Source organism: Oryza sativa, chromosome 8 (assembly GCF_034140825.1).
Source record: "Oryza sativa Japonica Group chromosome 8, ASM3414082v1".
Lineage (NCBI taxonomy): Eukaryota > Viridiplantae > Streptophyta > Magnoliopsida > Poales > Poaceae > Oryza > Oryza sativa.
In genome coordinates this window covers 6,364,276-6,436,364 of record NC_089042.1, presented here as the reverse complement: position 1 = coordinate 6,436,364, position 72,089 = coordinate 6,364,276, and the positions used below count along the sequence as shown (strand labels likewise).

General features: G+C 44.1%; 2 protein-coding genes, 1 long non-coding RNA gene, 1 other non-coding gene and 1 pseudogene across 6 annotated transcripts; 1 reads left to right on the top strand and 4 right to left on the bottom strand.

Annotated features, from left to right (window-relative positions):
- Window positions 1-23,576: 23,576 nt before the first annotated feature.
- On the bottom strand, window positions 23,577-26,728 carry LOC9269516 (uncharacterized). Its single transcript, XR_010734488.1, has 5 exons — window positions 26,598-26,728; window positions 26,263-26,511; window positions 26,073-26,172; window positions 24,638-24,703; window positions 23,577-23,849 (listed from the first exon to the last, which is right to left on the bottom strand). It is a non-coding gene; the product is annotated as an uncharacterized protein (transcript).
- A 14,699-nt stretch (window positions 26,729-41,427) lies between these two features.
- Window positions 41,428-43,873, bottom strand: LOC136351325 (uncharacterized). The gene is made up of 2 exons (XR_010734335.1): window positions 42,128-43,873; window positions 41,428-41,801 (listed from the first exon to the last, which is right to left on the bottom strand). It is a non-coding gene; the product is annotated as an uncharacterized lncRNA (long non-coding RNA).
- Window positions 43,874-45,421: 1,548 nt separating this feature from the next.
- On the bottom strand, window positions 45,422-51,142 carry LOC136351520 (zinc finger BED domain-containing protein RICESLEEPER 1-like; annotated as a pseudogene).
- Window positions 51,143-60,756: 9,614 nt separating this feature from the next.
- Window positions 60,757-65,974, bottom strand: LOC4344943 (uncharacterized). 3 transcript variants are annotated; one of them, XM_015795059.3, is made up of 5 exons: window positions 65,472-65,974; window positions 62,780-65,331; window positions 62,606-62,693; window positions 62,010-62,236; window positions 60,757-61,717 (listed from the first exon to the last, which is right to left on the bottom strand). In XM_015795059.3, the coding sequence occupies exon 2, from the start codon at window positions 65,329-65,331 to the stop codon at window positions 62,845-62,847; it is 2,487 nt and encodes an 828-aa protein (XP_015650545.1). In that variant the 5' UTR covers window positions 65,472-65,974; the 3' UTR covers window positions 60,757-61,717; window positions 62,010-62,236; window positions 62,606-62,693; window positions 62,780-62,844. The 3 variants fall into 3 exon arrangements, with proteins under 3 accessions (XP_015650545.1, XP_015650543.1, XP_015650544.1); XM_015795057.3 differs by lacking the exon at window positions 62,010-62,236; XM_015795058.3 differs by lacking the exon at window positions 62,010-62,236 and having other exon boundaries at window positions 60,757-61,623.
- A 3,538-nt stretch (window positions 65,975-69,512) lies between these two features.
- On the top strand, window positions 69,513-71,321 carry LOC4344941 (aspartic proteinase nepenthesin-1). Its single transcript, XM_015793885.3, has 2 exons — window positions 69,513-69,656; window positions 69,767-71,321. The coding sequence occupies exons 1-2, from the start codon at window positions 69,516-69,518 to the stop codon at window positions 71,114-71,116; spliced, it is 1,491 nt and encodes a 496-aa protein (XP_015649371.2). The 5' UTR covers window positions 69,513-69,515; the 3' UTR covers window positions 71,117-71,321.
- The last annotated feature ends 768 nt before the right edge of the window (window positions 71,322-72,089 follow it).

Below are 72,089 nucleotides of genomic sequence, written 5' to 3'. Positions count from 1 at the left end.
TTTTCTTTTCTTTTTTTTTCCTTCTCTTCTCTCCTCCCGGCTCCTTTCTTTCTTCCCTTCTCTTCCTCTATCCTCTTTCGGCTCCTTCTCCTCCTCTCTCTCGTCCTGCCTACCGCGACCGGCTGAGGAAAGGAAAAAGGCGGCGGCGGCATGGCTTACCGGCGGCAACGGCAATGGCGGCGGCGCACGGTGGCTGCGACGGCGGCGGCGCACGGCGACTGCGACGGCGGCGGGGAACGCGGCACGGCCAAGGCGCGGCGCGGCAGCTCTATGCGACGACGCGGCGGCGTGGAGGCGGCGTGGTGGGGTGGGTAGAGGAGAGGAGGTGAGGATGGAGGGAAAGAGTGGGAGTAGGGGGGGATTATATAAGGGAAGGGGAAAGAGATAATAGGGAAGAGGGAAGAGGGGCGGCGGCCTCATGGTGTCGGCGGGGTGGCAGGGCGCGGGACGCGAGGAGCGGCAGCGGCGACGCGACGGCCGAACGGCGACGGCGCGAGGCGATGGAACGGGCGGCGCGGCGCGGTAGCAGCGGCGGCACGGGGCTCGGGGAAGCAGCGCGGCACGGGGCGCGAGGCGGCGGGCTCGCGGCGCGAGGCGACGAGACGGCACGCAGCGCGGCAATGGCACGGCTCGAGGCGGCGATGGAACGCGCACGCGGCGACGGGATGGCGACGGCGACGGCGCGGCAAAGGTGGCGCGCGGCACGAGGCGGCGATGGGATGCACGCGCAGCGCGGGGCGGGACGCGACGGCGACGGCGCGGCCGCGGCGATGAGATGGCGATGGCGACGGTGGCGCGGCGGCAGGCGACGAGGGCGACGGCGCGCGGCGGCTAGCGACGATGGCGACGGTGCGCGGCGGCTCGGGGCGCGAGGCGGCAACGCGCGGTGACGGTGGCGACAGAGACAGGGGGAAAAAGGAGGAGCTGGGTTAGGGGACCCCGTCGAACACTTTAGGTGCAATGAACAGTGCCGTTTTCTAATTAACCCGATTTTAGTGTAATTTCCGTATAAATTTGATTCCACAATTCTTAATTTTGCATATATGCATTTTACTCAATATTTGTGTTATCTTAACTAATGAATTCACCCTAGATTAATATTACTCATATTTTATTTTTATGTAATTTATTTGAGTTTTAATTAGGGTTAATTCTTATTCCATCGTATTTAAATTTAATTGATCCAAATATGGTCGCGATAATATTTTATTTATTTCTATCCCACCTAATCTTTATTTTGTATTTATTTTACCAATTTGTTTTTAAGGTTTATTCCTAATTAACTATTCTTTACTCACGATTAATAATCTTCGATATCAAATTCAGATAAAATAGACGAATAAGATCGGCATGATGTAATTAGTTTAAAAAGTTTTTGAAAATCCGTATTTTTAGAGTTTTGATTTTGTCGGTCGAATTTTCAGGGTGTTACACTTTGTTTCCTAGAGGTGATCTTTGACCCATTCAAGGAGATGAATTGATTATCATGTTTGCCATGGTTAGAAAAATTAAAATTGCTCCTGTTAAATGTATGATTAGGCAATGGTTAGTGTCGCGACCGAGAAAATTGCATTTTCCCGAACGCTAGTGTATTAATCCCCGTCCCAGGAAAAGCCGGGGTACACCATACAAACATGATATAAAAGACACATCTGTATTATATCGATAATATTTACATTATTACAAAGGCACTTAAGGCCTGACAATCAAAAATAAACAGCAGCGGACTAGCGGGCCTACTGCTCCATCTTCACAGGCGCTCAACTGGGGTATAAGCCAGGACTCCACCTAAGACTTCTTCTCCAAAGCTTCTCTTACTGAAGAGGGGAAAGATTGAGCAAGAATGAGTACAACCACAGTACTCAGCAAGTCACACCGGCAGATGCATGATTAATGCAAGGGGGTACAAGGGGATAATAATAGGGGTTAAGTTTTGCAGTAAACAGCATTTAAAAGTCACTTAGTTGCCCAAAGCCATTTTATAAAGACGATCCTAGAGTTACACAGTGTTATTAATCAAGGCCGTGAACCCACACGAACCTGCCTTAACCCAAGGCCTACGATGATTCAGACCGAACTAGCAACCCGACCCTGGGTCCCAGCTCGTCCCAAGCCAACCCAGGCCAACCATTCCATATTTTAGTTGTTAAGCAAATTTTAGGAATTAAAACGCTAACTTGGGTACATTGCTCGGCTTGCCCATAACCGAGGGCGCGGCTATTCGAATAGATTATACTCTGATCAGAGGTGTACAACTTTACCCACAAGACACATCTTCCTCACGTGCAACCACGTGCCACATACCACCACGGTATACAGGCGGAAGACGTGACATAGTTTCCAACCCATCCTAGCCATAGAGAAGAGTACCGACCCAATCCCACCTACGGCCGGAACCTCCGGGACAGGCAGGCAGGACTGAGCCCCCAGCAGCAGGGCACCAACCCTGTACCATGACATCTCGACTACCGGGCCGCAGCTCGTGTAGCCTTCATTTGCCCTGGAGAATGTCCATCGACCCCCGACTTCATCCACCTCCAATCTTACTTTTGTTTATAACTTGACTGAGCCACAAACTAAGCCTTACCCACTAGACATGTGAAAGTACGGTAGTGCTTTGCAACAGAGGCCCGAAGACCGGTCCTTATATGGCCGAGGTGCTACTATCAAAACCATGCACCCTGAGCCCAGCCTAAAACCATTTTGGGGATTTTGAATAGAGGGGGCGGTGTGAATCCAATTCCACAATAAACCAACAATTCCAAAGTGTCCAAGTGATATGAGAATTCCCCAAGTCTAAAGTTATAAAACCACCTAATATTGTCTAATTAAACAGCGAAGCATCTACCTAAAATCATACTAGTGGTACCATGAGTAGAGTATCCACTAGTTGGGGTTTTGTTTAATCTAGGGTGGACAAGGTAATAATAACAATAACAACAATAATACGGTCATAACAAAGGTAAATAGGCATGGCTTAGTAAAACCGTGATAACGCGGGAATTTAAATAAAGCGATAATGCAATAATTTAAATCAAAATAATTTTATAAACTGGGATTCAATATGTTCAAGGATGATGTGACTTGCCTTGCTCACTTTCCCAAACGCCGGCTTCAACTTCCACGAAGAGCGGATCTTCCAAAGCTGCAGCGTCTACACGACCAACGGAAAAGAAAAGGCTTTTACGCTAATAAATTCCACATAACAGCAGAAACAAAGCACAAAAATGGGTTCTTGACTTCTTAAGGAAAAATTAGAGACTTGAACGGTCCAATTCCGAGTTCAAATGGCCAAGTTATGCCCATTTGAAGTTTATATGTTCTTTAAATGGATATTTGCGAATTTCTTCATTTAAATTTTAATTTAAAATCGAATTATTGCGTCAGCCGGGAGAGAGGGCGCGCGGACCGGGTCCACGGGAGTGGGACCCACGCGGCAGCCTCTCGGTCCACGGTGGACCGGGTGCACGCGGCTGGCGCCGTGGGTCCCACGCGTCAGCCGCACCCGCGGGCGCGGGCGGCTGACGGCCGGGCCCCACCTGGCAGCCGCGGGGCGCGCCCGAAGGCGGCCTCGCCGGCACGGCCGACGGGAGGCGGCGCGCCCGCGCCCCGATGGTCACCGCCGGCGACCACCGGCGCGGCGGAGCGGCGCCCGCGAGAGAGGAGAGAAGAGGGAAGCGAAGCGGCGGTCTTCGGCTCACCCCGGGTCGACGGCGGCGACGGAAACGGCGACCGAAGCGGAGGAAGGCGGCGGCGCGGTTCGGGTCGACGAGGACGGCGGTGCTCCGGCGGTCGGCGGGCGAAACGGAGGAGCGGACGAGGTCGACAGGACGCGGCGAAGCCAAAGGAGGTGACGCCGAGACGAGAGGAGGTCCGGGGCGACGACAGCGGCGAACCGGAGCTCGGCGGCGACGGCGGAGAGAGAGGACGACGGCGCGGGCTCGATTCCGAAGGGGAGAGTGAGCGGCGAGCGGCGGAAACGGAGGAGGGATGCACGGGGAACGATTAAATAGCGTCGGGAGGGCGAGAGAGCGGCCGGGCGAGGGGGAAACGGCCGCGAAAGGTGCGGCCGCCATTGATGCCGGCGAGGTTTAGGGGAAAGATTCCGAGCGAATCCGAGGGAGAGAGAGGGGGAAAAGTGGGGGAAAAGGGAGAGGGAATCACGGGGAATGATTCCCCCCACTTTATTGCGCGCGGGGACGGCGGGATGCGGCGGAATCCGCGGCGGCGGCGGCGCTAGGGCACGGGCGGGCGGCGGGAGCGGCGCGAGGATAGGGATGACAGGCGGGCCCCACCTGTCAGCGAGGGTGGCGGGCGGGCCCGCCCGTCAGCGGCGCGCGCGCGGGGAGAGGCCGAGTGGGCCGCGGGGAGAGGAGAGGGAGGGGGAGGGACATGGGCCGAGCCGGCCCAAGAGGGGAAGGGGGGAAAAAGAAGACTTTTTAGGATTTTTCTTTTTATAAAATCATTTTAACTTTGTTTATTTCTTAATAATTATTATTTGTGCTCTGAGAATTCCACTAAAATTTGAGGGCTCCTTTTAGACCAAGGAGAATTTAACAAAAAATCTCCGGGCCACATTTGAATTTTTCTTATACGTATTTTAGTGTTTGCCAATTTCTTTTCGAATTTTAATTAATTCTATTATTCCTTTTAGAAAATGATTTTTATTTCGGGATGAATTTATCAGGACGTGACAAATCCACCCCCCTTACAAGAATCTCGTCCCCGAGATTCGAGGAGGCTAGCATGAAGATAGGTTGGGCGGTCTTCTCTTCTTGTCTGACTTCTTCCGTCGCGTCTTCTATAACGAACTTGCCTAGCAAAACTTCTCCACTCTGGACTGCTTGGCTCGATCTCCTGTTGCGGATGGAATCTTCTCTTCTCCTGACTTGAACCAGGGTGCACCTTTTAGCTGACTCAGACTAGGTTGCGGTAGTTTAATGATGCTTCCGTTCCAGAACTTCTCATGATTCATATCTTCGGAGTCAACCTCATACAAGTTACCACTTCATCTCATGCGTCAACACTAGCTTGTCATTACTAGGATACCATGCTTGTCATCATGAGAATACCATGCTTGGCGTTTCCTTCCAGCTTACCACCATATGCTTTAGACTATGATATCCCGCTTACTAAGGATACCATGATTGACAACTTGCCATTAACTATCTCATATTAGCTTTCCTGGTCTCCGGTGCTAGGTACTTCTGCTATTCGATGCAAGGGTCAACCACTTTAACTATAAGTTATGCTTCCCAAGAGAACCAATTTATCCCCCTTGACATGCTTTGACGTCTTCCCGAATGACTTTGCTGCTGGACTTGTTATTGTCTGATCGTGATCCTGCCAAATCTGAAGCTTCGTTGTTAGAGGTGATTTTAATCTGACCTCTGTAGACTATCTTCGAACATATCACTTGGTTCATAACTGGGAATAGCTCCCACGAACAAGCAGCTCGGATTCACTTTCTTTACATTCAGTTTACTTCCCATTATTATCTTCAGGTTGTCCTCAGTTAGCATTCAACGTATTCCTTTACACCTTTAACCTTGATGTGTTCTTTCCCATTGGATCATCTCCCAAGACATGGCATTACCTGGTAACCGGTGCTTGCACTTTTCACTCCGTGTAGCATCTGATACTGAGTTGAAGATTTCACTCCTTGCCTTCATAGAAACACTTTTACCTAGGTCATCTTGCTTACTTAATGACAAGGTGACTGTTGCGGGGCAATTACTATCAGGGGTCTTCCTTGAGCGATGCAGAGCATGTTTCTGTTTATCAATCACCTTTCGGCCTACTTCTTTCATGCTGGAGAACATCTTTGCCAATCTCTTTTATCAATCATCTTTCGGCTTATCTCTAACAGGTGGTATTCTTTAATGTGGATTGCGGACGCTTCTGGGGACGATGAGGTCCTTTGGCTTGCTGCCTTTCAGTGAAACCTTGATGTGGTTCGTCAAAAGCTGCACTGACTACCTTCAGGGAAATACATTGCTTGCTATCTGTATCTATGCCACTAGGGTTTAATTGCCGATGATCATCTTTAGTGCTTCCTCGAGATGGGGAGAATCCAAATTGTTCTTCTGCCATATCACCTTTGACCCTTTTCTGATACCTGATAGACTAATTACCAACCATCGACTACTATGCTCTCAAATATTGATGTCTCCTGGGTCTTCTTAACTGTTTGCAGGTATATCCGAACTTATCAATGTAGAGGCATGGCGGGTACCCTTATGGGTTTCATCCAACAATCCTTATCTTGATCTGTAAAAGGCGTATCCAAACTCCTATCCCCAACTACTGTCTCATTGGCCTTTTAACCCAACACAGTTTAATTGATTTTCTTTTCCATCAACAGGTTGGTTATTAACTCGAGGTTAGAACATAGTTCCTCTGAAATGAGACCCTAGGTCTCCTTTGACAGTAAACAATTATACACATAATCCCATATCAGCATCTTCTGAAAGAGTCCTCATAGAACTTGTCTTTATTACACATTTCTCCCATATTACAAGAATACGAGGCACTGCCTTAAACAAAAAGGGAAGGTGCTTAACATCGGTACATTGTATCTTCAACATGAATCATCCATAAGCATAGCAAGCTCACTGTTTATAGACATGAATATATTTATGTATTACATGATTGCTGCAAACTTTCGATTACACAATGATAGGTAGCGAACTGAAAACCACAAATATGGCTGCTCATTTTGATTCTGGAGAGATATAGCTGGCATTGTTCTAGTGACTGCATCCTTGATTAGTTCTGTGATGATGTGATAGGACTGCATATTGCTATCATTCACAGGAGAAGCTTCCTTCTGATTGTGGGTTGAAGCGGATGACGGTCTTCTGCTTGGTATCGCCCTCCGGAGGTTGATTGCCCTTTGCTCGGCCTGGAGTAGGTCGGGGAGAGACACAACTTCTTCCATCGACGACAATTCTTTGCTGAGGCTGTCGGTGCAGAGAATGGTTGGTGCTAAAGGTATTATTGCTATGATTTATTGCAGAGCTAGGTGGAGCATTGGTGCTGTGGATGATATCGTCGATGTTGCTGTTGGAGCTGACTAGCTGATGAGACAATCGTAGGGTTGTTCGTTGGATTTCTGCGGTCTTGGTCAACAACACACTGAGTTGGCAATCCTTGGGCACATGGTTTGTTCCTTCGCACAGAAAACATGTCACCTTGCGAGTGGGACACTCCCCTGGTGGATGGTCTTCTTCCTAGTGAGTGCAGAGTGTGAGACACATGCTAGCAACGTGTCCAATTTCTCCACAACGGGTGCATGCCTTTGATCCGAAGAAGACATATCTGAAACTCTTAGTCCAAACAAATGTCTCTTTGGTTGATCACTTGATTTTCTTCGCCATCAATCGCTAGGTTATTTGATTCATAATAGATTATGAGCTTACGGAAATGAGACCCTAGGTCCCCCTAATCAACAACAAAATGTACACAACTCACAGCTCTTGCAATCTTAACATGGATCCTTCATAAACTTATCAAACTCATTCATTATCTCATGTTTCTCTGTTATTACATGATTGACGGGGAACAACTATAAAACAAAAGTATTTGAACACTGATATAAGAGTATTATGGTTGCTTCTGACTAGCGCTAGGCTTAACAGGTACTGCATTTGCTCCAGTGACCACTTGGCGATTGGCATGTCTGTTTCCTTAACAGGTACTACAGTTGTAACCGACAATAACTTTCTTACGCTCGGGTTCTTCATCTTGTACTTGATTTCTTGGCTGCTGTGCTGGAACATCCAAAGGTACAATGCCGATACTGGCCTCTGTCTTGTCAACTGGTGGCTGCGGCTGAAATTGAGCATTGACACCTTGTGGTAATGCACTAGCTGGAGTTGGAGCTGTTGCACCGCGGGCTATAGGACTGCTTCGGGATGCATGGATGACAATTCGCTGAGGAGCAAGCTTCTGATTGCAGGGAGTTGCGTGGACTGACGTGCTGGCAGCTATGTTTCTCGGTTTTGGGCACTTGTCGGCGAAATGACCCATTCCTTGACAATTGAAGCAACAGATATCTTCCCGGACTCGGCATTTTCTTTTCTCATTTTGATTCCTCTGTCCTGGCACTGGAGTTAGGCTGAAACTGTAATCTTGGTGAGGATTTGTGTGGCCTTGATGCTTCTCTCCGTTGGAACTGGCAGGTTGGTTGGCCATCTTCTTCGTCAACAGAAAACTGAATTGACAATCTTTTGGTACATGATCAGTTCCTTCACAAAAGAAACAAGTGATCCTGCTCGTTGGACACCTGTCGGGTGGATGGTCTTCCTCACAATGAATGCATGTAGTGGCACACGAGCTGGCAACATGACCGATTTCTCCACAACGAGAGCATGCCTTACGTTCCATTTTATCCTGGTTGAAACCTTGGGGAGACTTCTCGTCTTCATCATCTGAGGAGACTTGATCTGAATCTTCACTATCAGACACTCTACCTCCATTAGCTAAAAGATGCTCTGTCAACTGTGGTGCACCTCGGAAGGTATTTCTTCTCTGACGTTTTGTCATTCCTGGTGGAGGCCATTCTGTGCTGGTAATGATCATCTTACGGACTTCATCTTCGGTTCGCATTGGTGTTTCTCTTTTCTGCTGAGGACACTCCCTTGCATAGTGCCCTTGCTCATCACACATAAAACAAATGATACTTGCTTCTTTTGAGTCAACATGTGGCACGTCACCATGGGTCCTTCGGGATGCTGGCGGCATGCTGACTTGTGGTGTGGGTGCTTGGACTGCCTCCAACTGCACTTGAGGTTGTATCTGACTCAGGTTCAGAATTGGCGTCTGATGCTGCTGCAGTATCTCTATAAGCAATCGGTTCTGGTTAATCAGGTGTTGGACCAGTGTCACACAACTGGTGTCTGGTGCTTCGTTCACTCGGGAGCTTGAGGTACCAACGTCCTGACTTCTGACCTTATTGCCTTTCTCATTGTCAGCCATCTGTTGCAAAGGTTTGGAGAGGGAGAGAGGGAAAACAAAGGGGAGAGACAGATTAGAAACTAAGGATAGGACCTTAACAGATCTAAGTCTTTTGCTGTTATGATGTATGTTAGGCTTATTCTGCAAGTTGATTAAGCAAACAACCTAGCATGGTTACATCACAACCCACTGATGCAAACCACGCGCTACACACACAAGCAAGGAAACACACGACAAACGAAACACTAGAGGGTGGCTTAGGTTCTGCGACGGGTTCTCCAAGATCTTCGCTCCTGCTTCACAGCTGGCTTCACTGCTTCCTTCACTTTACTAGCGGATCCTGCAGTCTTCCGGAGCTTCGGCAGACAATTGACAACATCTTCTTCTCCACAAAGCCGACCATCTAGTACTAGTTGAAATTTGAAGAAGGAAGAAAGAGTAAACGTTTTGCAAATAGCACAGGGGAAGGAGAAAAAAGGAACTTTCGCAAATAATTTTATTTATAAAATATGTCCTTAGGTTTTATCCTCTTGGCTTATCCTACAGTCGAGATGGCTCTGATACCAGCTTGTCGCGACCGAGAAAATTGCATTTTCCCGAACGCTAGTGTATTAATCCCCGTCCCAGGAAAAGCCGGGGTACACCATACAAACATGATATAAAAGACACATCTGTATTATATCGATAATATTTACATTATTACAAAGGCACTTAAGGCCTGACAATCAAAAATAAACAGCAGCGGACTAGCGGGCCTACTGCTCCATCTTCACAGGCGCTCAACTGGGGTATAAGCCAGGACTCCACCTAAGACTTCTTCTCCAAAGCTTCTCTTACTGAAGAGGGGAAAGATTGAGCAAGAATGAGTACAACCACAGTACTCAGCAAGTCACACCGGCAGATGCATGATTAATGCAAGGGGGTACAAGGGGATAATAATAGGGGTTAAGTTTTGCAGTAAACAGCATTTAAAAGTCACTTAGTTGCCCAAAGCCATTTTATAAAGACGATCCTAGAGTTACACAGTGTTATTAATCAAGGCCGTGAACCCACACGAACCTGCCTTAACCCAAGGCCTACGATGATTCAGACCGAACTAGCAACCCGACCCTGGGTCCCAGCTCGTCCCAAGCCAACCCAGGCCAACCATTCCATATTTTAGTTGTTAAGCAAATTTTAGGAATTAAAACGCTAACTTGGGTACATTGCTCGGCTTGCCCATAACCGAGGGCGCGGCTATTCGAATAGATTATACTCTGATCAGAGGTGTACAACTTTACCCACAAGACACATCTTCCTCACGTGCAACCACGTGCCACATACCACCACGGTATACAGGCGGAAGACGCGACATAGTTTCCAACCCATCCTAGCCATAGAGAAGAGTACCGACCCAATCCCACCTACGGCCGGAACCTCCGGGACAGGCAGGCAGGACTGAGCCCCCAGCAGCAGGGCACCAACCCTGTACCATGACATCTCGACTACCGGGCCGCAGCTCGTGTAGCCTTCATTTGCCCTGGAGAATGTCCATCGACCCCCGACTTCATCCACCTCCAATCCGTGTACTTTTGTTTATAACTTGACTGAGCCACAAACTAAGCCTTACCCACTAGACATGTGAAAGTACGGTAGTGCTTTGCAACAGAGGCCCGAAGACCGGTCCTTATATGGCCGAGGTGCTACTATCAAAACCATGCACCCCGAGCCCAGCCTAAAACCATTTTGGGGATTTTGAATAGAGGGGGCGGTGTGAATCCAATTCCACAATAAACCAACAATTCCAAAGTGTCCAAGTGATATGAGAATTCCCCAAGTCTAAAGTTATAAAACCACCTAATATTGTCTAATTAAACAGCGAAGCATCTACCTAAAATCATACTAGTGGTACCATGAGTAGAGTATCCACTAGTTGGGGTTTTGTTTAATCTAGGGTGGACAAGGTAATAATAACAATAACAACAATAATACGGTCATAACAAAGGTAAATAGGCATGGCTTAGTAAAACCGTGATAACGCGGGAATTTAAATAAAGCGATAATGCAATAATTTAAATCAAAATAATTTTATAAACTGGGATTCAATATGTTCAAGGATGATGTGACTTGCCTTGCTCACTTTCCCAAACGCCGGCTTCAACTTCCACGAAGAGCGGATCTTCCGAAGCTGCAGCGTCTACACGACCAACGGAAAAGAAAAGGCTTTTACGCTAATAAATTCCACATAACAGCAGAAACAAAGCACAAAAATGGGTTCTTGACTTCTTAAGGAAAAATTAGAGACTTGAACGGTCCAATTACGAGTTCAAATGGCCAAGTTATGGCCATTTGAAGTTTATATGTTCTTTAAATGGATATTTGCGAATTTCTTCATTTAAATTTTAATTTAAAATCGAATTATTGCGTCAGCCGGGAGAGAGGGCGCGCGGACCGGGTCCACGGGAGTGGGACCCACGCGGCAGCCTCTCGGTCCACGGTGGACCGGGTGCACGCGGCTGGCGCCGTGGGTCCCACGCGTCAGCCGCACCCGCGGGCGCGAGCGGCTGACGGCCGGGCCCCACCTGGCAGCCGCGGGGCGCGCCCGAAGGCGGCCTCGCCGGCACGGCCGACGGGAGGCGGCGCGCCCGCGCCCCGATGGTCACTGCCGGCGACCACCGGCGCGGCGGAGCGGCGCCCGAGAGAGAGGAGAGAAGAGGGAAGTGAAGCGGCGGTCTTCGGCTCACCCCGGGTCGACGGCGGCGACGGAAACGGCGACCGAAGTGGAGGAAGGCGGCGGCGCGGTTCGGGTCGACGAGGACGGCGGTGCTCCGGCGGTCGGCGGGCGAAACGGAGGAGCGGACGAGGTCGACGAGGACGCGGCGAAGCCAAAGGAGGAGACGCCGAGACGAGAGGAGGTCCGGGGCGACGACAGCGGCGAACCGGAGCTCGGCGGCGACGGCGGAGAGAGAGGACGACGGCGCGGGCTCGATTCCGAAGGGGAGAGTGAGCGGCGAGCGGCGGAAACGGAGGAGGGAGGCACGGGGAACGATTAAATAGCGTCGGGAGGGGGAGAGAGCGGCCGGGCGAGGGGGAAACGGCCGCGAAAGATGCGGCCGCCATTGATGCCGACGAGGTTTAGGGGAAAGATTCCGAGCGAATCCGAGGGAGAGAGAGAGGGAAAAGTGGGGGAAAAGGGAGAGGGAATCACGGGGAATGATTCCCCCCACTTTATTGCGCGCGGGGACGGCGGGATGCGGCGGAATCCGCGGCGGCGGCGGCGGCGCTAGGGCACGGGCGGGCGGCGGGAGCGGCGCGAGGATAGGGATGACAGGCGGGCCCCACCTGTCAGCGAGGGTGGCGGGCGGGCCCGCCCGTCAGCGGCGCGCGCGCGGGGAGAGGCCGAGTGGGCCGCGGGGAGAGGAGAGGGAGGGGAGGGAGATGGGCCGAGCCGGCCCAAGAGGGGAAGGGGGAAAAAGAAGACTTTTTAGGATTTTTCTTTTTATAAAATCATTTTAACTTTGTTTATTTCTTAATAATTATTATTTGTGCTCTGAGAATTCCACTAAAATTTGAGGGCTCCTTTTAGACCAAGGAGAATTTAACAAAAAATCTCCGGGCCACATTTGAATTTTTCTTATACGTATTTTAGTGTTTGCCAATTTCTTTTCGAATTTTAATTAATTCTATTATTCCTTTTAGAAAATAATTTTTATTTCGGGATGAATTTATCAGGACGTGACAGTTAGAAAGTATTAAGTATACTGCCCCTGTTGAGTGTACTTCTTTGATCACCCGTATAGCGAATGGCCTTGGAGTTATTACCACCGATCAGATCGAGTATATATCCACTGTCCGTCCCTATGAGGATGAAACATACTTAGTACAAGGGCATATACTTAAGCATGGAGACGATGGCTCATTGATATACTTTTTCCCCGGTTGTACAAATGAAATCCCATTACCCAATGCGGGGTATCATTTGTACAACTGTCAGGAACTAACCATTCCCCTACAGACCATAGAAGAATCTTGTGCAGGTACATCTTACAGGAAGACACGCAACAGACCAAGGCAAGAGCATGAGGAGTCATCCTCATCGATACCTGTGCAGATGTACGAGGCGGACTGGGAGCCAACGGGAGATGCACCCGGTTGGACCCAGGCACCACGGCACAGCACCGGTGGTTCTTCCTGGCACAGTGCCAATGAGAATCGCTGGCAAGCACCGCACGACGTACACTGGGGGAACGCGCACACCCGTTCCTCTGGATCAAGTGGGATGCCTCCTGCTTCCAACTGGTGGCGCTCGAGTTCCTCTCGGGACTTGGGTTTCTCACGATGAGGCTGGACACCCTTTATATGCAGGCGGGTGAGAATGGCAGCAAAATGCTGATGCTCAGTTCGTCAACATCAATAACCTGATGCAACAATAGCAGGCTGATCTTCAAGCATACTTTCGCTTCCAAGGGTTCAATCCCTACCAGGGACCTAAGTGAAGGGCTCAATTCCTTTCCAATTGCATATTTGGATTTCCACATTGCATCCTATAAACTAAAAATGACATAAAAAAATTTGCAAAATAGAAAATACCAAAAATATAGGTTAGAGTTTATTATGCTAGGTAAGACAACTAGTTCTCTTGTTGAGATGATGAATAGTTTCTCTGTTTTATATCTCTTATATATGGGTTCACGGTTAAGTACGCTCTGAAAGATTGAATAAATAGTAGCCACATATTATCCGGGAACCTGAGGTAAGTGGGCTGCACTTGCCGAACTAAGTCTAGGTTGTCGCGAGATGATATAGTGATAAGAGTTGCTATGATCCTGTTCTAAGTTTGACTTAAATTCCGGATGTTTTATTTTCCAAAATGATAAACTTAAAAGTTCCTCATTTGATAAAAATTCCTACCAGAGCCAAAAATTTTCATATTTGATAAACCATATATATTTTGGGCGCTTGTACTTCCATTGAACTTTGTCAAAATCTTGAGACTTGTGTAGATACTTTTGATACTCTATGATCAAGATCATACACCCACATATATGCACATGCAAACTTCTGCACTAGAAGTTAGCATTCATTCATTCCATCTATATCCATCATGCTATCACCCAAAATCAAGCTCTCCAATTATATGCTTTCTCCTTCCAATATAATATCCTTTCCAAAAAGAGATAAAAAGAGGGAAAGGCATGGTTAGGAAAATAAAGTCTTGCTCCTCAAAATATTGAGCATGATAAAAAAATGAGTAGCCATGCCCCCTCCAAAAAAAGAAATGAATGATCTTGGGAGAAGAAAGAAAGCACAAAGGAGAAGTATTTCCTTTTTTTTTCCACATTCTATTTCCACCATATAGCACACACACTTTATGCACGATCTTGATCTTGAGTATGTCTAGTCATCTGCTCTAGTCTAAAGTTTTGACTTAGTAATAAATGCAAGTATGCTATGTTTGATACCTACCAAGCTCCACATACTAAACCTTAGAGTAGGAATCAACTAGGCTACTTTGGTGAGGAATTCATTTATATACACTCTGAGTGATCGAGAGGGTCATTTGAGGAACTTGGATTTCTTTTGAAAGATCATTTGAAAACTTCCGGAATAAAAGGTTGAATAAATAATGGGTGACTAGTGCTTGATTGCTGTTCTATCTTCCAACCGCACAAGACAAGGTAAAGCAATGTCTCGCGGGAATCAGTTGTAAGGGTAAGACACGTGTCAAAATTATTTGATTTGAGAGAGTATATCTACCTTGCACTTGTACATTTGAGAATATACAGCATAGTAGCAACTCCTGATCAACAATCAAGTTTTGTTTCCTTTTGTCCTTTACTCGAGACGAGCAAAGGTTCAAGCTTGGGGGGTTTTGTTGACGGTCGTTATCGATCAGTTACGTCCGTCAATATTACTAGAATAAAAGAACTAGTTATGCTTGCAATGCATATAGTGTAATAATAAAATAAAAACTACTAGTACTTGGTTCACTAACCCTCTGCAGAGAATGGGCCATAAATGGAGAAAAATCGGCATCAAAACCGTACCTCTGGTGTCTTAGCTTTATGAGGTGCCCAGTTTCAAAGGTACAGGAACAGGTGTCTTCTCTTTAACCTGCCATACCTCCTTTGTTTTTGGTGCGGTCAATGGCTTCTTCGAAACTGGGAACGCAGGTTGACCGACTTGTGTTCCTGGCTTCTTGGGTGCCAGCCTAAGGTATCAACGGATCCTCATTTCTTCTTGATCTTTAGGAAATTCATCATGAAATTGCTGAAACTGTCACGCCCGGAAAATCTATCCAAAATTCCGAACGCTTACATGTGTGTTAAACCCTCGTCCAGGAATCAACTGAGGCACACAATAACAAATTGATAATAGAGTACAAATAAATAACTATTTAATATTCGCAAATAATAAATTATTACAGAGGTAGATAGTTCCTCTCAAAGAATAACATTCTACGCAGCGGAAAATAAAACTATAACAAACTACGGAACAGCTATGGCGACTCCACTCCACAGGCATCCTAACCAGAACAAGCCTAATCCTCCAGATCATCACCTTCACTGAGATACTCCTCTTCTGATGAATGAATATTGCAAGAATGAGCATATGACATACTCAACAAGTCACACAGCAAATATGCAAGTGCACAGGATAACAAAGGATGGCATAATATAGCTCATTTGCAGAAACAGCATTTAACGAATATTTAAGAGAATAGTAAAACAGTTGTAATAATTAATCAATATTAAATAAACACCATACAACACACCCATGTTGCATAGGCCCAACCACATTTGAACAACCAACCCCAGTTGAACAAATTAAACCTCCAAACCAGGAATTATCCATTCCAAACCAGGAGTCAAATTAATTACCACATTATTACCATTAATGAGTAGTGTGAGACTAATCACGAAAAACATTGCTCAACTCACCCATAACCGCGGGTACGGCTATTCGAATAGTTTAAACTCTGATCAGAGGTGTACCACTGTACCCACAAGACACAACCCCACATCATGTCACCATGTGCCTCAATACCACCACGGTACCTCGGAAAGGAGTTGTGACAATACCCCTTGCACAACATAACCCATTACAGCGCACCTTTCCTGGATCATAATCACCCCCCTTATAAACAAGGCATGGACTCCCCAGCGACCCCCGTGGACTTCTCGCCACTTCTCAGTCTGACGCACTATAATGAATCACGCTATACAAAAGATAAAGCCGTTGCCCACGCTGGCTTGTGGTTGGCACGATAAATGTTTCACAACAGTAGCTCGCGAACCGGTCCTTAATTGTCATGAGCACAACCATCAAAACCATATGCTCACAACCCACCTTAACCAGGTTTTAATTATCAATTAATTAACATCACACGATTAACCATCGTGAGCTACCATTTAATGTAACCATAATTAAAACATTAATATAACATAGTTTATAATTAATCCCTTTAATTAGCTATGTTTCTAGGCATGGCTAAGCAAACTTACATATAGCATTTAGCTGAACCAATCCAATATATAAGGTTCATGCTAATCAAATTATAACCCATAGGAAAATAAAGTCATCTTCGGCCATTATTTAATTGGGAAAGGTTCACCACCCGATGACATTCGAAAACAATGCATAGTTGAAATAAAATAATAGCTTTAAACGGGTTCAACATGCTCAAAGGGTTGTTTGGGATCTGTGTGACTTGCCTTGGGCTTCCGCAAACGCTTCGGAACCTTCCTCAAAGGAAACGCTCTCCTCCGGAACGTCAGAAACTAAAGCAATTAAACAAAAATCAACAAAACAGTACAAAAACAAGCATAAACAGTACATGTGGATATTTTTAACATGTAAATCTTGATTTTAGAAAAATTTAACAACTTGAACCACCTAAAACGGATCTACGGTTATTTAGTTATGATTTTCCGAAGATTTAATCTATTAGAAAATCGGGAAAAAGAAAAACCGATGACGTCATGCTGACATCACCCAAGGCGGCCGAACCACGATGGCGACCTCGCCGGAGATAGAGCGGCCGGCTGCGGAATTGGAGGGCAAGAACACGTAGAGGACGACGAGACGAACCCAACGGTACTCACCACAACGACAAACGACGTCGGACGACTTCCGGCGACGACGGGGAACGAGCGGCGGCTCGGGTTGACCGACGGCGGCGAGCTACGGCGGCCGGCGACGAAGGGGAAAGGGCGGCCGAGCTACTCCTTGCTCCTATGCACCTAATGGCGGCGAGAAAAGGCGGCGGCGATGACGCAAGCGGCGGCGCGGCGCGGCTGAGCTCCGGCCGGCGGCGGCGGCGTCTTGTCACGCGCGGCGGCGGCGCTACGGAGCACTAGAGACCACGAGAGAGGGGGCAAACGAAAGAGGGCGACGAGGTGGTCCTATTTATAGCCTTGGATTGAAGAGATCGGACTCCTCCCGCAAGAAATCGGTCCGAGAAATCAAAAACTCGGTTTTGGAGATAAACTCGAAAACGAGTTTGATTCAGATAAAATACCCAACGATTTGCTCCGATTCTTGAGGGGAAAGATAGAGGAGAACGAGAGGATCAAAACCCCTCAAAAATCCGGAAGAAACGGGGCCGGATTGGGTGCGGATTTGAGGCGGCAAGGCGGCGGCTCGGGCGGCTCGGGCTCGGCCTATGCCGGCCGGAGGTTAGGGACACACCCGACAGGTGGGTCCCACCTGTCGGCGGCTGAGGGGAGGAGGGGCGGGCGGCGTCGGCTGGGCCGGCTTGGGCCGGTTCGGCCGCGCGGGAAAGAGGGAGTGTTGGGCCGAAAACGGCCCAACAACTTAAAGGAGGGGTTTTTGAACTTTTTAAATAAAATAATTTGTGAAATGTTGTTTCAATTATTAAAAAAATACTTCCCTTGCTCAAATAATTCCCAGAAAATTCTAGAAAATAGAAGAGCAAGCATAGTATTTAATAAAATTTTATCTAGCTCACTTTTATGTTGAAAATTTTCCTAGATAATTAGGTTTTAGCTTGTAGGCTTTTAAAATATTTTCTAAAAATCATTTAAACAATGCATTTTTAATTTAGGCGATTTTTAGGGCGTGACAGCCCAGTTTCAAAGGTACAGGAACAGGTGTCTTCTCTTTAACCTGCCATACCTCCTTTGTTTTTGGTGCGGTCAATGGCTTCTTCGAAACTGGGAACGCAGGTTGACCGACCTGTGTTCCTGGCTTCTTGGGTGCCAGCCTAAGGTATCGACGGATCCTCATTTCTTCTTGATCTTTAGGAAATTCATCATGAAATTGCTGAAACTGTCCGTCTTTCGGGGTAGACCTTGACCTCCTTGTGGGTTTGGTCCGTACTTGATCTTCCCCATGGAGCAATGCTCCATCCTTGATCTCCTTATGGACGATACCCGTTGTTGCTCTCGTGAGCATGAGTCCTTACGGGTTTTCGGATGATCCATCCCAGTGTGACTGGCATTGCCACGGACCTCACATGTCATGTGAGTCCAGGGCCTTAACAGCACCCTGCTTGGCGTCCTTCTCATTGTTGTCCAGTCTCTTAATAAGAAGATCCAACTGAGTGGCCAGCATTTCCGTCCTCTTGACGGTGTGCATACCGTATTGACGGATTCGGAGTCGTTCCTCGCTCCAACCCATATTTGAGACCATCTTCTCAATCAGCTCGGTGGTACCTCTGACCGTCTTTAAGAAGAATGTCTTTCCAATAGCAGTGTCTAGGTGATCCCAAGATGAGGGGGTTAATCCATTGAAAAAACTCTACAGGATGAGCCACTCGTCCATCCCATGATGAGGATGGGCGGTGACATATTCCTGCAGCCTTTCCCAAGCTTCAGGAGTTGTTTCATCCTTCGGCTGCTGAAAGCTGGATATTCTTCCACGAAGAGCGTTGGTCTTACCCATCGGGAAGAATTTTGAGAGGAATGTCGTTGAGCAATTATTCCGGATATTCACAATTGCACAGTTGGCGTAGAACCACTGTTTCGCTTTCCCGAGGAGGGAGAACAGGAACAGTCGGAGCCTGATAGTGTCTGGAGTGACTCCGTGCTACAGATTTTCAGCAATTCCTGCATATGAGCACTTGCATCCTCGTTAGGATTGCCACAGAACCGGTAAACCTGCGCCATCGTGATTAGGCTGGTCTTCAAAGTTACCATCTCCCATGCTGACTTAGGGTCCAACGGGCACATTGTCGGCGGAGGGAGCTGCGAACTTGCGGAGGATCTTCCCAGCCATATCGTTAAACTCTAGTGGCACGAAAATGGATGGTCTGGTTGCTGATAGAGTAACTTGAGGAGGGACAACACGGGGTCGAGGCTCGCTCCACAAGTGACTCAAGATTGAAATTGGTTGGCAGATCAGAACTAGTCTTGTACTACCCTGTTTTCACATAAAAGAGAAAACATACAAGGTTTGCCTACATAGGATAGTGATTATACAGAGGTAAATATAAAATTATTAGCAAGTAGTAAACTCTGAATGATTTATCTTCCCCGACAACAGCGCTAGAAATGCTTGTTGGTATTTCTTAGCGACAGTACTGGAAATATAATTCTCAGCAATAGCACTAGAAATAATCCCGGTATACTATGGTTACAGATATGATCCGCAAGCGCACGAATGTACCATTGTAGCATTTCACCCGGAAGTATTCTAAGGTATCGTATTTAATCCCAATGGAAGATATGATAAGAGAGAATTATACTAATAATTTATATATTAGTTGTGTACATCAAGGTCTATATAGGGGTTAAAATAATCCAAGAGTAGAGTAACACACAGCAAAAGACCTAGCATTCTTAATAATCATCAAGTATCACATTATTCACATTAGTGAGTAGTGTGGGACTAATCACGAAAAACATTGCTCAACCCGCCCATAACCGCGGGCACGGCTATTCGAATAATTTTACTCTGGACAGAGATGTACCACCGTACCCACCATGTGCGTCAATACCATCATGGTACCTAGGAAAGGAGCTGTGACAATACACCCCATACAACACAACTCACCACAGCGCACCGTTCCTGGATCGTAGTCACCCCTTTATAAAACAAGGCATGGACTCCTCAGTGACCCCCGTGGGCTTATCTCCACCACTTCTCAGTCTCTTGCCCCGTAATAAACTATGCTATACAAAAGGTAAAGCTGTTGCCCACGCTGGCTTGTGGTTGGCATGGTTAATGTTTCACAACAGTAGCTCGCGAACCGGTCCTTAATTGTCATGAGCACGACCACCAAAACCATGTGCTCACAACCCACCATTAATCAAGTTTTAATTGGCAATTAATTAATTAACCAAACACGATTGACCACCGTGTGCAAACATTAAATAGCAATCATTAAGTAATAATGAAGCATTAGTTATCCCCAATAGTTAACTAATACTTCTAAGCATGGCTAAGCAATTATATCTAATATCTAGCTGAACCAATATATAAGGCCCAAGCTAGTCAAATTATAACACAGGAAAATAAATCTTCGGCCATAATATAGGGAAAAGGCTCACCACCCAATGACATTCGAAAATAAATGCATATTTGAAATAAAAAGAGAATTTAATTATATGTTCAACATGCTCAAAGGATTGTGTTTAGTATCTGTGTGACTTGCCTTGCAATAATTTCAATTAGTCTTCTGGATCACTTCCGATGCACTCATGATCCTTCCAAACGACGAAAACGACAAACTAATACGCAAAACGAGGAAAAAAACTAAGGAACTCCAAATAAACAGTACGTAAAAAGTAAATAAACATGTAGACCATGATTTTAGATGAATTATGAGACTTGAACGGCCTCATTCTGACTTCCAATGGATTAATTATGAATTTTACAAGATTTAATACAATTAAAACCTATTTAAAAGGATTAAACAGATTAACAACACAATTTATAAGTAATTTTAATATAGATCTCTATTTTATACAAATTTAGCAACTTGAAACACATTAATCCGAGTTATAATGAATTAGATATGATTTTTCTAAGTTTAATATGATTTTTGCCTAATACAGAAAAGACTTTACTAATTTATTAATGTATTAAATAAAAGGAAAAAGAGGATGAAGGACGGTGGCTCGGGAAACGAAGTTCGCCAGCGATCTAGGGCATAAGGGCGCGAACGGAGGGCACTAATGCGAAAAGTACAACGCGGCGAACTCACCGGTGGCTAGAACGGCCGAGATTGACGACGAACGGCGACGGCGGCGAGGTTTTGGCGGCGGCGGCCTTCGGGTAGTCGGCGGCGATGGTGCTCCGGCGGGTTGCGGCACAAACGGAGGGCGGGACGATGTCGGCGACGGTCACGCGAACCCGTGGACGTGAACCCCGTGCGACTGCGGCGACCGAGGCTACGGCGGCGCTCAGCTGAAGCAGCTCCGGCGGCGGCGGCGCAAAAGACGACGCGGGAACGGCGCTAGAGGGGGCGGCGGGCGAAGGTGGAGGTGATGAGGGGTAGAGGAGTCCCAGGGGGTCCTTTTATATGGGTCAAGAGGCACCGGGGAGGGCTATGGCAAGCCGGCGGCGACATGGAAGGATTAGCGTTTGATTAGGAAAGAGAAATTCGAATCCGATTTGATTTGATTAATCCATGCAAAATTGGACTCCAAATCTTGGGGAATGGAAGGAGGAGGATATGGGAAATATTTCCCCTCAACCAATTTTTGAAACAAAGCACGGGAGAGATCGGATTTGGCGAGGGGGCGGCGGCTGCTCGAGCTCGGCTGGGCGGCTGGAGGTTGAAGAAGGCACTGTAGCGATAGGGAGTCACACTAGACTTTTTCTGCGGTTTCCTTCACTAGGCCCGATTGAAGAAGGGACGCGAATCAGACTACGACAGAGAGAGGGAGAGGGCTGCTGGATCGGCAGGGCTGAAGGAGAGAGATCGGCCAGATTCAGCCCAAGGCATAGAAGAGGATTTTGATTTTTTTTTTCAATTTAAATAAATACTGAAATGATCTTTCATTTATTAACTATACTTCCAACGCTCACATAATTCCAAGAAAAATCCTGAAAATAATTGGACACTCAAAGTATTCAACAAAATTATAATCAGACCATTTAATGATTAAAATTAGGATTTAGTATTTATATAATTGCTAAAATGCTCTTTGTATTATTAAAATTAGGATTTGAGCTCCGAAAAATACGAGAAAATTCCAGAGAGTATAATTAATCGTAGAGAATTTAATAAAAATTAAATCTAGCCATTCTTAACATTTAGGAAATTTTATTTCCCACATTTAACTTTACTTGTAAATTAATGAATATTTAATATAAATTGTAGAAATAATTTATTAAATAATTTATAAATCCTGAAACGAAAATCAGGGTGTGTGTTGATGCGAAAAACACACACCGGCCTGAGATATGCTTAACTCTAGTGCAGGTCCAAATCTTGGTTTCGAGTTCGAGGGTATGCCAGTTGGTTTGATCCTGCAACGAACAAGAAATAAAGAAACACATTTAAATCCATAAACGATAGCCGATCGGGCAGTCACCGATGACATATCAATTGTAACTTAGCCGATGTAACGTGAATTAGATCAGCAATGAAATATAAGGTAAAAGGAAGGTTAGACCTAGTCGATCGGCTATAGATATCAACAGTATATAATATATACCTCAAGATATATTTAAACTAAGTGATTGGGATAGATCGGACAGCTTGCCGAGATAGTATAAATCACTTATGTTTAAAAGTAACTTGAATCAGATATTATATATGTTCATAGCATAGCCGGTGTTTTAGATCTAACATGTATTGGCTAATACTCCGATACCACTTTATACTAAGATAACAATATAAACAAAATATATTAAATAGAGATCAATCAAGTGTTAAGATGACTTAACAGATCAATAACAAGCTTAATATATTTAATTACAGTGATATCTTAATATAAAGGGCATATTTAGCATATCAAGTAAACATAAAATAAGGTAAGATCGGCTGAAACCCCGATACTACCCTAATCGGCAACCAATTAACAGGCTAGAAATTATAATTCTAAACACGACTTAAACACGACTTAATAGATCAAACTTAACTGATACAACATTAAGTATAAAAAGAAGAACAATATCTAGACAATCAAGTCATTGGATGATTCATAGAGTGGTGGATATGCTATATAATCTAAGTCAACATTGAGATCTAGCTTAATCGGCCGCCTTCCAGTGATAGATGTTAGCCGATTTGAGGTTAGATAGCAATATTGATCTAGATTATATAGAATATATGATAACTTGACGATTCACATAAACAAGATTTGTGGACATCCCTAGTATTATACCATCCAGTGTCCAACGCGACCACCACATACTATTGGAGAAGTGGGATCTATACACGCATAAATAGCCACTCATCCTCAATGTGTCCATTATCACAGTTGACACCTTCTACTATAATAACCGGAATGCCGAGTAGTGACTGCGAGAGATAACCATAAGATAGCTTGCCAGTCCACTCCGTCATATGCTCGTCAAACCATATGAAGGCGGCGACCAAAAACATACCCCAGTAACTCGATCCAAAAGCGCTATCCCCAAGTATCTCAAGCGATCAAAACCTGTTACTCATGCTTAGCTAGTCCCCAGGAATGCGACTAGCCTCACACTTTCATCGCAAGCCATTAGTAAACATAGCAAGTACCATAATAGGGTTTAAGTGCAGCAAGATACATGACACATAATAGGGTCCGAGGTCCCAACATACAACACATAAATATAGCAGCGAAAGTCTCAAATAGAGTTCATAAGCAAAAGATAAAACCGGTGGTGCCACAACCCCACTAGGGCAAACCAACCGGGCAAGAGCCAAACTGCAAGAGATCACTCATCGCCCTCGCCGCCCTCGGCAGAGCAATGACCACACAAGAAGCATAACTCATAACCGGTATCCTCACCTGAAACAGCGGCGCCGGGTTAAGTACAAGATTGTACTCGCAAGTCTTACCCAAAATTAAATATACATAAGGGAGAGAGAAGTATGCAAGCTTTCTAGCCAACAGTGGGTCTCTAGGTTCAACATTTGCATAAAGCTAATTTTATTGAGCAATTAATGAGTAAAATAAGTAAGGACAAGTAAATCTAGCATCATTTTTATTTATGGACAGCAAGTATATAATTCTGAGATGTATAAGCAAATGAGCCCAAACGGCGCTCTCATTATCAACCATGGACTACCAAAGTCCATACCAACATGGCACAACATGGCAACACCACCATCAAATAGAATCCCATCCATAATAATCCATATTTGGTGCTAACATAACTGACTAACACATCAAGCATTGTCCATAACCGAGGACGCGGCTATTCAAATAGATTATACTCTGATTAGAGGTGTACAACTGGACCCACATGAAATGAACAAAGATCAAATGCTACACACCCCGTCGAGTGTGGTACACAAGTGATTCAAGCTCATTACATGCCCATTCTTAGCCCCACCCCAACCACCTATAACATGCTGGGGTTCCCGACGACTTAGTCACGTGCGTGCATGATGTGACCAGTGGCAGTAGGGTATAAGGACAGCAATATCACAAGAACTAAATGCATAAATAGGTTCTACCCATACACCATAAACCGATAATATTAATATCTAGGCAATGCATGCATATATATACGTATAGATTGCAACCAAATCATTTTTAGAGAAAGTATAGGTTCTATATGCTTAGGTGCTTGCCTTGCTGCTGAGGGTAGTCACTATCATCCTCTGGATATGGCTCGTTACTCTCCAGAATCTCCGAATCTATCGAAAAGAAGCAATATACGAATAAGAGCCAAGTAAACATGCACATGCAAAATGATCAATAAACTATGAAATAAATACAGTGGGTAGATCATATTTTAACTTGAATTTAGGTGAAAGAATCAACAGATTATCACTTATGGTTTGGGAGATATGAAAATGATAAGCTCTCAGTACTGAACATGGCAGTTCTGTAAATATTAATATTTCCTTTAGTACTCCCTCCGTTTCGAAATGTTTGACACCGTTGACTTTTTAACACATGTTTGACCGTTCGTCTTATTCAAAAAAATTTAAGTAATTATTAATTCTTTTCCTATCATTTGATTCATTGTTAAATATATTTTTATATAGGCATATAATTTTACATATTACACAAAAGTTTTTAATAAGACGTACGGTCAAACATATACTTAAAAAGTCAACGGTGCCAAACATTTCGAAACGGAGGGAGTACATTACAATTAACATGCATTTCAAACCAAGATTTCATAATAATGATTATTTTTAGAGTAAAGTACATCACTCACAGGTCCTAAGAAAAATTATTTCACAACCATAAGTGTTGTCATTATTTATTTATGGATTTTACAAGTTAAATCATAGGAATGCTAAATAAACTTCTAAGCATGATTTAAGAGGTAGTTTTGTCAAGATCTTTTCCACAGAAGTGAAGAGTACCATTTTACAAGTTCAACAAAATTATTTTATATTTTTATCATATTCCAATATTTACTTATGCATTGTCCAAGATCTAGACTACTAAAAGGATACCTAGATCTATTCACAATTTTAGAGGAAAAACCAGTACATAAGTTAGCCATTTTTATTTTACAACATTGTAGATCACGTTTTTATTAATCCATAGAAATTTGGTTCAGCTCAAACGGAGTTCAGATGAATTTTCTACACATTTTTGAAGTTAGTACAATTTCAGCACATGTTGAAAACAGTTTTCCATTAAGAGTCCTCGAACTTCCTGAATATTACAGAGTGGTCAAGGCTACAGTGTTATGTGTCTTGGTCTGTTTTTTGGGAAAAAACCCTCAAGTTTATCTAATTCACCGATGAGGTCCCTGGCTCGAGCTCACGGGGAGGCAGCCATGGCTGGGCTCAGTCTAGAGCTTGCCGACGGCGAACGGAGGCTCGGATGGGGTCGAGTTCAACAGAGAAACTGTAGAGGAGGACCATGCGAACACGTAGGTGTCCGCGCTGATGAACAAGCTACAGCTACAGCGGTGGTCTGTAGCTCGCGAAAAACAAGCTACAGCGGCGGTGGTTCTTGGTATGTGCATGCGTGTCGAGCTACAGCTCTGAATGGGCTATATGGGTGCATGCATGGGGTGTTCAGGGGTATGCAGTGTCTCACCGTGCAGCTGAAAGGGGTCGGAGAGGTCCAGGAAGCATCGACGGCGTTGGAGATGCCCGGCAACACAATGAACACGATGAGGACCCGAGAACGACTAGATCTGGCCATAAAAACCCCAAATAAACGCTTGAATGAGCTAGAACATTGCATGCAGAGTCTTTTTGGCCAAGGTAAAGGATCTGGAGCTCACCGGACAGGGAGGAACAAAGCCAACGTGTCTAGATCGGGGCTGAGGAAAGAAGGCGAGCGTTCTCCACGCCTGGAGCTCGGCTTGGGCTGATTCTTGACGGTGTTACATCTGGGAGGAAGATGAATTAGAATGAGCAGCACCACCCTGTATCTCGGCCTGGAACGTCGGGAACACTGGAAGCTTGGGTGACGCGACGACACCGGCCGCGCTCCGGGGCTCCAAAAAGAGATGTGCGTTCCCAGAGATTCACTGCATGAAAATCGATGAAATTTTGAGGGGAGTTAGGGCATGCATAGGAGAGCAGGGAACGAGGGTTGGACGGCGAAGAAGACGACCAGAAACACGGCGGCGACGACGAAGTTCTCTCGGCCAGCAAGGAGGAAGAAGGAAGATGGGGGCGAAATGAGGTGCTCTCACCTTGCGTTTATTTCTCTGGAAGGGAGTGGGAGGAGTGGAGAAAGTGGCCAGAAGCTTAGAGGAGAAGGGAGAGTAAAGAGAGAGGTGTCACACTTGTCTCTCTCCCTTGCATGGCCAAAACGTGGCATGGCTATTCTTCTGCTTGTCCCCTGAGTATGAGAGGGTTGGGCCACTGCCATGTGGGCCAGGGACTGCTGGTGGGATCCACATGTCAAAGAGAGAGGGGTTGGAGAGGAAGAGACAAGAAGAAAAGACAAAACTAAGATTTATTCCCTCTTCTCACTCATGACCTGCTAATTCGAATTGCTTAGGAGGGGATTCAAATTTTGGCCTCTGGTCCAGAGATGGGTCTTGGAACATGCTTTCTAATCCAATTGGTTTCACTAAAAAATGTTGAGTTAAATAATTCTAGTGAAAAAGTGAATTCAGTTAATCTGAAAGTTAGTTTGAATTTTTAGGAGGTCTAAAAAGAGAGGAAAAATTCCACAAAATTTATATTTGTTGGTGATAAATAAACTAGTATTTGAATAAATTATTAAACATGTACACTTCTGTTCAAGTTATTGTTCAAATAGAAGTGGTTTCAATTTTACCGATTAGAGTTAATTTTGTTATCGCATATGATCAAATTGCAATATAGTAAATATGCAATCTAAAAGACAACAAATGCACTTCTAAATACCTGGTTATGAGCTAGGGCTATTACAAGATTAGAGTATCATGAAGATAGAACCACTAATCCCGAGAACACAAACCGCCATAACAAGTTTTACCTTGTCGTCGGAGATCAAACTGATGCAGCCCAACTCGAAAGCAAGAACTCATCGAAAGTAAACGAAAGTGAAAGGTTGGCGATGCGTCGAAAGTGTTATTGAACTGATTGTTACTTTGTTACACTGGTTTTGGGCTACTTTTATACCCAAAATACATGATATGCCCTTGTCGGACACGACTCCTAACTCTATTACAACTTAGGAAACAAACAAGTCCTTAAGGTGGACTCTTACCGACTCAAAGTACAAGAAAATTATATAAAATATCCTAATTAATAGATACAAATTACCTTCTTAGGACTCAATCCGTGCGTGGCAATTGATATGAAGCATATCAACCCAATCCGACAATGTTTCTATCGCCATATTGTCGGAATCGACTTCATCGGCTACCCTGTCCGACTTAAACTCTACCAATGTAGATTGTAGCCGATTCGGACCCCAGCCGATGTGTACTCTATTTCCGAAACTGTTAATTCCCTTTGATTCTGCTTCGGTTTTATCTCCAATTCCGATACTTGATTTACCAAATTTGGTCGTTAACAGTGTGACATGAGTTGCCTTGGGAGAGTGGATATGCTCCAAGCATCCAAGGAGCATATTCTCCTTAGCTTCATCTCTTTGTGACATGTGTCCAGTGACGGTTTCTTCAGTTTAACCGGTCATAACCGCCTTGGGACAAGGATAACTACCAGCTGATGAAGAATTGGGCTAATTGGGCTAGCTACTGGTTCGGCCGAACCAGGCCGAACCCTGGCCAAGCCCAATCAGCCCACAACTTTGTAGGTGGACTTCTTGTTGATTCCTCAATCCACTGATGTGAATTATTAGGCTTGTTTACTCGTGTGAATTCTGTATTATTAGCCCATCTGTCCACAAGTTTGCTTCTCGATGGCTTCCGATTGATCGTTCGTTTGCTTTCCGTCGATTCTCCTCCATTTATATGTGCTTCTCCTGCATACATGTTAGTAGCATAGTACATAGTGGAAATAGACATTTTAATTGGAATTTATGCATTGCAAGCATAGCTAGTCTTCATTAATTGGGTAATATGGACGGTCGAAATTGTTCGATAACGACTGTCAACAGTGCCTAGTCCTCACTGTAGCCGATATGAATAGAGATGAGCCTGTGCTATCGGCTGCAGCTTATTTCTAGTCCAATACTTTGAATGCTTTTTTATTCAACCAAGGACCAATAACACCAACTCTCCTGGATATAGTCATGATCATGGACTTAGACATCACATCATCGGCTAACCCAGTTAGTATGAATACCAAGGGCAAATTCTCTTACAAAACTAGGAGCATCGGAGGTTGGATTGGCTTCATCACCCAGAACATGGGAACTGGTTCTGTAACCCCTAAGGAACACACAGCCTTTCTAATGATGTGGTTGGAAAAGTTCTTGTTCTGTGGTCCAAGTTGTGGCCCTACTACCAACTGGCAGCACATAGCCAAAGCCCTTGTAGACAAGAAGCAATTCCCCTTGGGCAAATATCTGCTAGGCTCATTGTATCAAACTCTGAATTCTGCATCGGCTAAGATTGCTGTAGATTCTGTCATTGGCACTGGTGGCCCTTGGTGGCTTTTGCAAGTATGGCTCAACCTTCATACCATCAAGGTGGCTAAATGTCACACCCCGAAGTTCTCCTCCCAAGCCTAAATTTAATTTATAAATGACCCTAAGAAAATACCGGTGCAAAGCAAGAGTAAACCCCTTTTAAATCAATGCAAATAATAATCGGAATTGGCATGTGGAATTTTTCTTGAGTTCTAAATGTCGAAATTCACTAACAGGATTTTTAGTGGAATTTTCAGAGCTCTTGAAATAATTTTAACCAATTAAAATGGAGCAAGCAATATTTTAATTCCAGGGAAAATCCTTTTCTCCTTTTTTCTTTTTCTTTTTCCCTCCCTTTTTCGAATGGGTCGCTGGCCCATCCTCTCCTTTCCTCCCCCTCCTCCCTGCTGGGCCGGCCGCAGGCCGAGGCCCAGCCAAGCCGCCCCTCCCTCCTCTCCCGGGGTCGCGACAGGTGGGGCCCACCTGTCGGGTCCTTCCCCAACCTCCCGCCGCTCCCGCCGCGCCACCGCGCCCACGTCTCCGCCTCCTCCGGGCCACGTCGACCACGCCCGCGCGTGCGCCGCGTTCCCCGCGCCCACTCCCCTCTCTCTCCCGTTCGCGCCCGCGCCCGAGATGGCCGGGATTCGATTTTCGAATCCTGCCTCTCTCTCCTCCCCCACTTCCCCCACGTTGGCCGGCGAAATCCCGCCTCTCCCGGCCACGTCCGGCCCCCTCTCTCCCTATTTAAGCTCTGCCGTCGCCCCCTCTCGCTTTTTCCCCATTTCGCCGAACTCTCCCGAGCCTCCCATCGCTCCCGCGCCGTGCAACCTCTTGCCGCCGCTGTTTCCGCTACTCCGGCCGCCGCTAGCCGCCGCTAGGCTCGCCGCCGCACCGCGCCGTCGCCGCCGTCGGGTTCGCGTGGCCGAGATCCACCCCGTCCACCCCTCCTTCGTCGAGGTCCGCCGCCGGAGCGCCATTCCCATCGTGCGACGGTGAGGGTTGCCATGTCCGCCGCCTTCGGCCGACATTCCCGTCTCCTATGGCCCCTCTCTTCCTCTCTTATCTCTTTCCTTTCGTTCTTTAGGTCGTCCCGGTCGCCGTCCGCCGCGTGTCGACTTCCCTCCATCGCTCCTCGTCGCCGGTCGCCGCCGTCCCCTCCGGTGAGGACTCCCTCCCCTTTCCTTTCCTTCCCCGATTCCCCGTGCGTCGCCGCCGCTCGCGCTCGCCGTCGCCTTCGGTCGTTGCCGCCGTCCGCTGCCGCCGCTTTCGCATCGCTTTTGCGCCGTCGCCTCCGCCGCCGGATGCCGTCGCCGGCAACGCGTTCGCGCGCGTGTGCTGTCGCCGCTAGCCCTGGCCGGCCGGTCGGCTTTGATGCCGAGCCGAGCCCGGCGGCCGCCTTTATCGCCGCCCGTCCAATCGGCCTGAGGGCGATCTGGGCCGTCGGTCCCGTGGACCGGCGGTGGACCACCTGCGTGGTCCCGGTCCACGGTGAACCGCCCCCCTGAGCCGCTGACCAGTGGGCCCCGCTTGCCGGCACCACACCCCCCTCCGTGCTGACGTCAGCCCTGGGAATTATTGCGCAATAAATGATTTAAGGTTTTTCTTTTATAGTAATAAACACAGTGATTCTTCTAAAATTCATAACTAATTCATCCGAGCTCCGTTTAAGCCCATTCAAGTCTCAGTAAATCAAGAAAAATGTGTAGAATCCATTAAAAATGGTTTTGTTCCCTGTTTCAGTAGTCTTATAGTCTGTTTGCAATGTTTGCCTTGTATGTCGCTAGATTCCGGTTCCCCCGACGCTTCGGTGTACTTCGAAATAGTCGCCGAGGTTCCTCCAGCAGCAGAGCAAGGCAAGTCATGCTTGTCACTTGAACATGTTGATCCTATATTGCAAATGCTCTATTGTTTTCTTTCAAATATTGCATTGTTTTATAATGTTACTATGGGATGTTTACCTATTGTCATAGCCATGCTATTGTTGTACCATGTCCCTTTGTCAGCTTGGGGTTATAACATGACTAGAGATTGGACTAGGGATTGCTTAGCCATGCTTAGTTCAACTAGTTCACAAATGGGGAAGATCCTATTAATGTTTAGACTGTCGGTTCTAATGGTATTGTTGGATTAGTGCCACCGCTTTGGTGTTGGTTAATTAAAATAAATCACATGGTGGGCTGTGGGTGCATGGTTTTGCTGGTCGCACCCATGGCAGCTAAGGACCGGTTCGCGGGATGCCCTGGAAGAACTTATCGTACTTACTACAAGCCAGCGTGGGCAACGGCTGGGCTTGTAGCGTAGCTTTCCTCTAGCCGACGCATCCAGGCAAGGGTGGGCGTGATGGAGTTTGGATGGGCCCTGCGACGGCCTATGCGGCTTCCGGATTCACCTAGGCACGAGAGGGGACTGCCCGCTGCCTTGCGAGGAGTGGGGGTGAAACCTGAGGTGTGGTGTGCTTGGTTAGAGGGGGTTATGCTAATGGTCCTGTCACGACCTCTTTCCGGTATGTCATGGTGGCATGTCAGCGCACGGAAACGTGTCGTGGGGCTGTGTCTTGTGGGTACAGTTGTACACCTCTGATCAGAGTAAAACTATTCAAATAGCCGTGCCCGCGGTTATGGGCGGTCAACCAGATTCACCGTGATTAGTCTCACCCTAGTGTAATCTTTTGAATTTGGATAGCTTAGGTGGATGGTTGGGCCTGTTGCAACATGGGATAGCGTTGGACAGTGGATAGTTAATATTAATTAATTATTACAACTGTTTAATCTTTCAACTTCTGTTTATAAATGCTCACTTTATGCAAATAAACCACTTTAGCTCTTCTTTGATGATTCCCTGCATCATGCCTCTATTCCAGTATGACTTGCTGAGTACAGTGGGTAGTACTCAGTCTTGCTCTAATTTTTCCCAACCCCAGAGCACGAGTATGTGTCAGATGAAGGTTTCTCCGAGGAGTAGGCTTCGTCCGTGCCGTCGAGGATGCCTGTGGAGTGGTGTTCCCGCTGCAGTTCTAGTCAAGGCTTAGCTCCTGTTGTCTTTCTTTCTTTCCGCTGCATTTATGTAAGACTTTCATGATGTTTGTAAGACGTGGATCTGAATGTCAACATTGTCGTTTGTGTACCCCGGCCGGTCCTGGACGGGGATTTTAATGCACATTCTGCTTGGAATTCTATTCGCGAATTTCTGGGCGTGACACTAAAAGACCAACTTTATCTGAAGCCGATTTCCCATCTATCAATGAGCCAACTGTAGTTGGCGAGGGTAATGAGATCACAAGCCGTCGATGCATGTCTTTTGGAGAAGCAACATCTACCTACAATGGATCAGAGCTGTCGGCTGAACTCTTCTTAAATTGGTATGGCAACTTTTATGATGGATTTCCAAAGGATTCCAAAATTTGGTTTGCTTATGAACATGCTGAAAATTTTGAACTCCCAGCCAATTTCAGATTTGATGAGATCAGCCATGAAAGATTTGAAAAATCCAGAGAAGTATTTACAGCTGCCATATCCCCTTGCATACTTCCTGTCGGCATCCACCAAGACAGAAATATTCAAGTTTCATATGAGTTTTACCATCCGATGAGCACGGCTAGACAACTTGAAATAGGTCAGCTATCAATCGGCTTATATTTCGTGGACAAGATCCAGACCAGGGGAGAAATCACATCAGCCCTCATGATGGATAGACTCCTGAACATCCCAGGGCCCCCACTAGGCAGTATGGATAATATTGTGCTAGCCTTGATGAGGAGTTCAACTTTTAACCGATGGTGGGCAGAGTGGAAAAAACATCTTTTTCACCAATCAGCTTCCATATACCTGACTAACATGTTCTGAGAGATGGTTCCGCAAGTAAGTATTCTTCCTTTTGTCAAATTCTTTATTGCTAACCGATATCTCTTGATATTTGGCCACTTCAATTGTTTGCAGACCACGGAATCTTCACCTCCTCATACTAGCCAAAGTGGAGAAACCATCTGCTATGTCGTTATTCCAATTTTAAGCTCATTCAACCTAAGTCATTTTGTGATTTAGAAGTATCTTCTTTAAAATTCAATGAAGAATACAATTCTTAGTAATTAAATCCGATTATTTACCGCGAATTAATTACTTATAGAGATTACCCAAAATAATCTATAATTATATAAAATTTTGCAATTCTACAACTAAAAGAAATCTACAACTAACCCCAATTATTTTAATTTTCTAAACCTCCTTAATCTCTCCCTAATTTCAATTTACCTTTCCTTTTTCTTTTTTCTCTCTTCATTTCTTTCTTTTTCTCTCTTTTTCTCTCTCTCCCGGCTTCTTCTTCCCTCTCGGCCCTCTGCCTACCCGGGCGGCGACGACGACCGAACAAGGGGAGGGGGCGGCGGCTTACCGACGACGGCGGCGGCGACGGCGGCGCAAGGCGGGGTGACACATGGCGCGGCGGCACGAAGGGCGGCGGCGCGGTGGAGAGGAAGAGAGGAGAAAAGAGGGGAAAAGGGGCTGGGGTGGTGTGGGATGGAAGGGCGACCGGGGGGGAGGGTTATAGCGCGCGGGGAGGGGCGGCCGGCTTAATGGCGACGCGACGGCGCGGCACGTGGGGCTCGAGACGACGGCGACGGGCGAGCGGCGCGTGACGTGACAGGCGGGGCGACTCGACGCGCGCGGCGGCAAGGGGCTCGGCGCGATGGGACGGGCGGCGCGGCAGTGGCGCAGGGCGACAGCGACGAGACGGCCGCGCGGCGGGGCGCAGGCGCGAAGGCGACGGGCGGCGATGCGACGGCGCGCGGCGCGCGGGACGCGAGGTGGCGGGCGCGCGGCGCGAGGCGTGACGGCGACGGGCGCGCGGCGATGGGACGTCGACGGCGATGGACAGCGAAGGCGGCTCGGGGCGCGAGGCCGGCTAGGGCGGCGCAGCAACGATGGCGACGGCGCGCGGCGCGGCAGCGGCGATGGGACACGACGGCGATGGCGCGCGGCGTAGCAGCGGCGACGGGACGCGACGGCGACGGGGGCGTGGCGCTCGGGGCGGCTAGGCGCACACGGCAGAGGAGGGGGCAGGGCTAGGGAACCTCATCGAGCACCTACTGCACAATGAACAGTGCTAGTCCTATTTATCCCTAATTTAGCCTATTTCCTATATAAATTTCATTCTATAAATCCTAATTTTTGCACAAATGGAGTTTACTCAATATTTGTGCTATTTTAACCAAAAGATTCACCCTAGATTAATTTTACCCATATTTTATTTTTATATAATTTATTTGAATTTTTAATTAGGGCCAATTCTTATTCCATCGCACTTAAATTTAATTGTTACCAATATGGTTGCGATAATATTTTATTTATTTCTATCCTCACCTAATCTTTATTTAAAATTATATTTCAATTATTTATTTTGACAATTTATTTTTAGGGTTTATTCCTAATTAATTATTCCTTACTCACGATTAATGAACTCCGAAATCAAATCCAAATAAAATAGGCGAATAAAACCGGCATGATGCAATTTATTTAAAAAGTTTTTGAAGGTCCGTATTTTTAGGGTTTTGATTTTGTTAGTCGAATTTTCAGCGTGTTAAAATACCGGGGATATATAAAGAAGAATATTTCATTAATTCAGAAAGTACTACAGAAGAGATTACAAAAGCTGCTAGAGCCATACCGAAACTCTTCCGAAGACTCCGAGGGACTCCAAATACTATTCTATTTCTACTCCACTTAGCACTAAACTATTAATACTAAAGTATGAAGAGGAAATTGCTTGCTTGAGTGTGTGTTGAAGTGAAATGAGCTCCTCTATTTATAGGGCCGGTATGACGGTTATTGAAAGGTGAGTTGTCGGTTTTGCCCCTGTAACCGTCATTGGGGATGCATCCTGGACGTCCTTGTGGAGGGCCGAGCTGCGCCGCTGCAGCCAGAGTTCGGTTCGGCCGAACCTTGGCCGGCCCAGCAGGCCTCCAACCTTGGCCAGGGCACTGACAGGTGGGACCTTATGACGGTTAAGCAGTTAAAACCGTTTCCCGACGGTTACACCTGACAAGTGGGCCACCATCTTATCCATGGCTTGCTTGGGAGTGAGTTTTCCTCATTTCTTTTATTGTATTTGGCAATTCCTGCAAAATGTTATTTTCCAAGTACAAGTGGAAATACATATTATTTAGAAATAAAATGCATTGTAAGCATAGCTAATTCTCCATTATTTTAGTTAAATTGATGGTCGAACTTTGTCGGTAACGACCATCAACAGAGAGGATTAGGTGCTAACATTTCCTTGGATCAAGGCAAGTTCTCTCCTCCCAACCTTTGAACACATTGAATCCCATGATTTGAGGAATGAAAATATTTGTTTGCAAAAGTTGCATGTGAACCTAGACTATATCGGTATTTAAAAATTTGAATATGGTAGCTATGGCCAAGTTGATGCATTCCCTCCTTTGAATAATTGTGTTCCATGCTGTTTGTACCCTTAGAAATGGTTAGAGTACATCCCTTGTGCTCAAATGAGTTTATATATGCTCTATATGCAACTACTTGCTTAGCCATGCTTAGAAATAAGCAAATGCTTATTCCATCTACACTTCAAATGTGATTTTAAATATGTGGATACTTGCTGGAATAAAATGAATGTGATGAGTATTTGTGAACTAAAATGTGTAAAAATGTGATTTTGACTTGGGTAGCAAGTGTTGTTCATATTGTGTTAGTTGCATACCGATAGGGGGAGTGTTTGCCCAAGTCCATAAGGACCGAACTTGTATCACCAACTTAAAGTAACCCGTACGTCCACATGTGCTAGTATGGGATGGCCTAAGCTAATTAATCTACTTAGCATCAAGCCTTGCATTCTGGTAGGCTAGTGTGTATGGGTTCGAATAACTCAGAGGAGCTTCCTATTTGCCCCGACGTGGTAGTTTAGGTGACTAAGCCTGTTCAATACAACGGTATTGTGCCACGTGGTGGGTTCCCATCGTGTCCGCCACCACGGTGTTAAGTTTAAGGTGTGGGCCCACCATTTAACGGTTCTAAGTATTATTTCCAGTATGCCTAGGATGGAGGAACACGTATCGTGCTGGTGCAAAGCTAGATATTAAGTAGTGTAAAGGCTTCATTGTGTCCTCTAGACTGTACTCAATGTGTAGAGTATAGTGGTGTCGACGGGTACCGGACAAACTAGAGTGATTCACATCATGTGGATAAAGCTGTACAAACTTTGCAGAGTCTAAAATTAATCGATTAGCCGTGCTCACGGTCAAGAGCGATTTGGTGAAGTGTCATGAGTATAGACTCTATGTTTTAAATTGTGAACATGTGACATGGTTTGGAAATGATGAAATGTGTTGAGTAGTGTGAGTGTGGTGATATAATGTGACTTGTTGTCATGGATGACAAGAAGACTTCGATTATGATGGAATTTCGATGAACTAAATGATGAAAATTAAAACTTGTTTTTGTTAGTTGAACTGTCAACTCTTTTACAAAAGATTTGTGAAACAAAACTTGCTTTATGCTGAAAATGAACTACAAATTGCCCTCCTTTGAATATATGCCTTACATGTAGTATGTTAGGATTGATTTGTGCTTGTCAGTACATTAACTTGTTTAATGTACTGACTCTTGCTGCAGATATAATCTTTGCTTGCAGGTTTAGACTTAGCCTTTAAGTGATGCGGGTTCCGATTGATTCTTCTAGGAGTTGAACTTAATAGGGTATACCCCTAGTCGGTGTGCTTGTGGATTGGATAGACAAGCTTCCGCTATTCTTATATTTATTTGGCCGGTCAGCCATTGTTTCTAATCATAGATGTAGATGTAATTGCTTTCATCTCTTATTTGTGTTTGCTATGTATATCTATGCTTGAGATGAAAGTGTGAATCTAGTGCACATCCTGGGGATTCACATGAGTATGAGTTAAGATTATTTAAGTTGTTGTAGATCTTTAGTCATATTGTCAAGTCTCCTGAATGTGTAACACATCTGGTCGCCGCCTTCGAGTGGTTTGACGAGAATATCTCAGGCTGAAGTTGACTGGCAGGCTAAAGGCCCAGCAATGTTTCGAATAATGTTCTCTCGAGGTTTTAAGACGTTTCATTATGTTCATTGATGATTTGAAATATAATCACTTCATCTTTCGAATATAATGGAAGGTCAGGACAGCCTACGACAGCATTGGTATCAGAGCAAGTACCGACCATAGGAAACCCTTAAGTTGGTCGTTTAGAATGGATTCTTAAAATTATTTTGTGGGCTTTGCTCTCAGTTACAAATTATTTGCGAAAACCATATTCAACCTTATATCTCACCCTTCTCCAGAGATTACTTTCCCTTATGTTTCTACTTTGAAATTTTGAAAATTCTTATCTTGTCTTTAGGATCGAAACCTTTTAAAAGTTTGCATCTCTATAAAATTGAGTTTGAAATCACCTGTTAATCTCAACTAATCAGTCAAAATGTTTCGAAAAGCTTTGAAATCTATTTGCAAACTACTCCTATGTACTAGCGCGGATTTGCAAAAAAAATTCTGGAATTTGTCAACAGTTGCATTCAACATTTTGTGTAGCCCAAACCTTAATTGATAAAATGTGCATCTTTTCACAGTAGATTGCATATCATGGCATAAAAATTCATATAGTAATGCGCAGTCCCAATATGAAAACAGTCGGTAACCCGGTTGAAAAATTTGTGTAGCCCAAATTATAAGTGATAAAATCTTGGTTTCTTTAAGGTAACTTACAATCTTGCATACCCATCACCCCGATTTTTACCCAAAGTTTTGAGCCTTCAGAACCTTACTCAAATATTAGACGAAGACAGTAGGCCGACACATTACAGCACTGCATCATTCATCCAAAACACTGCCCGTAAGATAAACCACCTCACCAAAAATCACCATTTCTTCTTGAACCATAGACAAATTTGTTAGGATGTCAAAGGTAAAATTTTTCATAGCTTGTCAACCCTAAAACGTAGCCTTTAGCTTCAGCTTGCAACACTAATCTATGAAGGACTGCATCTAGCACAAAAGTTGGTTTACCTCCCATCTATATGTTTTGTTAATAAGACCTAGAACAAACCTTTATTCTATTTTAAGGGGGATAGTGTACCTTGTTCATGTAAACCTAGAAATTAACATGAAACCATTTAAAAGTAATAATAGGCCAGGAGATAAAATCTTGAAATTGGTAAAATGGGAATTTAATTCTGACTAGCTAGCCTTAAAGAAATGGCAAAGTATGTAAACACCTAGGTTCTTTCACTAATCCTCGTTCTTTATTTGTTCTTGTAGATGCCTACCATGTATACGCCATTCTACTACTGCAGCGGGTTCACCTGGAAACTCAACTTAGCACATGCTCTGGCTTATGCTGCAATATGCCCGTTTCACCTATCCACTTGAGTACCACATAGTACTCAACAAGTCCATTGGTACCTCCCAAACTGCAGTCATGGCTCGCGTAAGCATTCGGGGTAGAACACCTTTAGAAAGGGATCGCCAATACACTGGTTATGGTTGGGATAGTAAGTCTGCTATGCAAAACTGTGCTTATGTTGCTATTACCCACCTTCGCTGTGAATTATCTGAGTGGCAGGAATGAAGTCTTGTGATTTTTTCTCTGGAAGCTTCACTTTCTCTATTGCCATTCTCACTTACATATACATGGGATGGGCCCTCTTCAATAGATGGGCCAGCACACAAGACACACACACATAACTAGTCTATTTACAGCCCAACACTCCCCCTCAAGATGGGTGATAGATATCTATCATACCCATCTTGTCACATGAACAATTACACTCTTTAACACCTAAGCCCTTTGTTAAACAATCAGCAACTTGTCCACCAGACGTTACAAATCCTAATTCCAACACTCCCTCGTCTAGTTTTTCCTTGATAAAGAAACGATCTATTTCCACATGCTTTGTTCTATCATATTGGACTGGATTATTAGCAATGTTAATAGCTGACTTATTATCACACAATAGCTTCATGGGAGTGTTCTCCAAAATTTTCAGCTCAACTAGAAGATTTCTTAACCACAACAACTCACTTAAACTCACTACCATTGCCCTGTATTCTGCTTCAGCAGTTGAGCGAGACACTACGGATTGTTTCTTGCTTCTCCAAGATACCAAGTTGCCACCAACATAAACACAATAGCCTGAAGTTGACCTTCTATCATCAAGACAGCTAGCCCAATCTGCATCACAATACCCTTCTATCTTAAGATGTCCATTTTTCTTAAACCATAAGCCTTTGCCTGGACTTCCCTTCAGATATCTCAAGATTCTATACACCGCCTCCATATGACCACTTCTTGGATCATGCATATATCGACTCACCATACTGACAGCATATGCTATGTCAGGTCGTGTATGACATAGATATATCAGTCTTCCCACCAATCTTTGGTATCTTTTCCTATTCACTGGATCTCCAGACTCCGCACATAACTTATGATTTTGATCAATTGGTGTAGAGACTGGGCGACATCCAAGCATACCTGTTTCACTAAGCAAGTCCAATACATATTTTCGCTGTGAAATAACTATCCCTCTAGGAGATCTTGCAATTTCAATACCCAGAAAATATCTCAACTGGCCTAGGTCCTTGACCTCAAATTCTTTGCTTAGATTCCGTTTCAACCTAGTTATCTCCAAGCAATCATTTCCAGTGATAACCATATCATCAACATAGACAGCAAGAATGGTTATATGATCTCCACTATGATGATAGAAAACTATATGATCTCCATTACATTGCTTATAGTCCATAGCACACATTGCATGCCTAAACCGATCAAACCATGCTCTTGGTGACTGTTTAACACCATACAAAGATTTCTTCAATCTCAACACCTTTCCTTTAGTTTGTGAAGTGGCAAATCCAGGTGGGACATCCATATACACCTCTTCTTGAAGATCTCCATGTAAGAATGCATTCTTGACATCTAACTGATGCAATGGCCAATCAAAATTAGCTGCACAAGATATAAGAGTTCTTACCATGCTCATCTTTGCTACTGGTGCAAAAGTTTCATCATAATCAATTCCATATGTTTGACTATATCTCTTAGCCACCAACCTTACTTTGTATCTTTCCACCTTTCCATCAGGATTTTGCTTTACTGTATAAACCCACTTACAGTTGACAATTTTCTTCCCTTCAGGAAATGGTACAAGATCCCATGTTTTGTTCTTTTCAAGAGCCTCTAGTTCATCTAGCATAGCTTGATGCCACCTTGGATCTTGCTTTGCTTCTCTCCAATCCTTTGGGATTTGCACTGAATCTAGTGATGCTACAAAGGCCTTATATGTGGATGACAAGGAGTCATAGGAAACATAGTTGGATATATTATTTTCATCATCACCCTCATCTTGAGCTTCAAAACCATACCTTAGTGGAGGTTTACCTGCATTGCTTCTCACACTCTTTCTAATGGCAATTGGTAAGTCAGATTCTTCTTTAACTTCCTCTTCTTCTCCCCCTGACTCCAAAGATCCTTGCTCACGGCTTACATCTTCCTCTACCTGATTATCCTCTTCAACTTGTTGGATTACTGGACACCTTGTTCTCCTTGTGTATACTTGAAGATTTTTCTCTTCATGTGGCTTCCTCCATTCTTGCTCCTGTGCAACAGGACCACCCAAGGGACATGGAATTCAACCAACCACAAGCTTTTCCTTCTTTGGTTGTTCATCTCCCTTTGGACCCAATATTTCATCTTTCATTTAGTGACCATCATGACCACTAGTTGAATCATCAAGATCAATGAATAAAGAACTTAAATCTGTCTTCTCACCATAGAATGGGACAGATTCTCTAAAAGTAACATCCATACTTACAAAGGTTCGTCGTTCTAATGGACTCCAACACTTATACCCCTTCTGGCCAGATGAATAGCCTACAAAGATGCATTTGACAGCCCGAGGATCAAGTTTTCCAATGGAAGGTCTATGATCTCTAACAAAACAAGTGCAACCAAACACTTTTGGTGGAACAACAAATTCATTCTTTCCAAATATCATCTCACATGGTGTCTTCATTCCAAGTATTCTTGATGGTGTGCGGTTGATAAGATAAGTTGCTGTCATTACTGCCTCACTCCACAAGAATTTAGGTACATTCATAGTATACATCAATGAGCGGGCTGTCTCTAAGAGATGACGGTTTTTCCTCTCAGCCACCCCATTTTGTAGAGGAGTATCAGGACAAGAAGTTTGATGCAATATTCCTTCTGATGAAAGAAAGCTACTAAATTCATTGTTTATATACTCCCCTCCATTATCAGTTCTAATAAACTGGACCCGAGCATTAAAATGATTTTTAATGTATGCATAGAAATTTAGAAAACATTTAAGCACCTCATCCTTATGTCTCATAAGATATAACCATGTCATGCGAGAGTAGCAATCAATAAAGTTAACAAAATACTTCATTCCACTCATAGAGACCACAGGTGAAGTCCAAACATCTGAGTGAATTAGCATAAATGGTAACATACTCCGGAGTCCTCTACTCACATATGATGTTCTTGTATGTTTTCCATACTCACATGCATCACATACTAACTTATGTTTATCCACTCTACTTAGTTCTGCTGGGAACATCTTACTCATAGTTTCAAAAGATATGTGCCCCAGTCGACAATGCAAAAGTAATACCTTAGCCTCTTCTTCACTTGTAGAAGCCATCAATGCAAGACATACATCTTCACTTGTCGCCTTTCGATCCAAATACCAAAGTCCATCACGCCTGACGTCAATCCCAAGTTTCTTCCCTGTTTCCCTCTCCTGAATTAAACAATTCTCACGATCAAGGGAGACCCGACAATTCATATGATCAACAAGAGAACTTATCGAAACCAAATTCACTGGAAAAGAAGGGACATATAACACTGATGATAAAGTGATTGAAGGAGTACACTGTACTGTACCCTCTCCCTTAACTGGGCATGATGTCCCATCAGCAGTTTGAATTGTTTCTTTTCGTGTAAATGGGTATGGTTTATATGATGCAAATTCTCCACACATACCCGTGACATGTCTAGATGCACCCGAGTCAAGTATCCAATTTGAATGAGAACTATTGATAGACATAAATGTTTGGTTTGAGTTACCTGAGGAAGAATGAACAAGATTGGCAACATCAACATTTGTAGATCCAGAACAACCCTCTTCAAGAGTGACCACATTAGCTCTGTGATCACTTCTATACTCATAGCCTCTACCTCTATTACCTCTACCTGCATAACCTCTTCCACCTCTTGCTCCACCCCTATCACCAAATCTTCCTCTCCCATAACTAGGCTTGCGAGGAGCGCGGCAATCACGTATAAGGTGCCCCATTTCACCACAATTGAAGCACTCCCTGGTCTCTTTACTTTGTGCAACTACATAGGTGGGGCTTGGTGAAGATGGTGTGGCACTAGGCAATACTTTCTTCTTAAGCTCCTCCTGTGCCATAGCTGCAATAGCCTCATCCAAGGTAGTAAGGGTGGTTTGATGAAACATTGCATCCCTTCTTCCTTCAAACTCCGAATTTAAGCCCTTCAAGAACTCAATGACCCTTCTACGCTCAATCCATTTTCTCATTTTTGCTATACAATCAGGGTGCTCTAACCCAAGAGGATCATAATGATCCAAATCAGACCACAAATGCTTCAATTCAGCAACATATTCTGCAATAGAACGCTCCCCCTGTCTCAAAACACTTATCTTCTCCTGTGCCTCCACCATTAACATCACATTTCCTTCTCCTGAGTAGAGATTAGTAAGAGTTTTCCACATCTCACTTGCACTAGAGATGGTCTCAACAGTTGTAGCAATAGCAGGGATAAGTGAGGTTAACAACCATGCTACTACTAACGAGTTGGTAGTCCTCCAAGTCTTCCATTCAACACTTGATATGTTCTCAGGCTCCTTTACCTCCCCAGTAACATATGCTTCTAACCCCTTTGTCTTCAAAATCAATAAAGCTCTTCTTGACCAACTCAAATAATTTTTTACACCCTCCAACTTAATGTCATTTTGCATCAACTCAATTTTTTGCACCGATTCAGTATGAGGAACCACTGCACTACTCGTAGTTGGAGCCTCATTAAACTTCTTTGTAAGCATCTCTACCAATTTACCCATTACTTGTTCCAGTCCCTGATTTTCCCCCATTTTAATCAAGCAATACTTGCAGTAGAAAGTTCCTTATTCTCACCTTCTATAAGTTGTAGCAACTCCAGCCAGCAGCAGCTACACAGGCACCAAATCCTCCCTTTTCCTTTCAACAGCAACAGCACAAGCACCTCACCTCCTCTCTGTCTCCTCCCTTTTTTTCCTTTCAACAGCACAAGCACCTCCGTCGCACAGCTCTTCTCTGTCTCCTCTCACAGCACAAGTACCAAATCCAAGCAGCAGCAACAGCGCCAAGCACACTACCAACGCACAGCTCTTCTCTGTCTCCTCTCACAGAACAAGTACCAAATCCAAACAGCAGCAACAGCACAAGTACACTACCAAATCCAAGCAGCAGCAACAGCACAAGCACACTTACTCACTCCTTCCTTCACAAGCACAAGCACACCTAGCACTGCAGCCCTGCTCCCTCCTTCACACCGGCCGCGCTGCAGCAGCCGTCGCCGTCTCCGGCGTCGACGTGGCCTCTCCGCCTCAACCGTCGACGCTGCCGCTCCACCTCAGCAGTCGACGGGTGCAGCACTCCTCCGCTCACAGCGCCGCCGCTACACGTCCTCCCCAACACCAGCGTCTCCCTCCTCGACGAGCTCCGGCGAGGCTAGGGTTTAGCCGTCGCCAGCCACTAGCCGGTTGGCTCTGATACCATGAAGTCTTGTGATTTTTTCTCTGGAAGCTTCACTTTCTCTATTGCCATTCTCACTTACATATACATGGGATGGGCCCTCTTCAATAGATGGGCCAGCACACAAGACACACACAGATAACTAGTCTATTTACAGCCCAACAAGGAATTCTATACCTACCTTCCATCTTTAGTTGAGGGGGCTGAACACACTACCTACCCAGGGCTGAATGAGATAGGCATAGGTCTGCACACCCCACACCTCCAGCTAGCAGGCTTTGTTCGTGCGCTAGATATGCTTTATCGCTCCACCTTTGCTGAGCTGCAACGCGTCCGCACAAGGGTAGCAACTTTAGAAAGGAGTATCTTGCCTAGGTTTTGCCAGGGATACCATACTCCGGAGTTCATGTATGGAGAAGATGCTATGCTTGCTCCAGCGAGGACATACCTCCACCCGTCGGGAATTACTTCGAGAGAACTCTACCCCCCCCCCTCCACGTTGACGTTGTTGTTATTTCTTACGATCACAGATAAATCCGCAAACGCACGGAATATACCGATGTAGCACTTCACCCGGGAGTATTCTCATGTATCGATTTCCACAGGGAACATGTGTGCTATCTCCGGTTCAGGTTCAACCAAGGACACGAAGCTATAAATAGGCAAAGGATAGAGAGGTTTCTCCAATGAAGAACAATGTCCAAGGAAATGTTAGCTTTAATCATAATGCGGTACTTCGGGCACTGGCCAGCTCGCTGCTCCCAGATATCGCTCTACTGCGCACCCGGACAGGGAGGACTTCAGTGATCTTGAAATGTTAGCTTTAATCATAATGCGGTACTTCGGGCACTAGCCAGCTCGCTGCTCCCAGATATCGCTCTACTGCGCATCCGGACAGGGAGGACTTTAGTGATCTTGAGGGCTATCATCACCTCTACACACACCTCACACCTACTGTGGGATGCGGAGAAAACACTCTGCGTCTAAGCAGATTAATTACTTACTTTAACGCTAGCTACACACTAAAGCAAATCACTATATTTTAATTGAGTATAATGAATGATGATCCCGTACTCTAATTAGGAAATAACAAGAAATAATTCTCACCGAACAAAACTATATTACTCAAAAGATATTTCTATTATAGCCAGAGTAATAAGCAGAGCAGAAAGTAAAGGGACAGGATTACCGACAACTCCGGAAGTCCTCCAACTTCTTCTACTTTATTCTCTTCCTATTCTAAGTATACAATATAGTACAATAGAGTCTCTTATAATTCAGCTCAAGCTTAGAGTATGTGAGTGAAGTGAAGAGCAGTTTACAATTTCACATACTAAATCGAAGAGCAGTTTAGTTTCGTCACAACCAGTTTTGGGCTTATGTACATCACCAAACTGACAACAGCGCATCATAGCCAACTTGAAAATCTACGTAAGCTTGTAGCATATATTACAAATAAAACATGAAATGGGTTTTAAAACTTCACATGAACCACACGTTTTGTTCTTTTTATTTACGGGAAAGTGTTGCCTGAAATTCTGAAATCACAAGCGATGCCAGCATAGCACGGTAAAAAACCCTAACCACTAAGTATTGCACAAGCTTTAAAATGTAACATCACCTTCTGCAAGCAGAAAACCTGAAAAGGCTGAATCTTGCTTAGAGATTCATGAGAAACAATCAATTGTTTTGCTTTTTGCAAGGCTTGTATCTGAACAATTCATATCAACACTGCAAAATACAACCAAAAATTGATGTCCTTCTCACAGTGAGGATTTCAACCAGCAGCAGCACTAGCCCAGCAGCAGGAGGCCAGAACGGTAGCAGCAGCAGCAAAACGGCAGAACAAAAAGTCCAGAAATCCCAGGCTCAACTGAATTTCCAATACATCATACTATTTTCAGCAGGCTCTGGACATGCACAAAAATGACAACGGCTAGTGCATCTAAACGAACTAAGTTACTGAAATAAAAACTACAGGGAACAAAACTAGTGGTAGCAGCATTCGCAGCTGCTGAAGGCCATCTCATCCCTACAGAAGAAAATCAGGCGATCAATAATTCAAAATCGGTTAGTTGATCAATTCGTTTGTATATAATCATCACTTGAACCTAGCCCTCATAGTTTTAATGAAGCAAATAAGTAATTTAATAATTAATTCACTTGCCTTGCAGTTAGAATATAACATTCCAGAAAGGAAAATTTCATTGAGTTTTGCCCCCACCACCAGAGCACGCTCCTGCATTACTTCCTGTGTATTAAGAAGCAAATGTTGAATAAATTGTAAATTATTATTAGATCATCATAGTACCCATATTCAATTAGACATCCAGAAATATAAAATCAAGTAATTTGAATACCTAATAGTTGCATATTAACATCATCGTCCTCAACCGTATCAGTTAGAATTGAATAGGGATCACCAAAACCTAAAACATCAGAATTCCAAAGTTCAACATAAATAAGTTTATGGCCCATAATATAAGTAGCAATGAACAAGGTAGGCTCCATACCATCTGCTCGCATCTAATCTTGAAGGCAAACCAATGCCTCCACAGTTCCATTAGCCAGCCTACTCCTATAGTCACTAATGATTCTAGATCCAGTAGAAAATGCAGAATCTGATGCAACTGAAGATGCAGGGACAGCAAGCAAATCAAGCGCCATGCGTGATAATATTGGATATTTGCATGAGTTTACCCTCCACCACTGGAGTATGTCAAAATCATCATCAGGGAAATCATTTTCTTGAGGAATATCTTCGAGATAGCTAGTTAACTCAGTCTTTCTTTACTCTTGCTTTGATCATGAAGATATTGCCTCCAGTCAGCAAATTGGCTGCCACCAACATTCACTCCACTAGTTGATGCTTCTTGAGAATTGATTGCGCTTGGACCACCAATTTGTGAAGAATATTCAACAAACCAACTGCGGACTATCCTCTTAATTCTAGACAGATATCCATTTGGACCAGTTGCCTTATCTCCAAAACCTGCTTTCAGCCTAAACTCAAGGAATTTCAACTTAAATCTGGGATAAAAAATAACAGGAACACAAATCTGCAGGAACTGCAGATCCCAATATTTCTGAAATTTTGTATCCATTTTAGAAACCATGCTAGCGACAAGAACATCCTCACTGTTGGACTCATTTAGAAGCATCACCTTCACTTTCCAAAATTCATGAAAGTAGCGAGAAACAGTGGGATATGATGTCCCGGAAACCACAACAGTTGCATCATAGAAGATCTTGAGATGTTTGCAAAGAACTTCTGCATTGTCCCAATCAAAAAATAGTGGAGCATCTTGAAAGTTTGGATCAAACCGATCCAATGAATCAAAAGCCCTCCTGAATAATAAGGATGAGGAAAGCATCAAATAGGTGGAATTCCAACGAGTGGACACATCAAGTGAAGGACGCTTCTCTTCAACAATTCCGACTTGTGCAATGATTTCTTCAAATTTTTGCTCACATGCTTCTGATGCTTTTATATACTTTACACTTTCCCTTATCCTAGATATGGCACCACTGATAGTACTCAATCCATCTTGAACAATAAGATTAAGGATGTGAGCTGCGCACCGGAAATGAAATAGCTCCCCTTTGCAAGGCATGGCAAGCTTACCCAAGAGATTTCCTTTCAATTCCACAACCATAGAATCATTAACAGATGCATTGTCTACTGTAATACTGAACAACTTACTTTCTATCTGCCAATCCTGAATACACTTTAGAATTTCATTGAAGAGAGCTATACTATCATGTGGGTACGCACTTGAGTGAATCTTATGATCCTCTTTTGAATATTCCATTCATTGTCAATGAAGTGACAAGTTATACACATGTAACCTAGGTTTTGATTAGATGACCACATGTCAGCCGCCAGTGAAACCCGAGAATTTGTTTTCCTCAGTACCTCAAACAAAGCTAACTTTTGTTCTTGATAGGCAGCCAAGCAATCACCCTTTATAGTAATTCTGGAAAGCACCCTAAAGTACGGGTTCAAGCTTGCACAAAATCTTCTAAAACCAGGGTGTTCAACAAAACTGAAAGGAAGTTCTTGCAAAACAAGCATCCTTAAAAGTTCTGCACGTGCTACATCAGGATCAAATTTCCAGTCCTTTAGAACAGATGCATTAGGAGATAGACTGGAATGCAAACTTTCAACCAATTGTTGCACTCTAATTCTCAGTGGACACTTAAGTAAATGTCTATGGCATTGACTTGTCCCCGAACCACGGTTAGCTTTAATTACCTTACTGCAATGAATGCATTTCCCATAGAGCACCTTTCCAGTAGAAGAATAAAATGGTTTAAATTCTTTCCAGATTAAAGATTTGAGTGTTCTTTTCCCTGAATCATTAAATCATATCTAAAATTAATCTATTGAGCACAAACAAGAACAGGATTTGTGCTGGGACTGAACTAAAAGTTTCTGCTAAAATTATACTAAAAATTTGAGCTGAAACTGAACTAAGAGTTGTACTGAAACTGAACTAGAAACTTATGCTGAAACCTTAACTGAACTAAAATGTGTTCTGAAACTGAGATAAAAATTTCTGCTGAAACTGAGATGAAAATTTTCTTATGAAACTGAACCCTAATTTTCTGTTGAAACTGAACTAAAAATCTCTACAGAAACTGAACTAAACTTCTACTAGTAAAGATTCCTGATGAAAGTGAACTAAAAACTTCTGCTGAAACTGAATTATCTTAGCTACATGAATAAACAGGGGCTAAATGACCAAATCTCCAAATTCAGAATTAGAATTGCAGGTGCACAAACCTACTAAAACTAACCACAGAATGTAAGTTTAATTTGTTTGGGTGGAAGATAAACTACAGAATTATATATGCAATACATCAAGAGTAAAGAACTAACCAGAACGATGAGTCACAACATGAGGTGTTGATTGAGTTGACTCCCTTGGCTGAGTTTCAACATCCAGCTCAATTGGGATAGCAGACGGACTTGATACGAACCTTGCCACTGGAGACATAGATCTAGCTCTTGGAGACTCTGCACTTGGGGACATCTGACCAGCAACTTGTGATCTCTCCATGATGACTTCATTTTGGGAAATAATTTGTCGCACTCCTGGAGACCTGACTATTGGCAATGCAATAGGTGATCGTCTTCGCTTTGCTGTTGGAGGATTCGATGCTGCTAACTTTCGTTTTGTAGCCAATAACTGTGTTGACGATGATAGGCCTCCCGAAGAGCCCTCTGCAATGACCTCTTTGATATGTCCTCCTTGCGGAACTTCAGCTAATGATGTCGACATGGGAGAAAACCAAAGTACTGCATGTAGAACAAGATGGACAAAATTTTAAATAATAAATTACCAAAATACTTGCATAATATATGAACCTCAGCCCATCCACTCGGAAATCAAAAACTTCATGACAAACTAGAATGTGCCAAACTGAAGACCGATTATAAACTAAAAGATATGCCAAACTGTGCGCTAGTACTCCCTCCGTCCCAAATTATAAGGCCAATATTTTTTTACACGGTCTTCAATGACATACTTTGACCATTAATTTATTTTATGTTATGTTCCCAACAAATATGAAATTAGCTTCACATAAAAGTACTTTAAAAGATGAATCTTGTAATATAACATGCATAATACTTAACATATATATGGTTAGTACGATTATTAGTCAAAAGTTACCGAGTTTGATTTTCCTTAAAAAGATGGCGCCCTATAATTTGGGACGGAGGGAGTAATATTTAGGACTTCACAAAACTGAACCGTGCAAGCATATATGACTACAAAACTGAATTCATTCTTCACAGACTAATGCAATGAGTAAGAACCAAAAATTAACATAACCAATAGTCTCAACTCCTCAAGATAAAATCATGTAACATTTGCAGCCAAAACACTAATCAAAACACAAGAAAAGGCAAAGACTGATACGCTCTGTTAAAGCTAGCAGCTTGAAATGAGATACAGATACACGACAGCTTCAGTAGCAATCAACTTGGATTGCTCATATATTCTATATATGCCTGCGGTGTCAAAAAACCATGTAGCAGTGAAATCCAAGCTTTATTTCTCCCAGTTGCAAATATTGCAATCCTAAACTTTAGGGTACGAAGAACAGGATTAAGGATCTTTTAGTTTGTAAACTGTGTGCTATATATCTACCAATCATGGGGACAGAGATACACATCTGTGCATGTTCTTGACCAGGCACCAAACCAAGCGGATCGGATAATATCCATGAGAAATCAAACCAAAAACAAACAAGTGGATTGGATTGTTGCCACGAGAGAATCACACCTAAAAGTTGGAGATACAAATCTCAACTATACAAATCACACCTAAAATGAAGAGGCAAGAACTCACCTGAGCCGAGAGAGGGGATAGACGAGGCGTGCCGGCGCCGCGGCGGCGGAGGACGACGAGCAAGGCAGCGGCGGAGGACGGCGAGCGAGCGAGCGAGGCGGCGGCAGAGATGGCGAGCCGCTCGATCTCGTGTGTGGAAACGGCGACCTAGGGTTGGGGACATGCAGACGAGAAATTTCAGAATATTCCATCCGATTCGTAGCACGTTCAGGATTAACCATCCAATTCGCATGTCTTTCAGAATCCACCATCACAAGAGCTAATTTCTTCATTTCACGCCACTCCGTCCATCCGAAGCAGCACCGTCTATCCATCAGTTGCCGCGTCCTCCGTCCCTCGCCATTCCTCGTCGTCACCTCCAGCTCCGGTCAGCCAACCTCGTCGCACACCCGTGGTCCTGCCACATAAGAGGGGACGGTTCCTGGTGCACATGTCGGAGGAGCTCAGCTATCGCCGCGCAGGATCGCCGCCACCGTGTGGACCACGCGACTAGTGCGCTATGTCGGACGAGCTCTCAGTGAGGCTGAGCTTGTGGATGACCAATAGAATTGCTTCACTAATAGAGCTTGTGGCAGTTGGGGATGACGGCCGAGCATGGGGATGGGCGGACGGCACCAATGGCGATGGCGGTGGACGAACTCGGGTACGATCTAGCGACGACGGCGGACGAGCTGTCAGATCCCGGGGTCAAATGTCACCAAAAATCTGCAGATTCGAGCAAATTTGGGCTAAGTAGCTACCTAATAGGATTCCTAAGACAGAAATTAAGCTAAGAAAATTAAAGGATGCCGCAAGATAAGCAAGTAGGAACTAGAGTTTATATTTCTTGATCCCCTTTTCATCCACCCAGATCGCCTTTTATGGAGTACGGCATCTGAGTGAGGAGGCTGGACAACTCAGTAGGCTGTGATTACATTAAGTTTTGGAGTTTTAGGACAAAGCAGTACAGACACAGTAATTACTGAAATGAAACAGCTCCCTCAGATTTACATCATTGAACTGGTATCTTAGCATCTGGGCTGCCCATTCCCGCAACTCCTATTTCTCTTTCTGATAAACAACTTCTTCAGATAAGCAGGGCCTGACAATGCCTCCCCCATTAAGACCCAGGTCCTCATGGGTTAAACCAGGGAAAAGTCTTGGATATAAAGGATGCATCCTCCCAGGTAGCAGCTTCTATTGGTAGATTCTCCCAAAGTATCTTCCACTGCACAACTGGAGCATTGTGTCGAGGGATCAGTCGCCGCTCCAAAACAGCAAGAGGGGCTGTTAATATGTTGCCATCAGAATCAATCAGAGGAAGCCCAGGTTCTGGAACTGCCTTAGGACCAATATGGTGTTTAAGTTGACTGACATGAAACATAGGATGTATTTGAAAATTTGGAGGGAGCAATAATTTATAAGCCACGGAGCCAATTTTGTTCAGCACTCGAAATGGACCATAATAGCAAGAGTAAAGCTTGAGAGAACTATGCAATCCAAGAGCATTGTGGCGATAGGGTTGCATCTTTAAGTAAGCCATATCACCAACTTGAAATGTCCTTTCAGAACGTTTAGTATCAGCATATTGTTTCATACGAGATTGAGCTTTGTCCAAGCTTGCCTTAACAGAGTCCAGCAAAGCTGCTTTTGCTTGCTTCCTGTTTCTGCATCCAGTTAACAGTGACGCAGGTAAAAGAGCTTCACCAACCATAGGTGGTTGCTGTCCATAAAGTGCTTGATAAGGAGTCATATTCAGAGATGTATGGAAATTAGTATTGTACCACCATTCAGCTTGATCTAGCAGAGAATGCCACTTCTTTGGTCGAGAGAAAGTGAGACAGCGCAAGTATGTTTCCAGGCATTGGTTCACTCGCTCAGACTGACCATCTGACTGAGGGTGATGGGTTGTGCTCAAGTGCAACTTTACTCCAGCATCCTCAAAGAGCTTCTTCCAAACATGTGAAGTGAAGATTCTATCACGATCACTAACTATCACAGAGGGTAATCCATGGAGTCAATAAAAATGAGTCTTAAACAGGTCGACCATATGCTCGGAAGTGAAGGGGTGGCTCAAAGCAACAAAGTGAGCGTATTTAGTAATCTGTCAACGATCACCCATATGACGTCCTTGTTGTCAGATTTAGGGAGACCCTCAATGAAATCCATGGTAATATGTGTCCAGGCCGTTTCAGGCAATGGAAGTGGTTGCAACAAACCAGGAGGTAATTTGTTTTCAAACTTATTCTTTTGGCAGGTAGGGCATTCTTTAACAAGGGTGGCAATGTCTGATTTCATTCCAGGCCAGTAAAAAAGGAGCTTGAGGCACTGATAAGTAGCTCGTTCTCCAGAATGTCCACCCAAAGGAGAAGAATGAAATGACTCTTTCAATTGTTGCTGAAGAAGATTGGTATCCTTGCCCACATATATCATGTCCTTATACCGCAAGATTCCACTGTGCAGTGTAAAGGGAGGTCGTGCAGTAGGATGAATGCTTAACTTGGTTATCAATGATTTACATTTAGGGTCAGCTGGATAAGTGGCCAAAACTTGAGTGATCCATTCTGGAACAATCACTATTATAGCTTGGAGAGTCTCTTGCTGTGGGGCTCGAGAGAGGGCATCAGCTGCCTTGTTTTCTTTCCCTTTTTTGTACTCTATCTTGTAATCAAAACTCATCAATTTGATCAATAATTTGTGTTGGGTGCCATCTGTAATTTTCTGTTCATTAATGTATTTGAGACTGGCTTGATCAGTTTTGATCAGTAAAGAGGAAGCCAAGAAGTAATGCTTCCACTTCTTGAGTGCTTCTAATATTGCAATGGCCTCTTTATCATAAGTGGAAAATCCAGCCGCTTTTGGGCCCAAAGATTTGCTTAAGTAAGCGAGAGGACGGCCTTGCTGCATAAGGACTGCCCCAATCCCATAGCCACTAGCATCCGTCTCCAAAATGAAATGAAGGGAAAAGTTAGGTAGTGCCAACACAGGTGCTTGAGACAATTTATCCTTAATTGTCTGAAAGGCAAGTTGCTGATCAGTCTCCCATTGGAACTCATTTTTCTTAAGAGCATTGAAAAGGGGTCTGCAGATAATTCCAAAATCCTTGATAAATCTCCTATAATATCCAGCCAAACCAAGAAAGCCACGTCGTTGAGTGACATTAAGGGGTGAAGGCCACTGCTGAACTGCAACTATCTTGGCAGGATCAGTTGCTACTCCTTGTTCAGAAATTATATAACCCAAATATTCCACATGTTGTTGGCCAAATGTGCACTTAGAGGGCTTAGCAAAGAGGTTGTATTTTCTGAGTAACTGAAGGACGAGCTGGACATGATGAGCATGGTCCTCAATGGACTGACTGAAAATCAGGATATCATCAAAGAAGACCAAGACGAATTTCCTGAGATAAGGACTCAATATCCGGTTCATAAGAGCTTGGAATGTGGCTGGAGCATTGGTCAAACCAAATGGCATAACAATGTACTCAAAGTGGCCCATGTGTGTGCTAAAAGCAGTCTTAAATATGTCAGCAGGATGCATGCAGATTTGGTGATACCCTGACCGCAAGTCAATCTTTGAAAAATAGCGTGCTCCATGCAATTCATCCAAGAGGTCTTCTATGACAGGAATGGGAAACTTGTTTTTAACAGTTTGGGCATTGAGCTGTCTATAATCGATGCATAAGCGCCAAGACCCATCTTTCTTTTTGACTAAAATGGCAGGAGAAGAGAAAGGACTCACACTTGGTTGAATGACATTTGAATCCAGCAGCTGTTTAATGAGCTCCTCAAGGGCATTTTTCTTGTGATGTGGAAGTCGGTATGGCCGCACATTAACTGGTTTGGAATCAGGTAACAAAGGAATGGTATGATCACAGTCTCGTTCAGGTGGTATGTGTTGTGGCTCAGCAAAAACATCTAAAAACTGAAGTAAGACTGAAGAAACAAGAGGGTGTGTGACAGAGGATGTCTGAAGGGAATGACATTGGGTTGGTGCAACCAGAAGTACTGCCCCAACTGCATTATGGGATAACAATTTACCCATATGAGCAGAGTTAACCAAAGTCTGTCCTCTGGGAATAGAAACATCAGATAATGTGACTTCCAATTGCCCATTAATATGCAGACTTAACTCCCTGGAATGAAAGTTAAGGGTAACAGGGCTGTGTTGAAGAATCCAATCACAACCAAAAATAATGTCATAGCCTTTGACATCAAGAACTCTGAAGGTAGTAGCAAAGGAATGACCCTGAATTTCATAAGGTTGATCAATGCACATTGTTGTTGTAGTCAAAACTTCACCATTTGCCACTATGACTGAAATAGGATCATTGTTGGTAATATCCAGTCTTGCTTTGAGGACTACTCTGGGAGACATGAAGGTAGTTGTACTACAGGAGAGCAGTGAGATGAAGAGAACCCATCTTGACATGCAAGGTGAAGGTCGTTAATCTAGCATGCGGACCATGAAGAGCATGCATCGAAACTTCATCTGTGGAGGTGTTAGGGGTAGGGCTATCTGGTGGGGTACTAAAAGGTGCTTCCACCTGTTCTTCTTATGAGACCTCCTCATCCTCCACTGTGACTAAATACAACTGTTTGTTGCCTTTACAGACTCTGCCATGTCCAGGAACCCAAGGCTCTTGGCATCAAAAACACTTACCAGCTCCTCTTGGTTGTGTCCCTGTAGTAGGTTTGTGCTCTAGGGCAGGCAATTCTCTCCTGGCAGGAACAAATGGTGCTTTGGTATTCGGTTGAGTGGAACTGTTGTACTGTCTTGGATGAGCACTGGGGCTATCATAATTGCGAGCATGTTCATAAGTTTGAACCAATGAGTATATGGTGAGAGACTTCAGAGGTCGTTTGATATGGTCCTTGAGGCCAGAGATGAAATAGTCCAAAAAGAAATACTCATTTAGATGTGGTTTGTTTCGTTTGACAAGAGGCATAAGTTCTTCAAATTTGTCAATATACGAATCGACTGAGCCATATTGTTTCAAATTGCGAAAACTCTCAATGATATCTATACCGGACTTAACAGCAAAACGCTGACATATCATAATGCAGAAGTCAGGCCAGGACAAATTGTCAGTAGGAACATCGGCGCTAGAGATCCACTGATCAGCTCTGCCTATGATATAAACCTCTGCCAAGGGAACTTTGTCTTCTTCAGGAGTTATATTCAGGGAAAAGTACTTGTTGGCTTTTCTAATCCAAGATTCAGGGTGTTCACCATCAAAGATGGGAAAATCAACATGCTTGTTGTTTCTATTGTTAGGATCGATGTAGTATTGACGATTTCTGAAGTCATATGGATCCTGGGGTGGCCATTCAGGGCGTTGCCAATAGGAAATGCCTCTATCCCAAGGACTATTAGGGTCAAGATTTTGGTATTGGATAGGTGTTGGGCTGGGTTGAAGACCCCATGGAGGAAGGTAATGTGGGTAGGTAGGGTTTTGTGGTGGATATGGTGGTGGTGGTGGTGGTGGTGGGAAAAAGAAGTGGTTTTGATTTCCAAATTGATTAGGTCTCTGGTTTATTGGTGGTGGTATTGGAGGTGTACCAAAATATACAGACGCATTCCAATCTGGGTTTGGTGGTATGGTGGGTGGGACTAATGAAGTGGTGGGTGAGGCTTGGAATAGAGGTGGAACTTACTGCCCAAAATTTCTAGCAGTAGAACTCTCCCCAAATTCAAGGTTTTGCATTCCCCCTAAGACTCCCTTAGAATTTGGGGGTGTTTGGCCCATGGCCCCTGGAGCAGCCAAACCCTCAGATTTATGAGTTACCTGAGACGTAGAAGGTGCAGAAGGCGTGGCTCCCTTCTCAACCACTCCTTGCCCTTGTTTGCTATTGGAATCAACCAGCAGATCTTGGATTGCCTTCAGATGCTTGGTAACCTCCTCCTTGTGAGCTTGAGCCAAAATCGCTTGACTCTGGATTTCCTCATGAATTAGCTTGTTGTCTCCTTCTACCTCTTTCTGAAACTCCTCAAAGTTTAACCGCAGTTCTTCTACCGCAGCCTCCCACGCCGGCATCAAGACTTCTTCCTCCAATCCAGCAGCATGTCCCCTCCCCATGGTGAGAAATACAGATCTGGAGATTTCACAGGAAAGAACCTTGGCCTCTCCCAACCCTCTCTGCACTTCTCAATTCTGCATCTTCTCCACCAAATTCCAAAGCCTGGCTACGGAATTTTACAGAGGAACTTGTCCTCAAACCCTCACCAGCTTAGGACTCTTCGAATTGGAGAAAACTTGGCCAATTTTCGACTGATGCTCTGATACCTTTGTCAGATCCCGGGGTCAAATGTCACCAAAAATCTGCAGATTCGAGCTAATTTGGGCTAAGTAGCTACCTAATAGGATTCCTAAGGCAGAAATTAAGCTAAGAAAATTAAAGGATGCCGCAAGACAAGCAAGTAGGAACTAGGGTTTATATTTCTCGATCCCTTTTTCATCCACCCAGATCGCCTTATATGGAGTACGGGATCTGAGTGAGGAGGCTGGATAGCTCAGCAGGCTGTGATTACATTAAGTTTCAGAGTTTTAGGACAAAGAAGTACAGACACAGTAATTACTGAAATGAACCAGCTCCCTCGGATTTACATCATTGAACCGGTATCTTAGCATCTGCGCCGCCCATTCCCGCAACTCCTGTTTCTCTTTCTGATAAACAACTTCTTCAGATAAGCAAGGCCTGACACGAGCTTGCGGACAGCATGAATGGCGACGGTGGTGGACGAGCTCGGGTACGGTCGTACGGCGAATTGGATGGTAAATCCTGATAGGGCTGCGAATTGGGTGGCATATACTGAAAATTCTGCGGACGCGTAGTGGGCTCCCAGCGGACACGCGGACGCGGGTTCATCCAATCCATCTAGCTATGCGGCCTTCTCGTGGGGCGGCCTTGCGAGACTTTTTGCGGGGCGGCCTTGCGGGCAAGCGGGCTGGCCCGCTTGCCACCTGCACCCCTAAGCGAGAGGCGGATGCGGAGGCCATCGTGACGCGTTCAACGTCTCGTGCAAGCGCAGGTGGGGTCGGCGGAAGACACGGTGTTAGCGGGGCAGAGGGAAGGCTGGTGCAGCGTTGGCTTTACAAGCTTTGCAGAGGGAGGTGCAAGGGTAGGCAGAGGGATCCAGGGCCGGTCAGTATCGCCTTGTTGCGTCGAGCATCGGCTTTAGCACACTACAAGAGCTTAGGCCTTCTATGACTAATTAATTGTGACAATTACAGCCTTTTTCTTGTCATTGTACCCCTTCTATGACATACTAGTGACAAAATAGCTATAGTCATTGAATCCCTGTCATTATCCTCCTTCTGTGACTAATAGACCCAATTGTCATTAATCGTAGTGACAATTGCACGCTTGTCACCGGTCTATGACAATGGTTATTTGTCACTATATTTGTCATAATACATTAGATGGGATGCTGACAAGTGTCTAGCCATCTGACGTGGCATATGACGTGGCGTGTGACATGGCATGTGGAGTATGACAAAAATAATTGTCACAAAAATGAAGTTGGCCCATTTATAACATGGGCTGGTTTTGCAATTATAATTCAAATAAGCCTAACTAGCCCATGGGCCAGCCAACCAATTTTGGCCCATTTCTCAACAGCCTTTTTATTTTTTTCATGTAAGCCCAGTAGTATTTCAGCCCATTTTACAGTTGATATTGCAGCCCAAGCTCATTTAAAGAATCATCATAAATAATAAACAACTTACAATTTTATAACAAAAATAATTAGACATCCAAACAGATCATTTCCTCCAAAATTAATGGTTCATACAGCCTACATACAATAGTTCTAAACATTCACCATCCATACAAATGAATCACAACAAAATACGTCCACCAAAGTCTTACAAGTCCAACAGATCACCAGGTCACCAATCAGTAATACCAAACATACATCCATCAAAATCATTCTAGTCAAGGAAATAGCAGATGGCAACTTCCAATCATCGCATGTTCACCAACTGCAGCAACCACTCCACTTACAGTTTCAGTCATGGAAACAATAGCATACACAAGTTTTTGTCATCACGAGATCACTAACAGAAACAACCACACTCCGGTCCAGTCATGCCAAAAGCAAAACACATGGTGTCATACTCTAGTCACAGTCACACCAAACTCCATTCACAGATCACCAAAATGAATCCAACAGCCTGCAAAGAACATTGTGTCAGGAATTAACACTAGTAAGAAATGAACACAAGCTCAACAATCTAGTAGTCCCTAGGGGCAGCAACCTTTTGGAAATTATATTCACCAGTGGTTTTATTTATTCAGCCTCATGAGTCCTGGCACTATAGGAAGTCATTGTAGTAGAGATATTGATTCCAAACAGTACCTATGTTCATTTGATTCCAGTATCTAACTATATCATACAATACTACTAATAGTATAAAAAAATGAGAGGTCCAAGAACAAGAAACAGAAACTGCATTATGTAAGAAGAGGCATATCATAAGATGAAGATGTGTACCTAAGCGCAACCAAGTCAAGGAGGAGTGGTCTGATGAGTGACCTGAGTCTGTCCAAATGCTATCATCTGTCGAATGAGGTTCTGAGTATCTGCTGCTGACTTCTGAGTATCTGTTATTGCCTTCTTTAGGTTCTCAATCTCCTCAGCTTGTTTCTGAGCTTTTGCCTCAGATTCTTCTGCCTGGGCTTCCAACCTCTGGACCTTTTGGCGAAGTCCTGCAGATTCTTCCTTCTCAGCCTCCAATTGTGCTTGTAGCTCCTGCATCTGCGGTGAAATAGATTTTGGAGCGGCAACAGGCTGTTGAAGTCCCACATTACGAAGGAATGTGCTTGACTTTGTCAACACTTGGGCAACAATATCTGTGCAAGTCATTTCCTGCTCCCCTTCATGTACTGGTCTTCTCAAAATGGCTTCCATATCATCCTAGCAAGACAATGATTTGTCAGGTTTCCTTCACAATTTATTTTATCAGTAGTTTCCTTCACAATCTCTACTCTAGTCCACTTTCACTATTTATTTTTTTCACATTGTAAAGTTACATTGTATAGCAGGTTCTTGTGTGAAGATGATGATTAACGGGTGCATGAAGATGATGATTAACGAAATAACAGTTCAATCAATCTGGAGCAATAGAGAGTATACTTCAATTAGATGGAGAAGTCCAAGTTATGTATTTGTTTATGATATTGTAGCTAAAATTGTACATTTTTTTTCCTGAAGTTCACCTTTTCATGTAAGATGTAAATTACCATTCAGTGAATGAAATGTGTGATTTTTCGACAAGTCCCTCCCTGATTTTTTTTATTTATAATGCTAAAGTGTGATGCAGTCTGATGTTCTCCAAATAAAATTGTGGATGCCAGAATTGAGGAGGTCTTCTCTTGCCACGCGTCCTACGACCTCTCCGTCCACCGCTGCGGCACCACATCTACCCCTTCGCACCCTCCCTCGCCGCATCCCGCTTCCACGTCGACGCCGGGGGCCTCCTTTTCCACCACAACTTCACTGCCTCGTCTTCCATCGTCAAGGAGTTCATCCTCTCGGTGGACGCTGCTGGCAACACTTCCGACTGTCTCATCAACGCAACGGCAGCAACATGTGCACTGTCCGCGATTTTGGTCGTTACCGAGCCTGGCTGCCCTTCCCCACCCCCAGCGTGGCGCCATCCCCCACCCTCGATGAGGTGAGGCGCAACGGTGGACGGCACGGCGCCCTTCCCCCACTCCGGCGTCCTCCTTCACCGGGAACACTCAACCCGCCGCGACGCTCTCCCCTAGCCCGAGAATTGCAAAGTGTAGTTAACAACTTTTTCATTAATTTAAATTCATTTAGGGCCTCAGTCAGTTCGAAGCACTAATATATATATATATATATATATATATATATATATATATATATATATATATATATATATGGCAACATATCCTATGCACACAAGCCCTCACGTGTACACACGTGTACACCAACTAAAAAATGTCACCAAAAAATCTAGAAAAAATCATACCCATACTTTCAATTGTATTACACCTAGGGTTAAAATCTTAACGTCAAATTCATTATATTTTAGCCGTAACAAAAAAAACAAAAAATCTGACAGTTTTAAGGTTGTAATTTTGTCAGAATTTTATCTTTTTTGTTATTCTCTATGTAGAATGAATTTGAAGATGCGACTTTGCACGTAGATGTAATACTATTGAAAGTACATGTATGAATTTTCCTAGAATTTTTTGTGATAATTTTTAGTTGGTGTACACGGTGTGTACACGCGAGGGCCTGTGTGCATAGGATACGCTCCACATATATATATATATATATATATATATATATATATATATATATATATATATATATATATATATATATATATATATATATATAAACGTATATGAAATTAATAGCCATCGTAGTAAGGATTAATAGCCATCGCATTAATGACCTTTAGGCACTGCTGCTAATAATCCTAGTACAAGAAAATGCCATGTCATGGATCATCCAAGAAACTAGAGTAATGATGCCTAGAGTAGAAACAAGGCAAAAGATGGCACAGATATTCCAGCAACTATGCTGTCCTCTCACAATCCAGAAATAAAATGAGAGCAACAAATGTCAGTACAATTCCAGGCACCAAGAACAGCTGGAATTCGCATATCTCAATTAAGGAGTTTACACAATTGAGTTCACAATTCATAATTATTTCACGGCTAACACATTAGGAGCTGTTTAAAAACAACAATTTCATCACAACTCAGATTCACATATCTCAATTACTCGACATCACTATACTCACCATCATCATTAGGGATCATAATTGTACATTCATTTTCACTATCATACTGCCCTAAGGTATCATCATCGTCATCATCATTGTACAGGTCATCTTCTTCAACTTCCAGATCCCGTTGCCTGCGAATCTGATCAACTAGGGACTTTGGTACACTTATACCATCTTCGTTGACTGGTTGTTTGTCGACCAGAGATCCTTCCATGGTTTCAACTCGAGATATTTCCTGCTCATCATCTTGGTATGTCAGATCAACCCCTCCCTCTTGCCTGTCATCATTTTCCTCCTCATTCACATTCCACAAGTGCCGATGCGAAAATTTTTGAACAACTTTCCAGGGTTCACCATGCTTGTTATCATCCAAGTAGAAAACCTTTGTTGCCTGTGTGGCAAGAATGAAAGCATCATCCTTGTACCAACAACTTCCATGGCTGATGCTTTTGAAATATCCATCATTCTTCATCCTAGACTTTTTGCTACAGGTATCAAACCAATCACACTTGAATAACACCACTGTCCTTTGACTGTCAGCGTCAGAGTTGTACTGCAACTGTATTACTTCTTTTAGCTGACCATAAAAGTCTATATCTTCTCCATTATGTGTGCCCTCAACCATAACTCCACTGTTTTGTGTTCTTCTACTGCTCTCACGTTCCACGGTGTGATATCGGACACCATCAACAATACATCCTGAAAATATACGAACTCTAAGAAGTGGTAGACTTGCCAATGCATATAGGTCTTCATCGATTTGTTCTCCATTCACAAACCTCCGAGTAGCAAGCTGCAGTATATATATATATATATATATATATATATATATATATATATATATATATATATTAGCAAGGTACACCAGAAATAATGCAAGTACTAGCAGACTACTTAACTCTAAAAATTTGTAAATAGATTTTTCCTTAGGTCCATTTTTTATGCACAGGTTCTTCCATATTGGTCTACTTGTTTTTTAGGGAGAAAAAGACATTTTCTCAAAATGATTCAGGTAACACTAGCATGAACCTGATATTTCTTACAATTAGAGAAAAAAAATGGTGTGACTTCTCTACTTAATATACCGTATTTCCTCGTGTGATGGTCATCACTGAAAACTGCAGCTTCCTCCAACTATTGCACTAGCATGTGCATGAAACTCCACACAGCACCATAGCCCTACCAGCTCTTTTGACAGGAACAAAATGCTATGTGGATGTAGCCACACAGCCTGACAACACCCCACAGATGAACAAGGACGCTGGACTGGGAATCTCCATCACCAATACGCAACAACAATCATCCTATCAGACTTATATACAGGGAGCTATCAGGAATGTCATCATGGCAGAAGAGGCAGCTGCACTTAATTTAGTCATCTAATCTCAAAACTAAACATGCTGCTAATAAAATCATTTGTTGTAAAAAAACAAAAAATGCACACGATGCTCTATTCCTCTCATGTGCTTCATTCTGCCAAGCAAGGTTTTCAACAGTAGAAGCAATGATGCATGATAGCACAGCTGCATTTTATTCATGTACATATGTAAATTTCATTTGCATTCTCACTTCAGTAAATGAGATATGTATGAGATATATTCATTTGCAATATACTGGAAATACTTAAATAATGATATATTATCACAGAGTCAAAACTGAAAATACTTAAATAATGACTCACATGTTTCCTAAACCATCCTGGAAATTCCTTAGCAAGGTTCCCCTCAACATCATGACTGCCAGCAGTTTGTAAATCCTTCATGTAAATCCTACAAACAGGTGCACAACTCCCATGTAAGAGCTAAAATTTTATATGATACACAAATAAAAACAGGTGCGCTATTCAAGGACATACTCTATAAATGGCTCGACCTCCTTAGTATTGTTGAGGACATACCAAACCATCCTATCATACTCCTTCTACTCATATGTAAGCCTTGGTGCCCCCAACAGATTTGCTCCATGCTGGAAAATAGATAAACCACATCTACTCATAGGAACACGCTCTTTGTTCCTACCCTCACGATTGTGCCTAGTGTCAACATCAGCAAAATACCTTGAGCAAGCAGTCAAGCACTCATTTGCGACATATGCCTCTGCAATGGAGCCCTCAGGCCTTGCCATGTTCCTTACAAAGCGTTTCAAGGTCAGCAACCTACGCTCTACAGGGTACATCCATCCATATTGAACAGGACCTCTTAGGATTGCATCATCAATTAAATGAATGCATAAGTGCACCATCACATCAAAAAAGGCAGGCGGGAAAATCTTCTCAAGCTTGCACAATATTATTGGGATTTCACCTCTCATCTTGTTCAAAGCATCTAACTTCAATTTCTTAGCACAAATTTGCTGGAAAAAGTTACCTAATTCAGCAATTGTTTCATATATTTCCTTATGCATGATTCCTCGGAGACCGGCTGGTAATATCCTTTGCAGAAGGATATGACAGTCGTGAGTTTTCAATGCCTGTACTTTGCATTCATCAACACTAACACACCTTGCTAAGTTGGAGGCATATCCATCTGGGAATTTGACATTTTTTATGAAAGCACAGAAAGCTTTTCTCTGGGCTTTAGTCATCACATATGGAGCATGTGGAGCAGTGCATGTTGAATTCCCATCATCCTTCAAGTGTAAATTTTTCCTTATGCCCATATCTTCTAAATCGAGCCTCGCAGTAACAGAGTCCTTTGACTTGCCTGCGATGTCGAGAAATGTACCAAGAAGGGCCTCACATATATTTTTCTCGATATGCATAACATCAAGATTGTGTCGTAGCTTTAAATTAGACCAATATGGCAAATCCCACAGAGTCGACCTGCGCTTCCAGCATTGACCTTCTTCTACCCTCTTTCTCTTTTTGTTATTAGGATGGTTCCCAGGTCTTACATGTTCCACCCTCGCCAATTGCTGCATCAACTCATCCTGAGTAAATTCTTCCGGTTGCGCACGTTCTTCAGTCTGACCATTAAAATCTTTCTTTCTCCTCCAAATATGGTCCACTGGAAGAAAACGGCGATGGCCAATGTAGCAAATCTTGTTCCTAAGTCTTTTGTAGCAAGGATTTTTATCACAACAAACGCAAGCATAGTAGCCTCTAGTTACTCTACCTGAAAGTGTGCTCAATGCTGGATAATCATGAATGCACCATATGATTGCAGCGTGAAGATCAAATTCTTTGCCGGTCAATGCATCCAAAGTAGGGACACCACTCCAAAGATTTAACAATTCTTCAACCAGTGGCTGCAGGAAGAGATCCATATCCTTTCCAGGGCATGTCGGACCAAGAATAAGTAGGCACATCATGAAGTTGGATTGCTCCATACATTGCCACGGAGGAAAGTTGTAAGGGATAAGAAATACTGGCCACATGCTATATGAGGAGCTCATCTTCCCAAATGGATTAAACCCATCAGTAGCGAGGCCAAGTCGGACATTCCGTGCATCATTTGCAAACCATTCATACTTTCTATCAAAATCTTTCCATGCCTCACCATCAGCAGGATGGCTAAGCTCATTGTCCACTGGTTTCCTCTTCAACTTGTGCCATTGTGCCTCAGCTGAAAGTTCTTTCGATCCAAACATCCTCTTCAACCTTGGAATCAAAGGAAAATGCCTTAGAACCTTTTCTGGAATCTTCCTTCGGCTATCTGCATCCTTCCATCTTGAAGCACCACATATTGGGCATGCATCCTTTTTAGCCAACTCCTTTCGGAAAAGAACACAGTTATTCGGACACACATGTATTGACTCATATCCAAGTCCTAATGCACGAATAAAATTCTTCGCTTCAGCATAGGATGCAGGGAGAGAACAATTTGGAAATGCTGAACTTAAAAGGTCAAAAAAAGCACTGAATGCAACATTGCTGATTCTGTAAAATGACTTGATGTGGAGCAACTTCACCACAAAAGAAAACCTAGTATAGGGACCACCGGGGTGTAGCACCTGTTTCATCTCTTCTAATATGGTGGCAAACTTTGACTTTGTTCTTGGTCCATGATTTTGATCTGGGTACAGATCCTGTACCATACGGTACATTTGATCATCTTCTGGGTCATCCGGAGGCTCATTCGTCTCAAATTCAACATTGCAGCTAACATCTTCATTCAAATGCTCAACATTGCAGCCAATATCTTCATTCAAATGCTCAACATTTCCAGTGACAATGACCAATGGTTCTCCATGATGTATCCACCGAGTGTATGTGTTAGACATCCCGTACATAAGTAAGTCATCCTCCACACGTCCTTTATATTGATGTAACCGATTCAAACACTTACGACATGGGCATAATATCTTCTGACTGCCACTCAAATTTTTACAAACAAAGTCCATGAACTCAGTGACCCCCTCCCGATGCTCCTTGCTAAACAACTTACAATTCATCCAAGTTCTTTCCATCTGTTACATATTGAAATAAGACAAGCATTGAATCAATGACTGATCATTGCCCAGACTGCTATTTTCCTATTTCTATCACTTCAAATCTATGGTTTCAGTTCAAAATTTAAAACCAAAACATAAGTTCTTCTCATATGTACCTTTCCTTCCTAATTGAAGGGGATGGGGCAGTCTCTGGTCGACCTCACCCGCCGTCGGCAGTGATCCCAGGCTAGAGCTCTTGGGGGCTTCCTAGCGGTTGAGCCCGTGAAGCCCAGCGGCCAGGATCTGCAGCCAGCCGGCCCAGCCGTCGAGATCCTAGAGGCGGGGGCGGGCTACTGTCGTCGGCGTCGGGCTCTTGGGGGCGTTCCCAGCAGTTGTGCCCATGAAGCCCGGCGTCCTGGAGCTGCAGCAAGCTGGCATCGAGCTCCTGGGGATGGGGTGGGGCTTGGGATCCAGCCGGCGGTGCCGGGCTCCAGAAGCCGCGTTGGGCGAAGGGCGACGGCGTCGAGCTCCAACAGCCGGGCGCTACGTTGGGGACAGGGTGGGGCTACAGCCTGCGGCGTTGGGCTCCAGCGGGAGCAATGGGAAAGGGCGGCGGCGTCGGGTCCAGCAGGCGCGATGGGGAAAGGGCAGTGGCGGCGGCGTCGGGTCCAGCAGCCGCGATGGGGAAAGGGCAGCGGCGTTGGTCTTTGCTAGATGTGCGTTGGGATTCTTATGTCTCCCAGCAATAGTCTACAAGATGAAAAGAATCAAAGATTAGCTCAGTGGTTTGTCTGTTACCTGGGATGCCAGAGGTCGTGTGTTCGATCCCTCCTCATTGCAAGAAGCGCTACATTTTTAGTCTTTTCAAGTTAATATTCTAACTTACACATGGGTCCCACATGTCCACCTAGACATGCTCACGTGGCTGTGCCAAGGTGTTCTTTTTTAAAAAACAAATGATTTTTAAATTATGACAATCATATTTATTCACTTTTGTCATGAACTATTGTCACAAAGAATGGGAAAGGCACATGGTGACATTTTCTTATGACTAAATTACAACTTAGTCACAAACGCTTGTCATCCAAAGAAAAATTGTCATAAAGGCATCACTACTGTGACTAAAATGTGTTTTGTCATATGAATTTTGTCATAGAAGGCCAAATTTCTTGTAGTGGCAGGGGGCGGCGACTCCGGGTTGGCGAGGCTCGCGACGAGGCCGACTTTGCCAGGCGCGGCATCGAGGTAGGGCATCGGGCAGAGGCGGCCTCGGCTTTGTGCAGCCTTGCAGCGGGATTTGCGGGCAGGGTGGCGTTGTCGGCTTGGAAGCGACGACCTCGGTCTCGCATGCTAGGTACTTGTTGAAAAGTCCAGAAGGGAGAGAGAGGAAGAGGAGAGAAAACTGAGATTTTGAGGGAAAATTTTGGAATAATTACATTGCTCCAAAGCTTGTGCAAATTTTACTGGAGCTTAATGTGGTCATTTACTTTATTTGGTGATTTTCTGGGATTTTTCGCATGTGTAGATTATTTTTTGAAAATTGAAAGAAGTTTTACGATTTTTATTTCAATTTGAACAAATTTTGATGTTTTCTCCTTTTTATTTGAGATGCAGATAACTGATTGGTTTTTTTTGTTCTATATATATATATATATATATATATATATATATATATATATATATATATATATATATATATATATATATATATATATATATATATATATATATATATATATATATATATATATATATATATATATATACCTAATAAAAAAAATACGTAAGGCTTCCTTCATTATTTTTGGTCCGTCGCCGATTTCCCACACACGCATGCCCCCACCCAAAAAAATTCCCAATCGGAATTCAATCAATCTTCACAATGGGAATTCAATGAAACCCCCCGAATCCCAATTGCACTAAGAATCGGATAAGGGAAACACCTTCCAAAATCGGCACAACCAAATCGGATGAACACACCGCAAGAAAAATTCAACCAATCTTTATCCCCAAAAAAATCATCCCACATACATACATCACAAAACTACACACCCTCGGCCGTCGCCGCTGTCGGCGGATCCATCCGCGGCCGCCACCGACGCCGCCACTGCCGACGGATCCATCGCCGCCGGATCTAGGGCGGGAGGGAGGCGACAGGGGAGGAGGGAGCCACCGCCGGCCAGCAGCCGCCGCCACCGCTGACGGACCCACCTGCCGACGCCGCCGACACCGCCATCGCCGCCGGATCTGGGGCAGGAAGGAGTCGAGAGGTGAGAAGGGAGCCGCCGCCGCCGGATCCACCCGCGGCTACCGCCGCCGCCGCCACCACCGGCGGATCTGCCGCAGGAGGGAGGCTAGAGGGGGTGGAGGGAACCGCCGCCGACGCCGCCCCTACCCTCGGATCCGCCGCAACCGCCACCAACCGGCCGCCGCCGACCCGAGAGGGAGAGGAGGAGGGGGGGCGCCGCCGCCGTCGCTTTGAGAGAGGGGATCGGGGGCGCCGCTCGCCGGTCGCTGCTCAGCGCCACCGCAGCCGCTCGGGGGAAGAAGGGGGGGGCGGCGGCGCCGCCGTCGTCGCTCGGCGAGGGGGGGGGAGGGACGGGGGGAGGGGGGAAATGAATCCTAGGGTTAGGGTTTGGGTATTTTTATTTAGCTTAGGATTAATCTGGACTGTCCATTCGATCGGACGGCTCCAGCTGCTCCCACGTCGGGCCGCCGGCCTATTGGGCCACCGAATGGAGGACGCAAAATAGACTTCAATGGAGAAAGAAAACAGGCCAGACACATAGAATAGACAAAAGGGAGGGAATATAAACTTTTCTATATTCGGCCCAAACATAGAAAGGAGGATTTTGATTTTTTTTTCCAATTAAATAATTTGTTAAATGATTTTTGTATTATTAAAAATTAGCAATTAAGCTCTGATAATTCCAATAAATTCCAAAGAGCATAACTAATCATGGAGAATTTAATCAAATTAAATTTAACCATGTCATTTTATTTTTCACACTTGCTTTACTTGTAAATTGATTTAATTATACACCTACCTACTTAAAAATACCAAATATTTTAATGAATTACATAATGTAAATTTTTTTTAACTTTTTCTCAATTTTTTTGTTCTGTACACTTCCCGTTGCAACGCACGGGCACCTTTGCTAGTATATATATATATATATATACACACACAAACACATATACACATGTTTTGTTTTTCTCAATTTTAATTTAAATATGCAAAAATGCAATGATGCGTAGAAAATCCAAAAAAAACAACCAAAATAAATTTTCACCACAATAAATATAAATGAAAAATCTCATTATATTGACTTTCTAAGGTTTTTGTTTTCACAATTTGGGTTTGTTACAGCTTGGCTGATCGGCGAGCTATCTAACGCTAACGCCTTCTCTCCTATTCTCCCTTACCCTCGTCTCCAGCCTTGCTCCCTGCTGGTGCTGTGGGCATCGCGTTGCTACTATCGTGACCAGCGTAGGACCTCCTTGCATCCCAACCACCGGTGCCACCATCTCCTACTAGCACTGTTGCCTCTCTTCGCATCGGCTGGTGTGGCTCTGCTCAAGGTACGGAGCACGTGTGTGTCGTGAGGAGGAAGCGCACACCTACATAATCGTCAATGAACACCGCATGAGTTAACTTCTGTGGCAAACTTTATTTTTTTTATAGTAGTATATAATAAGATAAGATAAATCCTACTTCCTCCATTTCAGGTTACAGGACGTTTTAACTTTGGTTAAAGTTAAACTACTTCAAGTTTAACTAAACTTATAGATAAATATAATATTTATAATATCAAATTAGTTTTATTAAATCAATGATTAAATATATTTTTATAATAAATTTATCTTGTGTTGAAAATGTTACTCACTCCGTTTCGAAATGTTTGATACCGTTGATTTTTTTAGCACATGTTTGACTGTTCGTCTTATTCAAAAAATTTTGTGAAATATATAAAACTATATGTATACATAAAAATATATTTAACAATGAATCAAATGATAGAAAAATAATTAATAATTACTTAATTTTTTTAATAAGATGAATGGTTAAACATATAATAAAAAGTCAATAGTGTCAAACATTTCGAAACGGATGGAGTATTATTTTTTTAAAGCAGTCAAAACGTCTTAAAACGAAGGGAGTATTCTATCCCCCCCCCCCCCCCCCCCGGCGCCCCCCCCCCCCCCCCCCTATCTTGTACATGAGTTACCTACATCTCCCGTGCCCCGCATCAATTGTCTCGTCTACGAGCGGCACCCGGACGACAAGCAGGCGGTCCAGTGGCCTCCTCTCGCCGCCGCCGTCAACGACTCCTTCCCAATCCCGGCCTTCTCTCTCCCTGGTATGCACAGGGCACAGCAGCAGTGCCGGCCCGGCTCTCAATTCTAATTTTGCCCCTGTCTCCTCTTTCCTGCCTCCCTCAAGGTTGCTAGCTAATCGAGATTGATCCAGGAACGGCCCGGGGCGGAGAATTTTGGAGCCATGGGTTTTCCTTCCAGTTTCACGGCATTGGTGTTCGCCCTACTGCTTACCTTCCTACAGTTTTCTAAGGCTGCAAACAGCCACTATCTTTTCAACAAAACCAGTGCTTTGGAGGCGGCCGACGTCAATGGCAACAATAGTGCGGAAATCTTGGCTGCTCCACTGTACCCGGTGAGTCATAGTTACCTATTGGAGATTGCTGTTGGGTCTCTGGGCAAAACTAGACTTGTCAGCTTCGACACAGCCGTCAACATGGTATGGCTGCAGTGTTCAGATTATTGTAGGGATTGCAATCCCTCCCAAGTTGGTACTAGTACTACGTATTACAATGCTAGCATGTCTATAAGCTACAATCCTCTGTCTTGCGATCACCCACTCTGCGGTGCCGGTGACAACCATGACCAACAAGTATTAGCTGAGTGCATGGATGGCACATGTACTTTCAAAGTCGATTCCTTGGACAATAACGGCGGCTGGGTACAAGGCATTCTAGGGTCTGATAGGATATCTATTTCAGACCATTTCTTCTTCCTTTTTGACACCAACATCATCTTTGGTTGTGCCACGGTAGACCACTCAAAATATACCTTAGATCAATATGGTAGTAGTGGTGTGGTTGGCCTGGGCCTAGGTAAATACTCACTCCCACAGCAGATCTCTGTTACGAGATTCTCCTACTGCTTGCCATCCTGGGTTAAGAACGAGCTTTTCTCACCTCCCTACGTGCTATTTGGGAGCAACGCGGTGCTGCAGGGCGATATGACACCGTTCCTCCCAGGGTTTCCCAAGTACTACCTCAAGCTCGAAGGGATCTCCTATGGAATTGTTCGTCTTGACATATTCGGCAGCAATGCCGCTGCCGCCGACCAATATCATCAGCAGGCACAATTTTGTCGTGGACCTTACCTTCCAGATGCTCAGTTCTATGCCATGTCAGTCGAGTCGGCAACATTTCCGCTCATGCTGCCGAGTCGCGCATACGAGCTGCTTGAAAAGGAATTTGAGCAAGACAATCCTCTTCTTATCAAGTCTCGCCTCCAACCCATGAACACTTGCTACAAAGGCAGTGTCGACGATATTGCTGACAATGCCACTATAACGCTGCATTTCCATGGTGGCATTGATTTGCAGTTGTCCAGGAATGCCACCTTTATGGAGATCACCTCCATGAATGGCGACCAAGAGGAGCGCTATGTGTGCCTTATCGTTGACAAGACGGTGGATGGGACAGCGGTACTGGGCTTATCACCCCAACTTGACCACAACATAGGATTTGATCTGGAGAACAAGCAGATCTCAATTTATCGCAAGATATGTTAGTTTGTCCCCTTATTAATTACATTGTTAATTTTCTTCTACTAGCTAATTAGACTCATTGTTACTGTACTTTTCTGCAAGCACCATTCATATCTAATATATGCATGCTGATGAAATGTAATAATGACTATGACTCTCGTAGCTTTTATTTTTTTATTAATATCACATAGCTTGCCAATTCATGCTGGGCAAGACATGCAGGTTGTTACACGCATTGTTGCATATTGTACTACACAAACCCATTTGATACTGGATGAATTTGATTTGTGTGGTGAATTGAGAAATCCAAAAAAACTCTCACAATCTTTACAGCTGCTGATGAGCAGTCAAAAACATACATAGAAGCTTCTTATGTTTTCAACCATAAATCAAGCTCATTATTTCATTAATAGTAAGAAGGATATATATATTCTGTGTAACTCAAAAGCAGCAAAACATATATGGATAAATAATGCAGCAACTTATGCAGGTCTTTGCAACATTTATCTGTTAAGTAGAGAGACAAGAAAAATATTATTGCGCTACTTTATGCGTAAGGGCATTGATTATTTGAACTGGAAGCATGAACACAGTGAAACACTGGGTTTGTTCATGCAAGCAAAAGACGTATACCTTAATTTGCTGCATGGCCACATTCACATGGAACTCAAAACCTCATTCACTGTGCCGCATGAACTCCCTGTTCTTCTTCATCTTCTCTAGCAGGTAGGGAGCCACCTCATTATCGAACTGCCTGATCGCCCTGTCATATATAGCAGCGATGATGGCCGCTAGTCCGCCACCACCGGTGCATCGCCGCCGGAGCTTCTCTATGAAGGCCATGGCCGCGGTGTAGCCGTGTAGGATGTTAGAGTTAATCTTGTTGTTTTGCATATTTGTGAGTCGGTCGTATCCAGCATTGGTTTGTGCAAGTTGTGTACGTGCTCATTATCTCACATTGGTTAGTGGCCAAGAGAGGCAGCCATGATGTGAGTGT

What these genes read in the sequence shown, in the direction of transcription:
- LOC4344943 (XM_015795059.3), bottom strand. Translation starts at nt 65,331, where the DNA reads ATGGAAAGAACTTGGATGAATTGTAAGTTGTTTAGCAAGGAGCATCGG.
- LOC4344941 (XM_015793885.3), top strand. Translation starts at nt 69,516, where the DNA reads ATGAGTTACCTACATCTCCCGTGCCCCGCATCAATTGTCTCGTCTACG. An exon ending in CCCGGCCTTCTCTCTCCCTG is followed by an intron (nt 69,657 to 69,766) that starts GTATGCACAGGG and finishes AGATTGATCCAG; the next exon opens with GAACGGCCCGGGGCGGAGAA.